Source organism: Panicum hallii, chromosome 6, assembly GCF_002211085.1.
Source record: "Panicum hallii strain FIL2 chromosome 6, PHallii_v3.1, whole genome shotgun sequence".
Taxonomy (NCBI): Eukaryota; Viridiplantae; Streptophyta; class Magnoliopsida; order Poales; family Poaceae; genus Panicum; species Panicum hallii.
In genome coordinates this window covers 33612701-33684789 of record NC_038047.1, presented here as the reverse complement: position 1 = coordinate 33684789, position 72089 = coordinate 33612701, and the positions used below count along the sequence as shown (strand labels likewise).

Genomic DNA, 72089 nt, shown 5'->3' with positions numbered 1-72089 from the left:
GGCCATCACTGACATGGAGGCTCCAGCCACAATCAAGGATGTGCAGAAGCTAACAGGGTGTATGGCAGCCCTGAACAGGTTCATCTCCCGACTCGGGGAGAGAGTACTACCCTTCTTTAAACTCCTGAAGCGCCAAGACAAGTTCCAGTGGACGGAAGAAGCCGAGCGGGCCCTGCAGGATTTGAAACAACACCTGCAGTCACCCCCGATCCTCACAGCACCACTGCCGGGAGAAACTTTACTACTCTATATTGCGGCGACAACTCTTGTCATCAGCAGTGCCATCGTCATCGAGCGCGGCGAGGAGGGTCATGCATTTGGAGTGCAGAGGCCCGTATACTTTGGCAGCGAGGTACTCTCTGAGTCTAAGGTACGATACCCGGCAGTTCAGAAACTTTTATATGCAATATTGATTACATCAAGAAAGCTACGCCATTATTTCGACGAGTACAAGATCACGGTGATTACAGATTTTCTGTTGGCGGATATTTTACACAATCATGACGCCACAGGACGTATATCAAAGTGGACAGTGGAACTGGGGGCTCTGTCAATCGACTTCAAGCGACGCACTGCAATTAAGTCTCAGGCTCTAGTTGATTTTATGGCTGAATGGAGAGAGAACCAAATTCCAAGTCCAGTTGACAAGCCAGAGCACTGGACCATGTACTTTGAAGGATCTCTTAAGCTCGACGGTGGAGACGCTGGAGTCTTGTTTATCTCCCCGAAAGGCGAACAACTGAAGTATGTTCTCCAGATCTTCTGGGAGGTATCCAACAAGAAGCCGAGTACGAAGCTTTGCTTCACAGGCTACGTTTGGCGATATCACTAGGCATCAAACGACTACTTGTATATGGCGATTCACTTCTGGTCGTTCAGCAAGTCAACAAGGAGTGGGACTGCAACAAGGGGACAATGGACGCCTACGTACAAGAAGTGCGCAAGCTGGAAAACAAATTTTCCATACTGCAGATTAATCACGTGGTACGAGAAAACAATGTCGGTGCAGATATACTGTCCAAGTTAGGATCCACTCGTGCACAAGTTCCAGCGGGAGTCTTCGTCCAGGAGCTGAAATATCCATCCATCAAGTTCTCACCTCAGATAACCACTGATACGAACCCTCAGAAGTCTGATCGGGAGGTTTTGATGCTTGGGGAGGGGCGGGACCAAAGACTACCAGCGGGGATGTGCGCAAAAAGCGTGGAGGCGGCTCGTGTCATGTGCAGAAGCAAAGGTTTTGTCTTAGTCGATAATAAACTCTACCGACATTGCGCACATTCAGGGGTACTCATGAAATGCATCACGGGATAAGACGACTATGACATACTGCAGGAGATACATGAGGGAGTTTGTGGCAACCACGTAGCTTCAAGAACGCTGGTTGGGAAAGCATACAGAGCTGGTTTTTGGTGGCCGACTGCAGTATCAGACGCCGAACACCTGGTGCGGAGATGTCAGAACTGCCAATTCTTTAGAAAGCAATCTCACGTCCCAGCTCACAATCTTATCACCATACCGCCATCCTGACCATTTGCTTGCTGGAGCCTTGACATGATTGGGCCATTTACAACGGCGCCACACGGTTTTACCCACGTATTGGTGGCAATGGACAAGTTTACCAAATAGATCGAGTACAAGCTGATAACCAAGCTCACACCAGACAGAGTCGTTGATTTTATCTCCGATATTCTGCATCGCTTCGGCTTTCCGAACACCATCATCACGGACCTGGGATCAAACTTCACAGCTAACCAATTCTGGGAGTTCTGTGAGAATGCGTGCATTGAAGTCAAATATGTCTCTGTTGCACACCCAAGAGCCAACGGTCAAGTCGAGAGGGCGAACGGCATGATAATCGAAGGGCTCAAGAAAAGACTCTATGATGAAAACAGCAAGAAAGGCGGAAAGTCGATACATGAGTTGACACATGTCATCTGGGGGCTCAGGACTCAGCCGTGCTCCGAAGCAATTTTACCGGCGGACATCATGTGGAAATCCCCAAGGGTTGAAATGTACAACGAAGGCGCGGCGGACGAAGCAAGGCAGCTAGAGCTAGACTCTATCGAAGAGGCTCGCTGCACTACTCTCATTCAGTCAGCACGATACTTATAGGGGATTTGATGATATCATGACCGCAACGTCAGAGAACAGTCGTTCAGCATAGGCGATTTGGTCCTCCGCCGCATCCACGACGAGTCAGGATTACACAAGCTCAATTCAAGATGAGAAGGACCGTTCATCGTCAAGTAGGTTACAAGACCGGGGTCTTATCGACTACAATACCCTGACGGCCAAGATGTCCCAAACTCCTGGAACGTACAGAATCTTTGCAAGTTTTACCCATAAGAAGACTTGATGTGATAGTTGTTCTACCTTCGCCAAGGCAGTTTCTTTCTGATTCAATTTGGAGGCCATGTGCCACAGAATCATGAATGTAAATTTTTTATTATAATACGGAGGCTATAGCCACGTTCAAGTTTCATATACATCAACTTCTTGCCATGGGCATAATTGTCGCCGCGATGATGGTCGCGTTCTCCAAACAGTTTAGATTTGCTCGATCGGATTCAATCTAATTTGTGTAAGGGGCTCGCTTGAGGAGCTATATCAACTACTCCCAGAATCGCTGCACTCGGGGTAGTGTCGACTACTTGCTATGGGCCTGATAGTCGTTGCGATGATGATCGCGTACTCCGCATAGGTTAGATCCGCTCGATCGGATTTTATCTAATTTGTGTGATGAGCTCACTTGAGGAGCTATATCGACTACTCCCAGAGTCGCTGCACTTGGGGTAGTGTCTAATTCTTAGCCTACGAACGTGGATGGAAATCTACAAGTCATACGGCAACAATAGTATGGACAACACTCAGATATATTACAAGGAAAAGAGAACTTGTTTTTACAATGACTCAATCCTGTTGTAGACTCTCTACTATTTTTCAGCTACAGGCTTGGCCTCTAGAAGATACTCGTTGAACTGCTCTTCAGTGCAGTCTGCAGCTACACCCTGCGCGAGTACATCTAGTTGAGTCATAGGCCAAATTGATTTTACAAGACCTAAAGTATGGCTAACATATGTGGAGCTCCACGAAGTCACTCCAGCAGGGATCGCCCGTCTGCCGCATCATTTTCTTGAGGGTCCACCACTTCAATCAGCTGTTCTGCGGCCATCTTCAGGTCCTTATTCTCTTCGCCCAGCGTCTTGATCTGCTGAATGCAATCGACGAGTTGTTTCTCTGTATTGCCGATCACCTTCTACAGCTTCTCGACGTCATCTGTGGGGCGATACATCATATTCTTCACGTCAGTAAGTAACTCTTCTTTATAAGCTAAGAGTTTCTTAAGCTCTGCGGTGAAGAACAGGTTTCAGAACTCGAGACTATTTACAAAGAGAAGGTACTCGAGCAAGGGAAAAGACTTGCCTTGATGCGCTTTCTTTTGCCCCTTGAGCTGTTCTTGGAGCTCGGAGATGGCCTTCTCAAGGTTGCGGTTGTCGTTCTTGAGAAGCCACATTTCTCGTGTCCGCTCCTGCTTCAGTTTGTCTAGCTCTCAGCGAAGGAGGATGTTCTTGTGGAGTTCCTCCGAGATTCGTTGGTCCTTCGCCTGGAGCTCTTGGAGGCCACTCACGACTGTCTTCAGCTTCCAAGATTTCTCTTGAGAGCGTTTGGCCACATCCTGTATAAGGGGGAAGACTGAGAATACAAAACAACTCGACAAAGAGTAATGGCAGAAGAGCAGTCATGCCTTACCACGGTATTGTGGCAGAACCGCCTGAATTATTCCGGTTCAAGTGCGCTAGTTGTCGCTATACAGCCAATACCGACTCAACGCACTTCAAACGGAACAACCCATAGGTCTGTCGGGTCTCCGCCTGATGCAACCACGGTTCAACAAGATCAAAGCAGGTTTACCTCGCACGAAGGCGAGTTTACAATTACAGCACAGCTCATCGACTTTTAAGTACAGAATATTAAACATTATTACAAACCATTTCAGAGTAGAGTAACTTATACAATCATTGTTTAAAATGACAAGCTAGACAGCTTGTCCAGAGTCACAGCGGAAGAAAAGTAAACTCGCGACTACACACGTTGCGAAGGTTGACACCATGCTCAGCCCAAGGCCTGATATCACTCCGGAGGGTCACTGCCGGTCGGGGACGGATCCCACTCCACGGACCAGCCAAAAGGAATAGAAGTTGGCCATGCAGGGTTGTCGGTGGGGTTCTCGGAGGTCATTCCTGAAAGATAGACTAGCAAGACTGAATATACTAATACTCAGCAAGACTTACCCGGGATTGGGTATGCTTAGCCCGTAATTAGACTCATGGAGGCATTGCAAAGGTTCTGGGTTTATTTTCAGCTGAAAAGCAACAAAGAGTATGATCTAATTCCCAATTTTAGCTTTCAGATTCTAACTTGATTAGCCAATCTAGGTAAGCACCTACACTAAACAAGCAAGGTAGTGATTAACATCCATCAAGATTATCCCAACAATGGTTACAGTTCTTACTCTAGAAGGAATAAGCAGTCTCAATTTCCGCGAGAGACGGACGATTCTGAATCGAGTTTCAACCTTGCAAGGTAAACCTAACACACACGCTTGGAACATCCAAAGATAGTTCCGAAGCAACCGTTTCCCTCTTATTCCGGGTTATGGATTAGGGCCACCACAAGCGACTGCAGGACCGTACATACACCAATTGTGCAGGATATACGTCTGTATTCCTGTCTGCTTTGCAGAACGCACTCCCACACGTCGGTGCGTGTGTACAATAGAAACCAAATAATCGAGTGGTGGAGACATGTCCATTTGCCGGGCCATTCAGGTACTAGGCTTACCGCTTACCATATTTCGCGGCATGTGGCTAGTACTTTCAAATGCTTAGCCACCACTACCACACTCTGCGGCCTTATCAACTTTTATCAACACAGATGGGGCAAACTTCCAGGTCATGTTACTGCAGAATGATAAACATTCAACTCCTATATCGTGCGAGTGACAGGAAATCACCCGACTTCTACCGGTCCTATTAGCGAGCATCTATCCGATAAGGACTCGGGTACAATACGTTGGATTCCTAGTATCCATGCATCTAGGGTTTCATTTCGACTCCTAGACTTAATGCAAGATATAATATATAAGTATTGAATTGTAGTAAATTGAAATACTGAGTTATGCACCGGGGCTTGCCTTCTTGAGTGGGGTTGGGGGCAGGAGTGTCAGCGACTTCCGAACTTTGGTTCGGGGCTTCAGTTAGATTCTCGGCGACGATGGTCGGGTCTTCAGAAAACCCTTGGTCTTGTTCCAGGACTAACTCGTAGTCTCCGTCGTCGAGTGTCGTTGATTCTACATGATATGCAATAATTTAAGTGAGATGGTGTTTGAGTTTAAGATTTTATTTCACGATAAAGTTGCAATCCAACAAGTTAACACACATGAACTCATGAAACAGGAGGGGGTAATTCCAAGTTACTATTTACACATAAGTTATGGTTATAGTATTGAATTTGCTGAAAACAGAAATTTAAAATATTAAAATTTGAGTTCAAACTTCAAGTTCAAATTCAAATCTTAAGTAAATAGAATTATAAAGTCTTGAAATTTTAATTATGAACTAATTATCATTATATAAGACTATGGTAAAAAGATCTAAATAAATAAACTTTAGGGACATGCTTAACTAAATTAAACCCTTTTAAATTTTGACTTACACAAGTTCAAAATAACTTAAACTACCAAATAGTAATGAGCATGAAATTTTTACATTAGTTCACACATGACCTAAAGAAGCTACATCCCAAAATTCACAAGAAACTAAGCTAGCATGTAGAAGTTATGCATACTATACTCTTTTTAATTAGATTTAAAATAGATTCAAATTATTTATTTTAACACCAAACTTTATTAACAAAAGTTATAGAGTTTGAAATCTATTTTCTAACAAAACTAGTTTGGCAATTTTTGGATTTTTCTATAATTTGCTACGAATTTTACAAGTCAGTAGCCTTGCTCACATAAAATAACACGGGGTTTTACACTGGGGTCCTTGGATTCTTGCACCCAGGCCCTTAGAATAGAAAAAGATATCACACATATGCCCTTGCCGGCTCTCGACGGCGTCCGGCGTCTCTGTCCACAGCGTTCTCGCCGGCGGCGAGGTCCTGGGCGGGGAGGGACAGGTGCAACGTGACCTATAGGAGCTGCTGAACACGATGGAGGGTGATGTGCTCGAGGAGCAGTGGCGGAGCACGGCCGGCGGCGAGGAGGAGCGGCGGCCGTGTCGGGGCGTCGTCGTTCCCGGCGAGGGGCCGGCGAACATGGGGAAGCAAGGCGCGCATGAGCACCGGGGGAGTGCGGGGATGCTTTCCCCCAACTTAATTTGGACAGAAATAGGTCGCAGAGTGGTGATCGACGGCGGGGTAGGCGTCGGGTTCTTACCGGCGGCGATGGCGACCGGCGTTCCACGGGCTAGGGCGACGAAGGGCGGTGAAGGAGGGGCGGAATCGCTTCCTGGGGATGCTGTGGTGCTGATGGTGCCATTGGTTGGGGTTGAGTGGCTCTGCACCGGCGAGTCGGCGGGAGGCCGAACGACGGCGGAGGAAAGGGCTCGTCGGCGCGTGGTCTGGTGGTTCTGCTGAAGGAAACCGGGATTGGATCACTCGGTGAGCTACGGTGGATCACGGCAATGCTGTTGGTGCACTGAATTGGGGATTGGGGAGCGGCGGTGGGGCTGCCGACGGTGACCAGGAGGTGTGGCGGAGGTCCGGTGGGAGGTGGTGGCCGGAGCAGGGAAAATGGAGTGAAAAAGAGGTGTGCAAATGCCAGGGCGTATGCTAGAGAAGCTATAGGAAGTGCTCGGGGTCCAGAAGAGGATGTGCCCGTGCGCAAGCAGGAGCTGGCGCCTCGGCGGCGCGCGTGGTGGCCGCGGCGGAGCTCGGGCAGAGGCAATGCGACGTGGAGGACGCAAGGGCAAGCCAGCACGGGGTCGGGCGGACGGCGGCACGGTAGAGGTGTGATGCGTGGAACTGCCGGGAAACAAGCGGTGGCGGTGGAGTTGCTGCGACGGCGAGCGGCGGTGAAGCACGGCTTGGGTAGACGGCGGGCGGCGTGGAGAGGCGAGGTGGAGCCAGCGCGAGGCCGGGAAGCGGCGGGGCAGGGGCTGGGGCGACACGTGGATGGGCACAGAGCAGCGCTGAAGTGGCAGGGGCGGCGCACATGGTCGGGGCAGCGGTGACGGCGCGCGGCAGAGGAAACAGAGGAGAGGGGGAGAGAGGTAGACGAAGGGGGACCCAATTGCAATTTGCAGAAAAGACAGGGACCCTACTATAATGCATACATAACTTTTAAACCAGTGCTCAAATGAGGATGGGCCCAAAAGCAAAAATGTATGGTTTTTGAAAATGTACAACTTTGCTTTAAGGTTCATCCACAGAAGAGCTAAGGAGTTAGAGTTAATATAAAATTTAGCAAAGATGATAAACTTTATACAAATCCTATTTTAAAATTACACTACAAATACATCCTAGGTGTGGTTTCACCTATATTTGCGATTGAAACACAAATTTTTGACTTTTGCCGAAACAACCTTTAGGTATTTAAATTCCACTTCTCTTTCTCATCTATTTCACACTAAAGGTCCTTTATTAATTTATAATTATATGAAACCATTTTTCCTTAACATTTAAATTTTGCAACACACTTTTACTACATTTTGCACATAACATCACACTAAGATTTAGGGTGTGACAATGCTAAGTACCTGAGTGTCACAGGTATATTGGTACATTTCCTTGGAGATCTTCTAGAAGTACCTCATGTTGTTGGCCGTGAGGAGAGGATCATCTACCAGATCGGTGGTGATAATGTTTTTGTACCCTCTCCCAGGCAACAACAGAGTTCCATCATCGCTAGAAGTACCTGCAGCTTCTTCAATTGTTGGCTGTGGGGCCCCTGCAAGTCGAAAAGCATTCAGCAAATGAAGTTTACGATCTCAACAGTTAGCTGTAGAGGATTAGACACTTACCCATGTCTTCTGCAGGAGCAGCATCGGCGGCCTCGACTTGTTCACCACCACCAGCTTCGGATTCGGTTTGCTGGAGCTCGGGAGGTGGTGGGTCGGGCAGAGTTGCATCCTCATCTCTAGGCAGTGATAGCTGTGCGCTTCCCGCTTCGGGTCGTTTGACTGGTGGCTCGGGGGCTGGAGTAGCCGAGAAAGTCTCTGGCTTATTCGGCCTCACGGCAGTCGAAGTCCTAACAAAGTGGCATCAGATATGTCATCAAACAAGTCGACAGAGCAGAAGATATATTATGCACAAGGAGTTGTACTTATAGAGAGGATTTCTTCAAAGCCGGCTTTTTAGCCTCAGTACCCGTGGTTTTGTAACCACGATACTGATTGCCGACGGCGGGGTTGTATTAGCCGAGGGCGCTGGATGCCCCGGCGTGGTACCCGCCGCGGCAATGGTCACGCTTGACGGGTCCATCCCAGCAGTTTCCGTAGAGCAAACTGCTGGAACATCATCCCTGGCAGAAGCAGACTCGGCTGCCTTTCGGTGCTTGGAGTCGAGAGGAGAAGAAGAGGGGCTGCAATCACAGACAACGCAAGCATCCAACACCCACACGACTTGATATTTTCACAGGGAAGCGGTCACGCACCTGGTGGATTCGACTACTTGTGACTTGCGCTTGCGCACAACCAGACGCCCTCGGGGGACTGGCGGCAAGGCTTCTGTCAACTCCATGGACGAGCCGGAGGAGTTGCCCTTGCCCGCTTTCCCTTCCATCGCCTTCTCTGCCCGCGGGACTTCGCTCTCGGTTGTTTCCCTGCTTGGTCATCAGACGACTGCGCCTTTCTTGCTTCGGCAGCGGCGCTGGGGAGCAGGTGGTATGGGCGCGGGATGTCAGGTTGTGGTGGGTACCTCCGGTATAGGGCGGTTCATCCCTACAGAAGATTATCAGACAGCGGCAGTTTCAAAACAGCAGACAATATCCCAAAGTAGTCGAAAGCTTACCGGCTCCGGAGGATTCTGAGCGGAGAACAGCTCCGGGACGTAGGGAACTGTATTCACATCCAGCAGCACCCTCTTGGCCCGAATGAGCACGGCATCATCGGTCAATTCTTCTGTGCACATTCGAGACGGGTCTTCAGTGCCTTTGTACTCGAAGCCCAATGTATGGCGCTGCTGGATGGGCTGGATCCGGCGTTTGAAAAATGATAGCATTACAGAAGTGCCGGTCACCCCCATCTCCTTATGAGCTGCTATAAGGGCTAGCAACTCATCGACTTGGTCCATGTCCCCCTTGGAGGGCTCGATGTTCCACTCCGGATGCTGGACTGGGGGCTTGCCCGATTTCTCACGAAGTTGGGGGGCATGGTTTTCGATATAGAACCACTGGCTTTTGCATCCAGGGATGTTGGAGGGAAATTTGTAAGAAAGATATTTTTCACCGGCACTTTGCCTAAGCTGAAAGCCGGCACCCCCAACAACAGATGGATTGTTGGAGGTGGGTTGTGGCTTCACACGGAAGAGGTAGCGGAAAAGTTCCCAATGGGGCTCGATTCCGAGAAAAGCTTCGCAAAAATGGATGAAGATAGAAATGTGGCAGATTGAGTTCGGGTTGAGATGATGGAGCTCAAGCCCCTAGAAACAAAGAAGGCCACGGAAGAAAGAACAAGTGGGGAGGGCCAATCCCCGTTTAGCGAAATGGTAGAATGTGATGATTTCATCTACATTCTCCATGGGGAAAGGTTGGCGGAGAGAAGGGCGCCAGTTGACAAGATCCTTTTCTTGAAGTAAGCCCTCAGAAACAATATTTAAAGGATTGTTGTTGGAACACTTACTGAAAGTCCAATTTCCGGAAGACGGCTGCGCTTCCTTCTCATCCTTCTGGTTGGTTTTCTTCGGCGCCATTTCAGATCTGGTTGCCACGGGCTACTTTACTCGCATGCGCTCGGGGGCTACAATGAGGGGCGCAGAGATTTTCGACTAATTTGGGGAATGGAATTGATGAAGGAGCGCAGATCTGATTGGGGGATTCAGAAGTTTCTTGGTGGATTGTAGATTGGAAGCACGGGTTTTACCCTAAGTTACCGTGGGGTTAAATAACCAGCGGGAGGTTAGCGGTTTACTGTGCGGAATTGAAGAGTAAACAAAGGGAATATTCAGAAGGTGAGCGGTTATTTGGTAGATTTTGGATAAGTTATTTGATTAACCATTTTTTCAGGGTTAATTGTCCCGAAAAAAGGGGTTTTTCGAATTACAAATTTAATTTCTATCATCTACACCATCACACCAATTATTCCTAAGGGAATATTTTTTCTTGCATGCCACAACCTTTGGATCCTTTTTTCCAAATTTGAGAGATTTGGATTCAAGGCTCGGGGGCTGTGGGATACGTGGCATCGACTACCTATTTTTCAAATATATTCGAAGAGTAAGCAAGATTCAAGATCAATGTTGTGACACCCAGGTAAATAGCATAGTCACACCCTAGAGTTTTAGTATGTTTTTATGTGCAAAATGTGGCAAAGGTGTGTTTAATATGTGCAATGCTAAGGAAAAGTGTTGTTTATATAATTATTTTTTAACCAGAGGTCCTTTTGTGCTAAATGGGTAGATATGGAGGGAAAAGTTCAAAAGCATGAGGGTTGTTTTGCAAAAGATGAAAACTTGTGGTTAAATTGCAAAAATGAGAAACTACCCTTGGATACATGTGTAAAGTAGTTTTATCTATAGGATTTACATAAAGTTTGAAAATATTACTAAGTTTATAGTATCTTCAAAACTGTTGCTCAACTGCAGATGAACCTTAAAGAGAAGTTGTAGAGTTTGAAAAACTATGCACTTTTGATTTTTGGACCATCTCCATTTGAGCACTGGTTTAAAAGTTATAAGCTCTTTACAGTGAAGTCCCTGTGTTTCTTTGGTTTTGCAAATCAGTCCTCGGCTCCTTTCTTCTCCCTTCTTCCTCCCTGAGCCTCTGCTCCTCTGCTCTGCGCCTCTGCTCGTCTGGCTCCCCTGCCACCGGCGCAGTGCGCCGCTCCTGGCCGCCGCCATACACCTCCTGCTCCTCCCTCGTCTAAGTGTCTCCCCACCGTTCCTCCACCGCCCTAGATCCCTCTGCTGGCGCCTCGCCCGAGCGCCACGCCGCCTGCGGCCCTGCAAGCGCCACCCGCCGACACCTCTGCCGCTCGCCGTGCTTCTCTGGTTCTTTCCCCCGTAGCGGCTCAAAACCGAAGCATGGCTTGCTCTCGCCTCTCTCCTCTCTTCCTAATTGCCTATAAAAGGCTGTCCGGTCCTGCTCGCGCGCTCAGTACCCCGCCGCCCCTCCATTTGCGCCGACGAGCCCCTGCCGTCACGGGACTCTCTCCTCCGCCCTCTCCCTCCCCAATCTGGTAGCATCCTCACCTTCCCCGGCCCCCACTGCATCTCCCCAGCCCGGCCCCTCCTCCCCCCGGACGCCGGAACGCCGCCGCCGCAGCTCACTCCGGCCGCCGGCTCGGTCTCACGTCAGCCGCCCACCTCCGGCCACCTCAAGCCCGCCCAAGACCACCGGTGCGTAGCCCGAAGTGCCCTCGTGCTTCCCCCCCTTGCCCCTCACCGCCGGTGCACCCCATGGCCGGAATTTGGCCGGAACCGAGCTCCCACGGCCGGTCATGGTCCTTGGACCCAATTGCGTGGATTGTTTTCTTTTTAGGGGGTTCTCTGTAAAATCTACGGACCGGTTTGTAACAGGAGTAGTTGTTATTTCATGTGAGTGTGTTTCCTGTCTTGCAAAATTCGTAGAAAATCATGGAAAAATCCAAAAATTACAAAACTAGTTTTGTTAGAAACTAGATTTCAAACCCTATAACTTTTGCTAATGAAGTTTAGTTTGAAACGAAATACTTTTATCTCTATTTTTAAATCTAAGGTTAAAGAGTAGTTTGAATTTAACCTCTACTTTTCTTGCTTTGTTGCTTATGAATTTTTGGCATGAAATTTCTATGAGCTATGTGTAACCATTGGATTAAATTTTCAACCTAACCTTGCTTGGTAGCTTGATCTTTTTAATCTGAGCATTTCAAATTTGAAATGCTAGCTAAATATGTTGTGTAAACCTTTTTAGTCAAGATCTCTTATCATTCTCTAATATGTTAATGTTTAGTGTATAATTAGATTTGCAAAACCTTATGATCTTTTACTTAAAGTTTTGAAATTAAATTTAGGTTTAACTTCAAATTTAAATTTAAATATTTTAGTTCTTGCTTGCAACAATTTAGCAATATCTTTATGATTCCTTTATAAATCGTGTTTCAAACCTAAACTCTTTTTATTTTATGAACTCTTGTGTGTTAATTTGATGAATTACAACTTTTGAAATATAAGATTTAAAATTTAAATCTTACCTTACTTAATTTATTGCATCTCATATAGAATCAACGACGCTCGACGACGGAGATTACGAGTTGGTCTTAGGACAAGACCAAGGGTTTTCGGAAGACCCAACGCAAGTCGTCGAGGAACTAACTGAAGCCCCGAACCAAGGTTCGGAAGCCTCTGACACTCCTGCCCCCAACCCCACTCAAGAAGGCAAGCCCCGGACATATCCCACTACTTTATTTACACTGCAATCTATGTCTATTTATCTATACTTATGCATTAAGTCTAGGAGTTGTAATGAAACCCTAGATGCATGAATACTAGGAATCCAATGTAATGCTCCTGAGTCCTTGTCGGATAGATGCTCCGCTAAATAGGGCCGGTAAAAGTCGAGTGATTTCCTGTCACTCGCGCGATATAGGAGTTGCTTGTTTACAATTCTGCAACCACTATAAGGATGACGGACAGGGTCATGTGCTGTATCATGACCTGGAAGTTTACCCTGTCTGTTTTGATAAAAGTTTTAAGGTCGAAATGTGTGGTAGTGGTGGCTAAGCGTTTGAAAGTACTAGCCACATGCCGCGAAATATGGTAAGCGGTAAGCCTACTAACCAATCGGCTCGGCAAGTGGACATACCTCCCACCACTCGATCTTTGTTTTATGTTCACACACACCGACGTGTGGGAGTACGTTCTGCAAGGCAAACAGGAATACGGGTTTTGTAGTCGCGCTACAGACGTATGTCCTGTACACATTGGGTGTGCGTACGGTCCTGCAGTCGCTTGTGGTGGCCCTGATCCACGACCCGGAATGAGAGGCAAACGGTTGCTTTGGAACTATCATTGGATATTCCAAGCGTGTGAGTTAGGTTTACCTTGCAAGGTTTGCAATTCGATTCAGAATCGTCCGCTTCTCACGAAGATTGAGACTGCTTATCCCTTTTACCACATAGAGTAAGAAGTGTAACAAATGATAGATAATCTTGATGGATGATAATCACTACCTTGCTTGCTTAGTGTAAGTGCTAATCTAGAATGAATAATCAACTAGAAGATGAAAGCTAAAACTTGAAAGTAGTTCATACCCTTTTTTTTGCTTTTCAGCTGAAAATAAACCCAGAGCCTTTACAATGCCGTCATTTGTCTAGTTACGGGCTAAGGTATACCCAACTCCGGGTAAGCCTTGCTGAGTATTAGAATACTCAGTCTTGCTAGTACCATTTGCAGGTATAACATTTGAGAACCTCACGGACAACCCTGCATGTCCAACTTCTGTTCCTTTTGGCTGGTCCGTGGAATGGGATCCGTCCCCGGCTGGCAGTGACCCTCCGGAGTGACACCAGGCCTTGGGCTGAGCATGGTGTCCACCTTTGCGACGAGAGTAGTCGCGTGTTTATTTCCTTTCCGCTGTGAACATAGACAAGCCGTCCAGCTTGTCAGTTTGAACATCATTTGTATAGATTTTATCTGCAGTTGAACATGGCTTGTAATAATGTTTACATGTTTGTAAATTAAAAGTGATGAGTTGTGTTGTAATTGTAAATTCGCCTTCGTGCGAGGGAAAACCTGCATCGATCCTGTTGAACCGTGGTTGTATCGGGCGGAGACCCGACAGACCAATGGGTTACACCGTTCGAAGTACGTTGGAACCCTTGAAAGAGGACTTGCGTATTTGAGCCGGTGTAATTCAGGCGGTTCTGCCACAAATGTGACCCTCAGCCTGATTCTTCCATTCAACCTAAGGCTCGGGGGCTACTCCATATGGTGTGCGATTTTCGTCGCACCCCATACCAAAGAAGTAATTTGGGCATGAGCACCTCATAGTTTTGATGCAACTAAGGAAGTACTCGAAGAAGAACTTCAAGACGGAGCTTCAAAAGAAGCCGAAGACTACTTCGGAAGTACTCGAAGAGCCTGTAGTACTCAGCTACGAAGAGCTCGGGGGCTTGTCAGAGCCGGGGGCTACGGAACTGTGTACATTACGTAGTTTAAACAGGAATAAGAGATAGGGCATGTCCTATACTCTATCTGTATGGTAATCTACTCGCATGCGAAGTAGAAACTAGTCGGTACAGAAGGAAACTACTCGAGTTGTACTCGAGTACAATTCCTAAGCTAGTATCCGATTAGGACTCTTGTAACCCTATCTTCCCGGGTATATAAGGGAGGGCAGAGATCCCCTCAAAACATAACATCAAACCCTAGGCAATACAAACCACCAAACAGGACGTAGGGTGTTACGCACATCGCGGCCCGAACCTGTCTAAACCTTGTGTTGCTTGCACCTTCGAGTTTCTGATCTCGGTGTCACCCTACCTAAATCTTACCACCTTGGGCATACCCCTCCGTGGGCAGGTGGTAAAACACCGACACAATATGCAGTAGTTCCTACACGTGTGTATTTTTTGCACACGCATCTTGAAAGGACCTTAAGATGCCTAGAGGGGGGTGAATAGGCTAATCTGCAACTTTAAAACACTTTTCAAACAGTAAGTAACCCAAATGTCCGAATACTCTGGATATATGTCCGGATACTCCGGACTTGAGGTCCGGAGTTTCTGGATATTATATCCGGAATGTCCGGGTATGAAATTTCAGTGACAATCTATAGTACAGGTGCAAGAAATTTAGATCGAGTAAATTTGCAAGTACCAGGGGGTTCCTTCTAAGCTTTTTTAACTAGCTAGTTCAAGCTCGAAGCTTGTAAATAAGTAGATCAAGCTCAAACCCTAGAAAGTTAGTCTCACAAGCAAATAGATGACAACTTAAGTAAAGAGCACATGGAGAGATAGAGATTTGTTTCTTGAAGTTCAGTCCCAAAGGAGCTATGTCTCCATTGATGAAGAGTTCAAGAGACGATGCTCAAGAACTCCTATGCTCCTCACCCAAGGCGAGACCAACGCTCAAGCCAAGGTCACTTACTATGAGTTCCTCCAAGAGGAAAGATGATTACAAACTTCCCGTGATGCTCACAACTTCAGCTGAGCATTCACAAGCACGCCTAGCTGTCTAGGAGCTCAAAGCTCCAAGAGTAACAAACTTGAATCCACCGGCTTGATGAAGACTAAGTGCTCAAAAGGATGGAATGGCAGCTCAGTAGCACAAATTTCTTCTCTTGCAACACTCTCACTTGGATCCCTCAAGGAAATCTCTGAAGAAAGGAAGAGAGGGAGTGGGAGATCTCTTGAAAGGCTTATGACGCTGTTCAGCTTAAAAAATGGGCAAGAGAGTGCTAGCTGAAGGGGTATAAGGGGTATTTAAACCCTCACTCACAAAAATTAGGCGTTGGCGAAAGGGTACCCGGATACTCCAGGTATATGTTTGGATACTTCGGACATTGTTTCACGACATTCCGGAGAGCCCCGAAGACTCCACCGTTGGTGAAAGGGTACCCGGATACTCCGGGTATATATCCGGATACTCCGGACATTGTTCCCGGACATTCCGGATAGAGACCCGGAGACTCCAGTTTTGGCAGAGACACTCTCAAAATATCATTTTGAATTGGTTTTTGTGGCTCACAAGAATTTGTATGGGTTGTCTTGAGCACTAGTTCTAATTCAAAACCTGCAGATCAAAGTCCCTCTTGATAGTACGGGGTTCCTATACTCAAAAACAAAACAAAAGTCTACTCTTCAAGTAAATTTCAACCACCGCGTTTTTATTTCCTTTTGAGGGGTCATACTTCATCATATGTTTTGCTTGTTCAACTTTAGCACCTGCACACATGCTAGATAACGAGATTAAACGTACATGTGTTTTGTCATCTAAACACCAAAACCCACTTAGGAGCCTAGATATCTTTCACATCTTCAATGGATTGATAATCTTCTTTGCTTCGTATGTGTTTTTTGGTAAAAAGTTAGGCTTCGGGAGCAGCTTGCCCAACAGAGTAAGAAGTTCATTGAAACTATTGTCTGACCAGCCGAATTTAGCCTCTAGCATCAGAAGATGAAGGACGGAATGCAACACTGTCCACTCCTTCCACATCCCTCATACACACGGTCCTTTGCTGCCTTCTTGAGTGTCTCGAAATTCTCTAAGCTTTTAGCACTCCTTAGCAACACCTCCGGTTCTATGTGGCGCAACATGTCCTCCATATCAACATCACGTTCCTCGTCCACCTGTGGCGTATCTGTTTGATCACCATTTTGATCTCCATGGTCATAATCATCATGCATCATGACATGATCATTTTCATTTGCATCATCACCACCTACTTCATCACAGCCAGTATCGGTGTCTGCGTTGTTGAAAGTACCTCTTGCCTCACCATGGTGGGACCAAATTGTGTATCCATCCACAAAACCTCACTTTATCAAATGCATCTTGATGACATCAGTATCCTCCTATATAATTTTGTTGTTACAGTCAAAACACAGACAACGTATTTGCATCGTCTTGCAAATGCGAGCGTGCTTCTCCGCAGCCTCGACAAACTTTGATACCTGTCGGGGATCTGGATCAATGTTTCAAATGTCACCTACGCTCGCCTCTTTGCCAGGGGTCTGTTTGTGTAATACCGATCGGATTCGCTTATGCTTCCGCCCTTTCGTTTTTACCTTCGCTCGCTTCAAGTTGCATAGGATGTACTTGTTTCTCCTTGTGGTCGCAGGGATTCGCGTTGAGAGCATAGCGAAGGTCATGGCAAAACCTATTCGGATGAGATGATGATTAATTGCACCTTAGCTGATCCAAGTACGATGCGAAGGTCCCTGGAAAATCTGTTCGTACGTGACGAGGACTACCAATCACTTGTTTCTCCAAATAACAAGGCAAAGGTAAATGGCACTCCAAGCGACTCCAGCGGAGGTGTTGGTGAAAAGGGTCACGTTATAAGAGTGACCAGGGTGGCATGAATGGCGTGATCACCTTAGAGTGAGCAAGTTGGATTAGGACTCTTTCTTTACCAAATTGTACAATATATTCTTAGAATATAGTGGTTGTATAGGGGTAAATGCGGTATGTAAAAGTTGGTTGATCTCGCTATAAAAGAGGAGTCTCCCCTACTGTACAAGGGTTCACATTTTTTGGAGTAATACTAGCCCTAAGAGCCTTGTGTAATTCCTTCTGTGTGTTTTTCACCTCAAGTGTTTGTGATAGAGCTCGCTTTTATCACAACATTTTGGCGCCCACCGTCTGTGCATGAGAAAAAAAAATTCATGATGGCTCCCAAGAAGAAGAGATCGATGGTTAACTCAAGGAAGATAGTACCTAGTAACGCAGAAGATAATAGCAATCCGAATGCAAATACCAATCCAGAGCAACAAAGAGAGGGTGAAGAAAACCCTACACAGCAAGAGAAAACCACAAGAGTAGAAGCGAGGGTAGCAAGAAATTTATCCCCACTTGAGATCAAATTGGCTAATCTAAGGCAGGAGGCTGAGGAATTGAGCAGAGCAAAGGAAGATTGGTTGAGAAAACGTTGGCATAGCAAAAAGCTATGGAAGCTGCAACAGAGGTGCAATTAGCCAAGAGAACAAATAAGCAAACTTCAGCAAGAACTACAAATCATCAAAGCCAAACAAGTGCTAACCACTATCTTACCATTTCCAAATCAAGACACAGCAGAATCCAACCAATCTGCCCAGCAACTTTGCACCACATAACTTCGAGAAGCAAACCAATCAGCCCAGCACCTTCGCAGGCACGAGTGCAGGTTCAGGGGACAGATTCATGGCTAATCAATTTGAGTCGGGTCCTTCGCTTCAGGAAGTTAGAATCCTGCACACCAGGGCATGGGATCGAAAGTCTCCATTGTCGCAGGAAATCCAAGTAACCCCCTGGCCACAAACTTACAGACCAGGTCCTCCTCCAAAGAACTCAGGCCATTCGGACCCAAGGCAATTTCTCCTGAGCTACGAGGCAGCAATATTATCAGTCGGAGGTGATGACTCAGTTTTGGCTAAATCTTACATTATTGCAGCAGAAGACTCAGCTGCTCAATGTACTCATTATTAAGCCCAGGGATAATTCATTGCTGGGAAGATTTGAAGCTGAGAATACTCTCAAATGTTTAGGGGTTTCAGACGCAGCTAACAGAAAGTGGTTTGTTTTGTTGCAAATAGAAAGACAAGGAACCATTGCAGAATTACCTCAGATAGAAGATTCATGCATTTAAGGGCCCAGGCTCCAAACATACTGGATGCTGTGGCAATTAATGCAGCCATCATTGGTTTAAGGCCGGGGCAGTGTCGATCACACCTCATGCGAGAAACACCCAAAACAATTCAAGACCTGCACGAGGAATTTGAGAAATATTGCAGATCCAATAATGACTATCGAATGTGTATGGAAGAGCAAGCCCAGTAAAGGCAAGCTGGAAGGAAAAATCAAAACCATAACAGGGGTTGGGCAAATCACAGAAATATACCATCTCATCCCACCAGAACCATATTCGGTGTCGAAGGTGGAAATCAACAGGAGCAGCCTGAGCAGAGTTTAGCTAAGAATTCAAGCAACCACTATGCACCAAATCCAAGCAGCAATCAATCGAAAACTTTATCAAGCAACCAATACCAGGGGGGATTCAGAGGCAGAAGAAGCGGAGGTCAGCAACCACAGGAAAGGAGTAAAATTTATTGCATTTTCCATGGTCAAAATTTTGACCATGGATCCACGTATTGCCCTAACAAGAAAAGAATGGATGCAATATTAGAGGAGGAAAAGAAACAAAAGGAAAGAAATGAATCTTGTCAATCACACTTCTTCAGCTTGGTCTCCGCAGCCTTTTTTCCCGCAGTATCAGGGAATGAATCCCGTTTCAGTGGCTAGCTCCGTTTCAACCCCAGCTTTCAATTACCAGCCCACACAATCACTCAATCAGCAAACCGATCTGGCAGTCTCAATCGTTTCAGGCCCAAAAATGTTGAAAGAAGACCTCCGCACAAGCACCCAACAATACCTCAACCACCACCGTACTCAGGGGCATCAGCACATCCTCAACCAGCAAAGGTAGAGGGACAATCGGGGCAGTCCGAAGCATTGCCAACTATTGGTATGATTATGCCAATCTCTGGCGGTTCAGCCACGGAATTTGAAAGCAAAAAACATAGAAGCAATTATTTCAGAGATGTCCAAAACATATGTGTGGTGGGCAAAGTGGTCAAAACATAGTGGTCTCACATTCCGATAACTTTCACAGAAGCAGATATGCAGCTGAAAAGTTTCCCACACAATGACAGTTTTTTCATCAACGCAAATATCGCAAACTGGACAATTGGAAAAATTCTAGTCGACAATGCCTCTTCCGCGGATATCATGTTCGCCAGCACTTTCGACAGGATGGAATTAAACAGAAATCTTGTGCAGCCCCCAGATACACTGTTGTATGGTTTTGGTGGGAAAGTAATTCACACGCTAGGAAAAATATCTTTACCGGTCTCTTCCGATACAATTCAGAATGCAATAACTGAGTACATCTCATTCGATGTGGTTGAAATGTATTACCCGTACTTTGGGATTTTTGGAAGAGGACACTTGAATAAATTTGAAGCGGTAATTCATCAGTCCTATCTATGTATGAAAATGCCCGCCTGCAAGGTGTCATCACAATTTTTGGTGATCAGGGTGATGGGAGAAATCTAGAAAGAGGAAGGACCCCTGGTCAAAGAAATGTAAATGCAATTGAACTAGAAAAGCAAACTAAGGAGATTATAGAAGAGCCCAAAAGAAATAAAGAGAAAGTAAACGTCAAAGAAAATTGCGACACAAAGAGAGTGCTTCTTGATGACATGGTCTATGGCCGGGAGGTCGTTATTGGGACTGACCTTGATTCGGAAGAAGAAAGGGGATTGGCTGTGACATTCAGGTATCTAGAATTATAAACACTAGATTTTAGTGTGAAGTGTGTATATTTGCTATTGAGTATGTGTGTTCAAATTTAAGTACAAAGGAAAAAGGGTATTTATGTAATTTTGAAAAATTTGGGCCCTTTAGTGTTAATTGGGTAAGAATGGGAGGTAGAATCAACAACATAGGAAGGTTGTGACACCTTAGGTGTCAAATTTGTATCACATTAGGAAAGAAAATGTAATAGATATGTTGAATTATAAGAAATTTGGGTGTTTATGTGGAAATAAGGACTTAGATGTGATTAATGCAAAAGTATTGGTCCTTTTATGCAAAATAATTGAAGTATAATAGTAACTTTCAAAGTTTACTTAGGATCACAATGTAATAATGCAAGTCATCATGACATTGCATGAAAACTTGCAATTATGTCTAAAACTGCATGAAATCTACCTCAGTAAGGACAAAACTTATTTAAATACAACTTTTGTTCAAAATTTAAAATTAAAGCTGTGTACTCTAGGTTTTTGAATTTGAACCCTAAAGCAATGTTGTAGGGTTTGAAAAACTCTCCAACTTCTATTTTGGTCATTTCCTTATTAAGGTTTTGGATCAATGGGAAATTTTACTTTACAGAAGGATCCCTGAGATTTTTGAAATTTGCAAAGAGACCCCTCGGACACCTCCCTCCTCTCTTCTTCCTCTGGCATCCCTCTGCTCCCCTGCTCCTCACTGCCACCGCTGTGCTGCTGCTGCCGCACCACCTCCTGCTTCCCTCACCCCACGCGTCACTTGGACGCCGGCCGCCGCCCTAGCTCGCCCCTGCTGGCCCTCCCCCGTGTGCGCCACGCTGATCCCTACGCCGCCCGGCCGACACCTTGCCGCCGCCGTGGCACAGGCCGAGCACCCCCTCCAGGCTTCTAATCTCCCACTCTTGAGCTTCTCCAGTTCCTGCCTGACTCTATTGTGCTCGTTTCTCCTCCTGCACAGCACCCCGTACCCATGATCACCAGCGCCGCCCGCTCCTCCCGTCCGGTGAGCTACTAGCCGCTGTGGGTAGCCGCCGTCGACCGCCCATTGCCCCCACCGACCCCCTAGCGAGCTTCCCCATCACCTGCTCGCGATCACTAGCCCCTAGCCGCCATCAAATTTTGGCCGGAGCGCCATTGCCGGCGACCGCCACCCGCCGCCGCCTCCTGCCCGTCGTGGAGCACCCCTTTCCGACCTTCTTCGACTCCAATTGACCCCACCTCTGGCTTCCTCACATCGCCCTGAAGCTTCCCGACCCCTTCCCCTTGCACAGGACTCGCCGAAGCGCCACCTCCGCCGTGCTCCTCCGCCGCCGACCCGCCTGCTCTCGTCGCGCCGCCGCTACAGGCCACCCCGACCCAATCCCGAGCATCCACAGGTGCGCACGAACTTGGTGATGCCCCCACGCCCCTCCACCCTCGCCGCCGGCGATCACCTTCACCGGATTTGGCCGGTCAAACCTGCGCCCCCTCTCTGACCATGGCCAAGGACCTCGGGTTCAAAGATACAAAAGCCCAGGGGGCTGTCCGCGAAGCCGTGACTTAAATGAATAGTGCCTTCAGGGACCCCCTTTCTTATTTTTGTTGCAAACTTTGAAATTCCATAGCAATTAAGAGAAAAATCAGAAAAATACAAACTAAAATTTGTTGGATTCCTTGTTCTAAGATCTACAACTTTCCTTACGGGTTGATCTTCAATTTCCAAATAGTTTTTGCTCTAATTTAAATGTTAGTTTAAAGTGCTTGCAAACTATGAAAATTCTTAGTAAATAGTAGAAAAATGGTAAAAATGTAAAACCAATTGGGTTAGTTTTCTTTGACATGTAGTACTTAGGAAAAATAATTAACCTACTGTTTGTATAATATTTTATAATGTATGAGTTTAATCATGGATAATGCTTATTTAATATTGTGTATTTAATCTCTGCAGCTCTAAATGCTTAAAAATTATGAAAATATTTTGAGGTGTTGCTCTTGAGTAGTGCAACCTGTTCACAAAAATCCAGAACAAAATTTTTTATATATCTACAACTATAAATAACTCTTAATATATTAGTGTTGTTGTTATTTATTCTTGTGACATAATTTCTATGAAGATAAAATCTTGATAAATTTACAGTAGCTTTGACATAGCTTTATCTATAGTTAACACAAGTTTCAAACCCAGTGCTATAGTAGTTTGTTCTATAAAAATGAAATATGTTGTCTAGTGTAGCTAACTAGATTAGTTTATACTCGATAAATGACTGCCCAATAGAAGAGTCAATAATATGTTTGATGAGTGAACTATGTTTTCGTTGGATTGCACCTTTATCATGAAGTGAAATGAAAAGTATGTGCATCCATTGAACCACATCTTTGCATATCGTATAGACTCAACTACTCTCGTCGACGGAGACTACAAGCTGATTCCGGAACAAGAAGTGGAAATTTCTGAAGACCCCGGAAACGTCGTCGGAAATCTAACTGAAGCTCCTAACCAAAGTTCGAAAAACTTTGACACTCCTGCCCCCAGCCCCGCCAACGAAGGCAAGCCCCGGACATAAACCCGCTACTTTAACTACACTGCAATCTATATTTATATATATACTTGTGCATTAAGTTCTTAGGAGTTGTTTGGAAACCCTAGTGCATATTCCTAGGAGCCGATGTACTGAATACTAGAACTTGAGTCCGAATAGCTGCTATGCTAATAGGACCGGTAGAAGTCGAGTGATTGCCTGTCACTCGCGAGCTTAATAGGAATTGTAGTGTTTACATTCCTGTAATCACTATAAGGATGACGGACGGGATTTATGTGAAGTATCATGGTTGAGATGACACCCCGTCTGTGTTGATGAATTTAGCTAAGGTCGCAGTGTGTGGTACCGGTGGTTAAGCGTTTGAAAGTACTAGCCACATGCCGCGAAATATGGTAAGCAGTAAGTCTAGTAACCAATCGGCCCGAGGAGTGGACATACCTCCCACCACTCGTATTTGGTTTTTCCGGTTACTCGCTTCGACGTGTGGGAATGCGTGTTGCAGGGCAACCAGGAGTACGGTCGTACAGTAGCGCTGTAGACGTACGTCCTGCACTTTGGTTGTGCGTATGGTCCTGCAGTCGCTTGTGGTGGATCTGTTCCACGAGTCGGAATAAAAGGCAAAAGGTTGCTTCAGAATGATCATTGGACGTTCCAAGCGTGTGAGTTAGGTTTACCCTTGCAAGGTTATGAAATTCGATTCAGAATCGTCCGTTTCTCGCGGAGATTGAGACTGCTTGATTCCTTTGCCACATAGAGTAACAAGAGCAACTTTATGCTTATCAAAGATGATGTTTGGCTAAAGATTCTACCATGCTTGAATAGTTATAGGTGCTTACCTAGAATGGATAATCACGTAGAACCGAAAGCTAAAATTTGAAATTAAGGATCTACTCTTTGTTGCTTTTCAGCTGAAAACTAAACCCAGAACCATTTAAAGCCTTCATAGTCTAGTTACATGGCTAAGTATACCAAGAAACGGGTAAAGCCTTGCTGAGTATTAGGATACTCAGCCTTACATTGTGACTTTTGTTCCAGGTACTCCCCCTGAGGACTCTATTCTGCCTGTGCCATGGCCTTACACTCTGCCCGACGGTTGGTCCGTGGAGTGGGACCCGTCTCCGGCCAACACCGATCATCCCGAGTGATATCATGCCAGGGCTTAGCATGATGTCCATGCTGGCGACGTGTATAGTTGTCGCATTTCAAATTCCGCTGCCGTAAACTTGAAAACTTGGAACTGGTTTGTAATAACTTTTATCAGTTTGGACACTTATGCTACTTTGAGACACTTTTGTAATATAAGTGCCTGTAATGTAAAATATGTTGGTAATTGTATCTCTGGACTCGCCTTCGTGCAAGGTACCTTGTTTGATCCTGCATTCGGTGGTTTATCGGGACGTTACCCGACAGGCCAAGGGGTTATACCGTTTGAAGTACGTTGGAGCCTTGAGAGAAGACTTGCGTACTTGAGCCGGTGTAATTCAGGTTGGTTCTGCCACAACTGGTATCAGAGCTAACAAGTGTACCCCGGAGATATGATTGACCTTAGAAATGTTTTTAGTATAAAGTTTGACCAACAAAGTATTTGGTAAAACTATGTTGGTTTCATTAAGGATTGTGCTTAGTATGTAAAGCCCTAGGGTGTTGTTTATTAAGGGAATTACAGGTGGCCATAGTATATATATAACTCTAACTCCCAGCATTACTTTTCTGTCAAAATTTAAGTTTATGCACAATTCAACTTTACATCCTGTATCGACACCTTCGATGGTAAGGTAAGGAGGTGAGGATCCTCAGGTAACTGGGGAGTTAGCCTTCCCGTCGGTGATGTGAACCGAACGCTGTTTCTCAAGCAGTGGCCTACTTGAGATGCTGCCAATATATCAACTTAGGTTGATTATATTTGGAGTATATGGTTCGGCGCAGGGTATGGCGATCGCTGTTCATACCCCCGCATTTTGTGGTACCCTCTTGAATACGTTGTTTCGATAACGTATGTTAATGTTGTCTGTACGGCGGTAATTGTACAGATGTTGTTTCTATAGTAAACAGTAATGATTGGGAATGCTTTCATGACATGCTAGCATGAAAGGTTCATTGAATATATATTGTGGTTTTCTGCAGGTACACTAACCACGATTAAGAGGCTAAGATGGATAGGACTATTCGATTAGTTGTTAGTGAGAGACGTATGTATTTTGCCACCGAAACTAATCACGTAAGTCCGAAGATATTCGGCAATTGTTTTTTTTTGTGAGGTCGAATAGTACGTGCATGCATAATCCATTAACAAACAAAATGAGTGCTTGAATCTGTTGTTCTTTTAAGGATAGGTAAAATGTTGTTTATCTTTAGTGTGGTTTCAATAAAATCCTTGTGGTAGTCTTAGTGGAGTATTTTAAATATTCATCTGAATTTCAGCCTTGCTGTTACCAGCATTGATTGTCTCGTTCCATTTACCTTGTGAGTTCTCAGCAGGGTAAGTGAATCTCATCATCTGAATTCTTGTTTCAGATGGCCGCTCCTTCGAACGTCTCTTGGGATCATGCAGGGCATCTTCATACTAATGCCTTGCACTGGGAGGGTTTTCCCCGTCTCCTATGGGAATCACTCAGTTTATTCTTCTACACTGAGCCTCCCCAGTACGATGGAGTGGAGTATAGGGAGGAAGGTGTGCCGCGGTGCAGAGTCACAATGACTATTCCTCAGCATCCCTTCCGTTCTCAGTGGCACCCCATCGAGGTCGATGTGGTGGGCTACCGTCTAGTCGACACTATCGAGACTGCTGCTCTTGAGGCTATCCATATTTTCTGCAACTAGCATCCTATGGAAGTTGCCGGGCATCCCATTTCTCTATTCCCTGCTATAGACTCTAGTGATCCTGAGTGGAATTTCAGGATAGCCCATTATGGCCATCTGTTGGGAGATTCAGCCGAGGAGACGATCCGTGGTATCATCAGGTTTATGAATGTTCAGCACCATTATGAGATCTTGTTGCGTCGCAGCATGGGTCAGTTAACTGGTGTAGCTCAAGTTCACTACCGGAATGCTGACCGGCAAGTCACCCAAATAGTGGAGCTTCAAGCCTTGGTTACTGAGAAGGCGGAGATAATTGCAGCAAAGGATGAGACCATTCTTGATCGGGAGGATCAGATCAACGAAAGTGATGCAATAATCACTCAGCGTAACACAATCATTAAGTTCCTTCAGGAGCAAATCCATGATCTGATCCTTGAGGCTGACGACGCCCATGCTCACATTGAAGAACTGCAGCAGCAACAAGTACCTCCCGCTGCACCCGTAGTACCTGAAGGTGAAGAAGAAGACCCGGAGGAAATTGAGAGAGTTTCGGATCTCAACTCCGAGCATGGAGACCCGGAACCCAACCCTCAGCCAGATTACTCTTCTTCCGGCAGTCAGTCTTCTGTAGGCAATCTCGACGATTTCTAGTTTGTTCAAATCGTCGACTCTTTAGATGTAACCAATGTAAAGTGTAGTGACCTAGGTAGTAAGTAGTTTACCTAGACCTAGTTCCATTTGATGTAATATAGATGGCCTGTGTACGGACCATTCTGATGTACGATGTTAAGGATGACTAGTATCTGCGTTGTAATCTAAGTCTTGTGTTTTATCATCTTGTTCAATATCTTTACTTCTAAAATGAGTTGGTTGAATGGAATATGTGAATTGCATATCTGTTAGTAGCGGTGTAACTTCTGAAATGGGAGTAAGGGTATGTGATTAATAATGGACATCTCCTTTGTTTCAGATGGTTGGAGCCACGCGCGAAACCCCGGAAGGTTTCCGGGCAGATCAGGCCAGCGGTTCCCAACAACCGCCACCACCACCTCCAAATCTAGCCGAGGTTATGGCTCGGCAGACCGAACTTCTTAATCTGCTAGTACAGGCACAGCAGAACCAACAACGTCAACAATCACGAGGAGGTCGTGATGATCCTCAGGTAGCAAACTACCAAGATTTCTTCAGTACTCAGCCTCCGCTATTCAGCAAAGTTGAGGAGCCCCTTGATGCTGATGCTTGGCTTCACATCATTGAATCTAAATTTGCTCTTCTTACGATTCCATGTGCGGACTCTAATAAAGCTCACTTCGCTGCCCAACAACTACGTGGTGCTGCCCGTATTTGGTGGGATAATTATTGTGCCATGCAACCTGATGGCCATGTTATCTCCTGGGATGAATTTTGGAATGCTTTCAGAGCACATCATATACCCGAAGGACTGATGGAGCAGAAGTTGAATGAGTTCTTGGCACTCACCCAAGGCACCCACACCGTACTGCAATATGCACAGGCTTTTAATCACCTATGCCAGTACGCGGGTTATCACGCTGACAGTGATACCAAGAAGCAAGATCGTTTTCGTCAGGGCTTGAGCACTAAGCTCAAAGAACGCCTGAACCTTGTGAAGGCCAATACCTTTAGTGAGCTGGTCAACATGGCTCTGACCCAGAAGGATTCCATCACGGCATACTGTGCCGAAAAGAAATGAAGGATTTCCACTGGACCCGCGAGTGCTCAACCCTCGCGGTATCGATTTGTTCAGAATACACCGCCTAGAGCGCCACCGCGGAATGCTCCATTTGGCAGATTGGTTTTTAGGCCGCCTCAACAGCAAGGAGGGTATAGACCTCCCGTACCTCCGCAACAGCCGCAACAATCTGGCCCACGGCCAAATGCTCAACAAGTCCAACAGAGAAGCAGCACTTATCGTTGTTTCAATTGCGGGAGTGTGGATCACTTCATCAGAGATTGTCCGCAGCCCAGGAAGCCTAATCAAGGGCAAGTTTCTAATCAGAATAACCAAAACAAGGGCAAGAGGCCGATGATGCAAGTCCGGCAAGGGTGAGTTAACTTTACCACCCTTGCAGAGCTTCCGGATGGAGCCCCCGTCATGTCGGGTATATTCTCTATTCATCACAAACCAGTTGTTACATTATTTGATTCAGGAGCAACTCATAGTTTCATTAGTAACAACTGTGGTACCCGAATAGGACTTGATCTTTGTCCTACCAAGGGGTCATATATGATTTCTACCCCTGGAGGAAAGATTACCTCTAACCAAATGGTTAAAAGTGTGCCAATTCAGTTAGGTAGCAAATTAATCAAAACTGATTTGGTACTGCTAAATTTAGAGGGTATTGATGTCATACTTGGGACAAATTGGATGACAGAACATAGGGTACTGCTAGATATCTCTTCCTGAGTTATTGAGATTGATTCACCACATCAAGGAGCCACCACTCTCTACCTGCCTCAGCAAGAGTTTCTTCACTCTTGTGCCTATGCTATCATAGACCTTAAAGTAAAAGATATTCCTGTAGTCTGTGAGTATCCCGATGTCTTTCCAGATGACTTGCCTGGAATGCCACCAGATAGAGACATCGAGTTCATTATTGAACTTCAACTTGGCACCGCTCCTATTTCAAAGAGGCCGTATCATATGCCTCCAAATGAGTTGGCCAAACTAAAAATCCAACTTCAAGATCTTCTTGATAAAGGTTTCATACGCCCAAGTGCTTCACCTTGGGGTTGTCCTGCTCTCTTTGTAAAGAAAAAGGACAATAGCTTAAGGCTATGTGTCGATTATCGTCCACTCAATGCGGTCACTATCAAAAATAAGTACCCTCTTCCCCGCATTGACATCTTGTTCGATCAACTAGCTGGAGCTAAAGTCTTTTCTAAGATTGACTTACTCTCTGGTTATCATCAGATCAAAATTAAACCTAGAGATATTCCAAAAACAGCTTTCTCGACCAGATATGGATTATATGAATATCTGATTATGTCTTTTGGACTCACAAAAGCACTGGCATATTTCATGTATCTTATGAATTTAGTCTTTATGCCGAAACTCGACAAATTGTCGAGGTTTTCATCGATGATATTCTGATATATTCCAAGACTAAAGAAGATCATGCTAATCATATACGTGTCGTTCTTCAACGGCTACGTGATCATCACCTTTACGCCAAATTCTCGAAATGTGAATTCTGGCTGGATAATGTGAAATTTTTGGGACATACTATCTCCAGTGAAGGCATATCGGTTGATCCCACCAAAGTTCAGGAGGTTATGGATTGGAAGCCTCCAACTTCAGTCATCAAATCCAAAGTTTCCTTGGATTGGCATGATACTATCGCCGATTCATTCCAGACTTCTACAAAATAGCCAAACCCATGACTGAACTACTTAAGAAAGAGGTTAAATTTCGTTGGGACGACAAGTGTGAAGAAGTGTTTCACGCCTTGAGAAAACTTCTAACAACTGCTTCAGTGCTAGCCCAACCAGATAGCACTCAACCTTTCGATGTATATTGTGATGCTTCCGGGATTGGAGTTGGTTGTGTTCTTATGCAAAACAACCAGGTCATTGCTTATGCATCCAGAGCACTCCGGAATCATGAGCAAAACTATCCAACCCATGATCTTAAATTGGCAGCGGTTATTCACGCTCTCAAGATTTGGAGACATCATCTTATGGGCGCCAAGTGTAACATTTACACTGACCATAAGAGCCTCAAATATATCTTTACTCAAGCTGACCTAAATATGAGGCAAAGGTGTTGGTTAAAATTGATCAAAGACTATGATCTTGAGGTACATTACCATCCTGGCAAGGCCAATGTGGCTGCGGATGCATTAAGTCGTAAGGCACATTGTCATTGCTTATCTATAGAAATCTTCAGTGAAACTCTCTGCTATCAGATAAGGAAACTCAATCTGGAGATCATTCCTCAAGGTAGTCTGCATCTATTATCTATTGAGTCTACCCTTCAAGATAGAATCATCATGTCACAATTACATGATGAAGGCATCAAAATTATCAAGCAGAAACTCTCTCAGGGAGAAGCAAAATATAAGTGTTTCCACACTGATCATCAAGGAATTCTATGGTTCAACAATCGTATTGTTGTGCCTAAGGATCATCAACTTCGTAAACAAATCCTTGATGAAGCACATCTATCCAAGTTTTCTATTCATCCTGGTAGTACCAAAATGTACCAAGACCTTAGGCAAAACTTTTGGTGGACCAGGATGAAAAGAGAATTTGCCAAATACGTATCCGAATGTGATATGTATCAGAGAGTCAAAGCCAGTCATCTAAGAGTATCTGGTAGACTCCAACCACTACCCATCCCATCGTGGAAGTGGGAAGACATTAGTATGGATTTTATAGTTGGTCTTCCCAACACATCTCAAAAACATGACTATATGGGTAATCATTGGTAGACTTACCAAAACTGCTCATTTTCTTCCTGTACATACCACTTATTCTGCCAAGAAGTATGCTGAAGTCTATGTTGATCAAATTGTTCGATTGCATGGTGTCCCAAAAACCATCATTTCTGATCGAGGGGCACAATTTATTGCCCCTTTTTGGGAACAACTGCAGTATGCTCTTGGAACCAAACTAATTCGAAGCTCTGCATATCATCCTCAGACTGATGGACAGACTGAGCGAGTTAACCAAATTCTTGAAGACATGCTCCGAGCTTGTATTATTCACTATGGTACAAGCTGGGACAAGTGTCTCGCCTTGGCCGAGTTTTCTTACAACAATAGCTATCAGTCTAGTCTTCAAATGGCTCCCTTTGAGGCGTTATACGGTCGAAGATGTCGAACTCCTTTGAGTTGGTCTGAGACCGGCGAACGCAAAATCTTTGGACCAGACCTAGTTGTCGAAGCCGAAGATAAGGTCAAGGTTATTCAAGCCAATCTCAAAGCAGCCTAGTCCAGACAGAAAAGTTATGCAGATCAAAGGAGGAAACCTTTGCAATTCCAAATAGGGGATTTTGTCTATCTCCAAGTATCTCCTACTAAAGGTGTTCAACGTTTTGGCATAAAAGGGAAGTTGACACCCCGATATGTCGGACCCTTCGAAATTCTTGAAGTCTGTGGCCCAGTGGCTTACGGAATTCGTCTTCCATCTCCGTTGGCCGCCGTTCATGATGTCTTCCATATCTCTCAACTCAAGAAATGTATCAAAGTTCCTACTGAGATCGTTGAAGCACAAGCCATTGAGATTGAACCTGATTTATCTTACATAGAACAACCTATCCAAATCCTTGATACCAAAGAGAGAGTCACCAGAAGAAAGAAGATTAAGATGTATAAGATCTTATGGAATCATCACACCGAAGAAGAAGCGACTTGGGAAACTGAATCTTATCTTCAACGAAATTTTCCAAACTTCCTTCAAGCCAATTCCCAAATCTAATTGCCCGATTCCATTCTGCTTTAGAATCTCGGGACAAGATTCTTTTTAGGGGGGAAGGCTGTGACATTCAGTATCTAGAATTATAAACACTAGATTTTAGCGTGAAGTGTGTATATTTGCTATTGAGTATGTGTGTTCAAATTTAAGTACAAAGGAAAAAGGGTATTTATGTAATTTTGAAAATTTTGGGCCCTTTAGTGTTAATTGGGTAAGAATGGGAGGTAGAATCAACAACATAGAAAGGTTGTGACACCTTAGGTGTCAAATTTGTATCACATTAGGAAAGAAAATGTAATAGATATGTTGAATTATAAGAAATTTGGGTGTTTATGTGGAAAGAAGGACTTAGATGTGATTAATGCAAAAGTATGGGTCCTTTTATGCAAAATAATTGAAGTATAATAGTAACTTTCAAAATTTACTTAGGATCAAAATGTAATAATGCAAGTCATCATGACATTGCATGAAAACTTGCAATTATGTCCAAAACTGCATGAAATCTACCTCAGTAAGGACAAAACTTATTTAAATACAACTTTTGTTCAAAATTTAAAATTAAAGCTGTGTACTCTGGGTTTTTGAATTTGAACCCTAAAGCAATGTTGTAGGGTTTGAAAAACTCTCCAACTTCTATTTTGGTCATTTCCTCATTAAGGTTTTGGATCAATGGGAAATTTTACTTTACAGAAGGATCCTTGAGATTTTTGAAATTTGCAAAGAGACCCCTCGGACACCTCCCTCCTCTCTTCTTCCTCTGGCATCCCTCTGCTCCCCTGCTCCAAACTGCCGCCGGCGCAGAACACCCCCCTGCCACCACTGTGCTGCTGCTGCCGCACCACCTCCTGCGTCCCTCACCCCACGCGTCACTTGGACGCCGGCCGCCGCCCTAGCTCGCCCTTGCTGACCCTCCCCTGCGTGCGCCACGCCGATCCCGGCGCCGCCCGGCCGACACCTCGCCACCGCCGTGGCATGGGCCGAGCACCCCCTCCGGGCCTCTAATCTCCCGCTCTTGAGCTTCTCCAGTTCCTGCCCAACTCAATTGTGCTCGTTTCTCCTCCTGCACAGCACCTCGTACCCACGATCACCACCGCCGCCCGCTCCTCCTGTCCGGTGAGCTACTGGCTGCCGTGGGTGGCCGCCGTCGACCGCCCATTGCCCCCACCGACCCCCTAGCGAGCTTCCCCATCACCTGCTCATGCTCACCAGCCCCTAGCCACCATCAAATTTCGGCTGGAGCGCCACTCCCGGCGACCGCCACCCGTCGCCGTCTCCTGCCCGTCGTGGAGCACCCCTTTCCGACCCTCCTCGACTCCAATTGACCCCATCTCTGGCTTCCCCACATCGCCCTGAAGCTTCCCGACCCCTTCCCCTTGCACAGGACTCGCCGGAGCGCCGCCTCCGCCGTGCTCCTCCGCCGCCGACCCGCCTGCTCTCGTCGCGCCGCCGCTACAGGCCACCCCGACCCAATCTCGAGCATCCATAGGTGCGCACAAACTTGGTGATGCTCCCACGCCCCTCCACCCTCGCCGCCGGCGATCACCTTTGCCGGATTTGGCCGGTCAAACCTGCGCCCCCTCTCTGACGACGGCCAAGGACCTCGGGTCGAAAGATACAAAAGCCCAGGGGGCTGTCTGCGAAGCCGTGACTCAAATGAATAGTTCCTTCAGGGACCCCCTTTGTTATTTTTGTTGCAAACTTTAAAATTCCATAGCAATTCAGAGAAAAATCAGAAAAATACAAACTAAAATTTGTTGGATTCCTTGTTCTAAGATCTACAACTTTCCTTACGGGTTGATCTTCAATTTCCAAATAGTTTTTGCTCTAATTTAAATGTTAGTTTAAAGTGGTTGCAAACTATGAAAATGCTTAGTAAATAGTAGAAAAATAGTCAAAATGTAAAACCAATTAAGTTAGTTTAGGAAAAATAATTAACCTACTGTTTGTATAATATTTTATAATGTATGAGTTTCATCATGGATAATGCTTATTTAATATTGTGTATTTAATATCTGCAGCTCTAAATGCTTAAAAATTATGAAAATATTTTGAGGTGTTGCTCTTGAGTAGTGCAACCTGTTCACAAAAATCCAGAACAAAATCTTGTATATATCTATAACTATAAATAACTCTTAATATATTAGCGCTGTTGTTATTTATTCTTGTGACATAATTTCTATGAAGATAAAATCTTGATAAATTTACAGTAGCTTTGACATAGCTTCATTTACAGTTAATAAAATTTTCAACCCCAGTGCTACAGTAGTTTGTTCTATAAAAATGAAACATGTTGTCTAGTGTAGCTAACTAGGTTAGTTTATACTCGATAAATGACTGCCCAGTAGAAGAGTCAATAATATGTTTGATGAGTGAACTATGTTTTCGTTGGATTGCAACTTTATCGTGAAGTGGAATGAAAAGTATGTGCATCCATTGAACCACATCTTTGCATATCATATAGACTCAACTACTCTCGCCGACAGAGACTACGAGCTGATTCCGGAACAAGAAGTGGAAATTTCTGAAGACCCTGGGAACGTCGTCGGAAATCTAACTGAAGCTCCGAACTAAAGTTCGGAAAACTTTGACACTCCTGCCCCCAGCCCCGCCAACGAAGACAAGTCCCGGACATAAACCCGCTACTTTAACTACACTGCAATCTATGTTTATATATATACTTGTGCATTAAGTTCTTAGTAGTTGTTTGGAAACCCTAGTGCATATTCCTTGGAACCGATGTACTGAATACTAGAACTTGAGTCCGAATAGCTGCTATGCTAATAGGACCGGTAGAAGTCGAGTGATTGCCTGTCACTCGCGAGCTTAATAGGAATTGTAGTGTTTACATTCCTGTAATCACTATAAGGATGACGGACGGGATTTATGCGAAGTATCATGGTTGAGATGATACCCTGTCTGTGTTGATGAATTTAGCTAAGGTCGCAGTGTGTGGTAGCGGTGGTTAAGCGTTTGAAAGTACTAGCCACATGCCGTGAAATTTGGTAAGCGGTAAGCCTAGTAACCTATCGGCTTGAGGAGTGGACATACCTCCCACCACTCATATTTGGTTTTTTCGGTTACTCGCTTCGACGTGTGGGAATACGTGTTGCAGGGCAACCAGGAGTACGGTCGTACAGTAGCGCTGTAGACGTACGTCCTGCACTTTGGTTGTGCGTATGGTCCTGCAGTCGCTTGTGGTGGATCTGTTCCACGAGTCGGAATGAAAGGCAAACGGTTGCTTCGGAATGATCATTGGACGTTCCAAGCGTGTGAGTTAGGTTTACCCTTGCAAGGTTATGAAATTCGATTCAGAATCGTCCGTTTCTCGCGGAGATTGAGACTGCTTGATCCCTTTGCCACATAGAGTAACAAGAGCAACTTTATGCTTATCAAAGATGATGTTTGGCTAAAGATCTACTCTTTGTTGCTTTTCAGCTGAAAACTAAACCCAGAATCATTTAAAGCCTTCATAGTCTAGTTACATGGCTAAGTATACCATGAAACGGGTAAGCCTTCTGAGTATTAGGATACTCAGCCTTACATTGTGACTTTTGTTCCAGGTACTCCCCCTGAGGACTCTATTCTGCCTGTGCCATGGCATTACACTCTGCCCGACGGTTGGTGCGTGGAGTGGGACCCGTCCCCGACCAACACCGATCATCCCGAGTGATATCATGCCAGGGCTTAGCATGATGTCCGTGCTGGCGACGTGTATAGTTGTCGCATTTCAAATTCCGTTGCCGTAAACTTGAAAACTTGGAACTGGTTTGTAATAACTTTTATCAGTTTGGACACTTATGCTACTTTGAGACACTTTTGTAATATAAGTGCCTGTAATGTAAAATATGTTGGTAATTGTATCTCTGGACTTGCCTTCGTGCGAGGTACCTTGTTTGATCCTGCATTCGGTGGTTTATCGGGACGTTACCCGACAGGCCAAGGGGTTATACCGTTTGAAGTACGTTGGAGCCTTGAGAGAAGACTTACGTACTTGAGCCGGTGTAATTCAGGTTGGTTCTGCCACATTGATTGAGTTCTTGCATAAAAATAAGGATGTGTTTGCCTGGTCTGCAAATGATTTGGTGGGAGTCAATAGAAATATCATTGAGCACAAGCTAAGCATTGAGAAAGCTATCAGACCCAAAAAGCAGAAATTGAGAAAGATGTTAGATGACAAGATTCAAGCAGTCAAGTCTGAAGTGCAAAGGTTGTTAGATGCGAAGGTCATCAGGGAAGTCATATACCCTCAATGGCTAGCAAGCACTGTGCCTGTCATAAAGAATAATGGAAAGTGGAGAATGTATATTGATTTCACCGACCTGAACAAAGCATGCCCAAAAGATAATTTCCCTTTGCCTCGAGTGGACCAAGTAATTGATGCAGCGGCAAGAGCAGCAATCATGTCACTTCTTGATTGTTTCTCAGAATATCACCAAGTGTGGATGAGAAAGGAAGATGAGGAAAACTAGTTTTATCACTCCTTTTGGAACATATTGTTTTGTCCGAATGCTAGAGGGGCTGAAAAATGCAGGGCCAACTTTCACAAGAATGACGGGGGAGGTTTTTAAGCCTCAAATCAACAGAAATGTTTTGGCATACGTCGATGATATCATTGTAAAGAGTGATGAGAGGCTAGACCACATTAAAGAACTGGCGGAGACCTTCGCTAGATTGCAAGAGGCAAATCTAAAATTGAACTTGGAAAATATGTTTTTGGTGTTCAGAAAGGAAAAATTCTGGGTTGTTTGGTATCAACTAAGGGGGTAGAAGCAAACCCGGACAAAATTAAAGCAATCAAAGAAATGCAAGAGCCAAAGTTCAGAAAAGATGTACAAAAGCTTACTGAAAGAATAGCGGCTTTAAATAGGTACATATCCAGATCAGCTGAGAGAAGCTTGCCTTTCTTCAAGGCGCTAAGGGGATCCGGAAAACTGGAGTGGGGACCCGAACAAACCAAAGCTTTTGCAGAATTGGAAGATTATATTGAGAAAATGGCTATATGTCAGGAGAACACCTGCTGATGTATGTTGCAGCATCTCAGTTGGCAATCAGCGTCACCCTAGTGCGGGAAGTCGAAAACAAAGGTTCAAAGAAACAAGCGGGAAGTCGAAAACAAAGGTTCAAAGAAACAAGTCCCAGTATACTAGTCCCAGTATACTATGTGTCAGATACTATGTGTCAGAGGCTCTTTCAGGATCCTATACTATATGCTGGAAAGTTTGCTCATTATGTAAATATATTGGGTACTAGCTGTTATTATTTCATCGAACTAATATTTGAAAAATTGGGCTAAAAAACTACTGGAATGCTATTGTACCATTGAACATCAAGCTTCTGCTTGCTGCTTGTAATATTGGTCAAATATATGCCTATTGTTGCTTGTTCTTACCGGAGCATTGAGGTGTTTTTAACCAACATATGGCTGGGAACCAAACGGCATCCACAACTTTTTGCCAAATATTTGTGGCATTAATCCAAACAGCAGCCACACTTATTTTTGCCAAACCTTAGTTATCAACCAAACACTCTATTTTTGCCACATAATGTAGCTTGCCACAGGTGTGGCTGGTACCTAACCTTAGGCATGACAAATTGTGTCTTGCAACCAAACATGCTCTTCCAAAGGGATCTATCAATCCTCCGAACGTAAGTCTGACAGCAGAACGTGAAACCATATTTTCAGTGAACGATCCAATAATTACTATAACGGACACTGCATCTGTAAGATAGAACTGACCCCCAGCTCTATATTTATTTTGTCCATGTATGATGAGTATTTTAATTTACATCTACTTCTCAGAATCCAATTTGCTATTGCTAGGCTATGACTATTAAATGCTCGACATATTAGTTTGTTATTAATGCCAAGACTTCGTTATAGATCTGAGAATTCTTACTTTGCCTTGATGTTCTCAGAATGCTTACTTTGCCTTGCTGGTCTTACAAATAATTATAGTTCTGAGAATAGCCTTACTATACAGAGCATTCTCACTGTATATACTGGCCTTTATTTCATTGCAGCAAAATTATTACTTGGGGCCAGAAAACTACACTTCTCTACTGTACTTCCTATGCCAGGCACCCAATGACCCAAGTGGACGGGAACATATAGGTGCATTACATATGAATAGTATTCTGATTGAGAGCAACTACTGTTGTGTGAGCATAATTGCAGGTTTTTATCATTTGGATTCTGTAGGCTCCATTTTAAGAAGCAACATTCTAATTTTAGGAATATAATTGTTGTTTCCAAGAATCTCCTACATTTGGAAATTTACTCTCCTAGAAGGCTAGATCCTTGTTTTCCTAAACGGTATTAAACGGCCGTTTAGACGGGTCTAAACGGTAGACCAGGCATTGACGTTTAGTTTAGGCCCTAGGCGGAAAAATTAAACGTTGACCGGTTTAAACGGTCAGCGCATGTTTAAACGGCCGAAACGGAACGGTGCCTGGGCGATTTTGAACGCCGTTTGGGCCGTTTTTCTGTCCGTTTCGGAGTTGGGCCGTTTTCAACTCCCAACCCGCCACGAGCCCACGAGCGCCCTCCAGCCTCCACTTTTCTCAACCCCCGCCTGGCCGCCTCCATCTCCCAGCCTCCCTGGTGCCCGCCGCCACCTAGGGAGGAGTCGCTGGAGCACAGGGCCGCCGCCCAGGGAGGCGCGCCCGCCCAGAAGCTTTCCTCCGCGCCCTGTCGTCGCCCTCACCGTGGAGCTCTCCGCCGGCGCCCTACCCTCGCCCAGGCAGTCTACTCCAGCGCCCTGCCCACGCCCAGACCTCAGGTAGGGGCTCTCCCGCAAGACCCCAGGCAGGGAGGTGCACGCGCCCAGGGGTGCTCCTCCGGCGTCCAGAGAGCTCGCCCGCCCAGTTGTCTGCCACCAGGAGGCAGAAGCTCGTTCCTGCTGCAAGGTAATGCTCCTTTTCTTGCTCCTTCACTGTTTCCTCAAGTCTCCGCCTGGAGGTTATCTGAAAATCAGTCTCCACCCAGAATCTAGCTAGTTATTAACTATTGCTTTGTTTGTAAGAACCTATTTGTGGTGCTTGGTTCACTACAAGAAAACGGGTAAAATTCGTCGGCCAAGAACCGACGAATTTATAAGGGTAACTGACGAATTTAACATAAATTCGTCGGTTACCGACGAATATAGGCCGTCGCCCAAGCGTCGACGAATTTAAGACCATATATTCGTCGGCCCCGACGAATTTATATTAAATTCGTCGGTTTCTCGTCGGCGGCCGACGAATATAACGTCCACGTGGCAACTTTCCATGTCCGGCTACAAAACGCCACGTGTACATTGAGTTCGTCGGTCACCGACGAATTTATGGCCAGCGTGGTCTAAATTCGTCGGTGACCGACGTATTTGCTGCCCACCTGGCTCGTTCCCTCGACTGCCAACTCGGTGCCACGTGTCCGTTATATACGTCGGTGACCGACGAATTTAGGACACGTTGTCACCTAAATTCGTCGGTCACCGACGACCTTTCGTTTTTTTTTTGGGCTATTGTTCTGTTTCACACTGTTTCACATAACATCACAAATCTCAAATAAATTCCATCACAAGATAACATGTTTATTCAAAGTTCAACAACAAGATAACAAACAAGTTCAATACTACTAATAATACCGGTATCTTGACATAACATGTCCAACCCAAGTTCAATACTAATAACATACAACTTCAGCTGCCGCCCGGATTGACATTCTGGTTGGTGACTTCTTGAGTCGCATTGTTTGGAGTATGAGGCGCCTCATGATGCGAAGTTGAACCCTATAGAAGAATTAAAACGTTAGTTTGGCAAATGGAGAGAGCATTCACTAGTTATTTTCACTTCAGATCAAAGAAAAATTAAATGATTCACTATCTAGTAATGTCAATCCATTTGATTCACTGTGAAACAATAAAACAGCAGTGTCAAACAATAAAACAGTAACCTGCAGCAGAGACACTGCTTGTCTCCTTGTTGAACGAGAGAGCATGCGTGGTACATGCAAATGAAAAGAAAGAGAAGCTACTGTATGAAATATGACTGCATGCAGGGGCCTGTGATGAGCTCTCAAGGATTTCATAACAACCAGAATGTCCAGATCATGCGTAGGTTACTATATGAGATGGTTGGAGCCCAATAGAGTTTGATGAGTCTTGCAAATTCCAACCAGCCAGCCAGGGCAGCAGGGTGTGGAAGCAACAGCAACAGATGCAGCAGGATCCAACAGCTACTCCTTAATAATACTACTAGAACTGATGAATCAAGGAAACGGCCAGCAACGACAACAGCTACTCCAAGAATTTGGAAATAATGTGTGTTCAAACAAGATTTAGAGCTACAAACTGTGATAACTCCCTGCTGTAGTAAAAAAAATTATTTCACCTCGGTAGCAATACACATTGACACACATATTATTATTGGCGGATCAATCGTTTTGTGCACTAAATTTAAAGTAGCATACCTCCATTGAAGAAGGGTGTGATGATCCTGCAGATGGAGGGCGACCATATGGCATCCCTTGTGGTCCGAAACCCCACGGCGGGAACCCGAATGGAAAGAACCCCATCATTCCTTGCTGAAGAGGATCAGGTGGCTGAGAACCCTGAGGAAAACTCCACGGCATGACCTGCTCTGGTGGCCGTTGCACTCCAGCACCTGTGGCGCCCTATAGCAACACAGAATTGAAGTTACGACTTTCATCTTTATCTTCATAAAAGTAGTCATATATATACCTGTGCAACATCTCCTGGAGGTCCAGACTGTGTCCGGCGTGGGACAAAGGGCGGCGACTCAAAGGGAGGTCTACCGCCCTGAAATTGCATAGCTGCACTGAACATCTGCACTGAACCTCTCCTAGCTCATACCACACCAAGTAGTTGGGCATAAACCCATTCTTCAAGAGGTGCAGTTGAAGGTTGTGCAGATTTTGCCGCCAACAATTCCGACAGATACTACATGGACACTTCACCGTAGAAGGGTTATTGGCAAATGCACGAGACACAAAATCTTTAGCCACCTCGCCCCATTCTCTAGAATGACTAAAATTGACACTATCAAAACCATCGTACATCGCCTTCCTTCTGTCGTCAACCATTTTCAAAGCTAAAGAAATAAAGAAAAACAAGTGCCAAGGTTAGTAAGAGATGGCAGTACAACCAAGTTTAGTTCTCTGGTTTCAACCATTTTCTGCCACCTCTGGATCACCAGGTTCGGTGTATGAATAAAATTGGCTGCTTATCCAGATGACAGTGGGCAGCTTAAATAGAATGCACAAATTCCAAGTAGTGGCAGAAACTATATTAGAATAATGCTTAAAAAAAGTAGCAGCAACCTGAGTGCAGCAATCTTGCAAGATAACCGACATGTAAACATACAGCACTACTCATACTCCAGGAAAATTAGTACCAGGCCTAAACCGAGATTATCAGCAACTAGGTGTGATGCTCTAATAGGCACACGAAACACTTGACTTAAAAGGACATCTGATCTCTGACTTAAAAGGAGTGTGCTCGTGCTCACCTTGCCAAGTAGTGAGGCCCAATTGTTGAGGGCGCGCCGCCGTGAGCACGGCGACGGAGGGTGTTGCCGACGATCCGTAGCAACAACGGTGAAATCTGCGGCCATTTACAATATACTAAATTAGCATACACACATCAATTAATTTACCGCTAGCGATCTACAACTTTATATCGCATTCGTTATCGACCTTGTCCCATCAATCTGATGGAGCCAAGCAGCAGTCAGAATGAGTACCAAATTCACCATAGTTCTGACTAAACCTCAAGAATAGTTCTGAATGAGGGCATTGAGCTCCTTTCGCATACTAACAACAAGGAGTACCGGGCACTTACTGCAAGAACTCGACGGAGCACGGCTCGCGGGGAGATAGAGGCCAGGGAAGGTGCGGAGGAGGCCGGCGCCGGCGACAGATGCAGAGGAGGCCAAGGAGGGCGCCCCGGGTGGCGCCGGCGACAGGCCGAGCGCGCAGACCCCCGAGGGAACGACGAGCGGGAGGCAGAGGGCGCCGGGGAGACGCACACGCCCGCAGACTGGCGGGGGCGTCACCGGCGATGACGAGGGGCCGCGCGGATCTAGGGGACCCCGGCAATGGCGAGGGGCGGCGCGGATCCGGAGGCCGCCGGCGATGGCGAGGGGCCGACGCGCGCAGAGGATGGCGCAGCAGCCGGCGGGCGCGAGATGTGGGACCCAGGTGGGAGCGGGCGGAGTGAGCGCGCGGATCTGGGGGACGCGGGGATCTGGAGACCTCGGCAATGGCGAGGGGCAGCGCGCCGCGGCTCCGGTGGACTTGCGGCGCAGCAGAGCTGCGAGATGTGCGAAGTCCAAGTTGGACCGGGCGGGCGGGGCCGGAGGTAACCCTACAAACAATGTTCGTCGGCCCTTATACGTCGGTCACCGACGAATACAAATATAAATTCGTCGGCTTCCGTCAGGTACCGACGAATTTAATTTATATTCGTCGGTAGCCATGTATTCGACGGGACCGACGAATATAAGGCGTTAAATTCGTCGGGCCCCGACGAATTTAACTGGGCCGACGAATCTTTGCCATTTTCTTGTAGTGGTTTGTAAGAACTATCTATGTTTGTGCTTATCACTTATTTGCGGTGCTATATTATTTTCTGTCATTTGCTGATTTTGGAGCTGAATTGAGCATGTTTAATGTATTCTACTATTTAATCTTGTTCTTGTTCATATGCTGCCTGTAATGCACTATTATCTACACTTCTACAGTTCTACACCATACTCTAATAGCTGCTCCTTCTTTTTCAGGCACATATCTCAACTTGGGAGAATATCAAAATCAAAAGCTTCAAGTTTACTTCACAAAAGGTTAGTAAAGTCCTCTTCAATCTTGCTGAAATCGTGCTACAGTAGCAAACCGTTTAGGCCGTTTAATTCCTGTTTAAACACGTCTAAACCCATCTAAACCCTAAACGGCCCCTCGCCGTTCGTCTACCATTTTCCGTCTAGGAAAACACTGGCTAGAAGTAATGTTTTTTAGGGGTTACTTTAGCGCAAGAAGGTCAATTCTGATGCACACCAATACTGAAATTGGTGCATGTGATCAGATATGTATTAACCCTGTCGATCTACTTCTGCTATACTGTCCTCTTAACTTCTATCGCTTTGAATTGGCACTTGGGGCATATTATTATCTCTTGATATATTTTTGGCATGCATGTCCACTCGTTGACTGTCTTTCGTTGTTGAGTATGTAAATTATATTATTTTGTTTTGTAATTGCACATAGATATTTGCACTGAATTTTTCTCTTTGCGCATTTACAGTTTTGTTGATCAAAGAACCATGGAAGGGCCGATCGAGTTGAACCCAAATGTCAGTACTTTCATACCTGGATTCCTGAGTTCATTTGTAGACAAGGCCCCGGAAAAACAAGCAGGTGAGACTAAAAGCACTTTTCTAATGGTTCTGCAGGTTTTAAACTTATATATTTATTTTATTCACATGACTACACTCAGAGCTGAGCACTTCATAACATTTTTGCAGAGTGATCATCAAAGGGATACCCTTCTACCCTTCTGGTGACACTTTTGATCCTTCGCGGTATAAGGAAAATGACATGGATCCACTTGCTCTAGCCAAAATGCTCATTTCAATGTCTCCAACTGTATACATAGATTTTATTGATGAGTTGCTTAAGGCAAATGATTGTGACATAAGTCTGACTGTTGATATGCTCCACAGATTGCGATACTTTTATATTATTATGCTGTAAAAATAGTGCTACTTTAAATATTTTATAATCTCAAAAAAGTTATCACAACGGTTCTGGACCCCACCCGCCGTGAAAATAAACCTTCACAGCCGGTTGGTGGCAGAAACCGGCCGTGAAAATGTTGTTTTGAACCTGTGCTGAAAATCTTATTTTCAGTTCCGCTTGTTCAGTGCCACCTCTCAAGACCGGCTCTGAAAATAGGTTTGGACTCGGCTTAGGAGAGCATTCTGTAGTAGTGTATGCGTCCATTATATTTGTAAGTTAAAAAATGATTTTGATGTGTTGGTTCCCAACTATCTCTAAAGTTTATCAAATGTGTTGTTTTGGCGTGTTATCTTCACCCAACTATATAACCAGTCTTTCCCATCTCTTTGATGCCTTTTAACACGCGGCTAAGTGCGGCCACCTAGAAACGAAAGGAAAACATGACGGGAAGATAATAAAATAAAATTAGAGATGCAACTCTAATCTTTATTATAGCAGGTCTGAATGGATAACTTACATGTACAGAGTATTAAAGTAACAGAGAATCCAACATCTATATGCATGTTCCAAAACCATGCATGTACGCTAACCTTTTGATAAGCCACTTAATTGTTTTCAAACAAGTCCCGCATCCAGCATGCTGTGTACGGGAATACGTTTTCCAATTCCGTTATATGAAAGGTGCCCAACTCTTGAACCTTTGAGGTATTCAAATGATAAGATACGAATCCGACTCCTGATGATACATCAAAGAAGGCAATCTCTTTGTAAGGATGAAATCCAAGGAAAACATTACCAAAACTCCAGTCTGTTGTAGTGGCCTGCTTGTTATCTGTGATCTCTAGGACGATACCATCGTCGGAGTCCCATCCATCGAGTTGGTCTTGCGCAGGTGCTTCATCCTTGGTATTATAGTCGTCAACGGTCGTCCATGGTTTGCTATATTTATTAGCAAATTGAAGATGAGGAATATCTTCAAGGGATTGAAGGTTGATGTTACTCTTCAATACCCACTCCATCTGACCACAAAGTTCATTAAGCAACCAAACTCGACATTGTGGGCAACTAACACCATCCTGATGAAGTAGCGCAGAGTAGACCCCTTTTTCTGATTTTCCCAAGTAAGAGAGATCATATTCACCAAGTCTGGTCCTTGATACAGGCGATTTAATCATTTGGTACTTGTCACCTGACAAGTTTATTCTGCAAATATATAATGGGATATGAATTATATGATCGAAGAGAGTCGATCGAGTAATAATAATTAATTAATGATATATATAATAATGGAGAGTAGAGATACCTAATTACAGAATCGTTTCGACAACGCACATAGAGTGCTCCCTGAAAATAGACCCCCTGGCCGTCCAGGCTTCCGCCGGCGTCCCGCCACATCATATCGGCGATGGTTCCGGCAGGATCCCCTTGGCGGACAAAGGACCTCTCCTCCCACCTCCATTTCCTCGAGGAGAAGACGTGTGTTGTGTATGGCGACGGTGGCCAGTACTGATCTGCTGAGTAGTCCGAGAAGACGTGTGTCGTGTATGGCGACTGTGGCCAGTACTCATCTGCTGAGTAGTCTGCTGGCAGATGTTGGGTTTCTTCGTCGTCGTCGTCGTCTTCTCCGTGGTTGATGGCATGTAACATGGGGATGAGAAATACCTCGTAGTGCTGCGGCGACACCATGGGATCGTAGACAATCAGCTGATTGTCAACACGTAGAAGCAGCTGATCGTCGACACGAGAAAATGATGATGATGATGATGATGGGTAGGCAGGCAAGGTGGCCCATTGTCGTGTAGCAGGGTTGACCACCATATGCTGCCCAAGTAGAAGCAGACCATTACAGTGGTCCTCGATGCTCATGTAGCCGAGGGTGTCGTAGCTGAGGGTGTCGTAGATGTCGTCGAGGCAGGTGGTGATTCGGCGCATTGTCGATGGGGGTGCGAAGAAAGATGGGCGGTCTTGGAGGTGGTTGGGGTTGCAGAAGAAGCCGTCGAGCTGGAGAGGGAGGAGGTCGACGCGGAGCATACGTCGGGCGTCGATGATGGAGCACCACTGCTTGCGGACGCAGCGTGACGCGGCAAGGCTTCTAGGCGGGAGGCGGCGGAGGACGTCGGCGAGCATGTCGTCAGGCAGCAGCAGCACCGCGGCCGATGATCCACCATCATCATCCTCATCCTGCTGGTTGCCGCTGCCGGCAGCCTGGTCGGGCTCGTCGAGGAAGAGGTCCTCCGGGACGCGGAACGCGCCGTGCGCGCAGACGACGGCGGCGCCGAGGGCCAGCGCGGAGAACATGAGCAAGCCGACGGAGGTGAGGAAGGCGACGAAGGCGGAGGATGTGATGAGGCCCCCGAGCACCTCCCTGTCGGAGAAGGTGCGTCCGAATGCGGCGAGCGGCGGCGCGTCGGCGGGGAGGAGCATGTAGAGGAGGCACCAGGCGGCGAGCAGGGCGAGGAGCGCCGTGAGGGAGAAGGGGTGGGCGAGGAGCGCGGCGGCGAGGGAGAGCGCGACGACGGCGGCGTAGTTGGCGCGGAAGTAGGCGAGGTTCTTGCGGAGGCGGGAGGTGGTGTCGGAGAGGGTGTCCGGGCGGGAGAGCGCGGAGCGGTCGACGAGCTCGGCCCAGCGGCGGGCGCCGGAGAGCGCGCGCCTGGCGGAGTCGAGGAGGCGGGAGACGAAGGCGCGCGCCGCGGCGGGGTTGGCGTCGGCGGCGGCGACGTCGGCGGAGGAGACGGCGGTGGGGATGGGGGAGGGAGATGGTGTTGCCGCCGGGACGACGGAGGTGGGGAGGGGTGGAGGGGAAGCCGCGGCCATGGTGTCTCTGTGCGGCCGGGTTTGGCGGATCTGAGAGCGGGGCGGGGAGGGGTGATGGCTCCAGATGAATACAAAGGGAGCCGGGCACGGGCACCCACACCAACACGGAACAAATGGGCAGGTCGCCACGGTGCACGTTTATAAATATTTTGATCTTTGGAAGCTTCTTTGTTGTTAGATCTCGTTCAAAATTGGTGACCACTTAACAATCAGTTGTGCAAGTTTTCCATAGTTTTAGAGATTTATAGAATCTTATTTCAAAGCTGCGAATGACTTCCTTGGAAAAGGAAACACCAGATCACAAGGGTTGCTAACAAAAGCAACAGAGCTGTTGATGCAACGAACAACAATATTACAAATTCATCAACAATAAGAAACAAACGAAGGGTTGGGCTGGAGAGGGGCTCTCTATTTCAGCAGGTTATGCAGCAGATCACAGGTAGCTCAAGCATCACTGCCTACAACTGCAACGCATCTTCTTCCCTCTTTTTCAAAACCAAGCAAGCACCATGTCCTTGGTTCTGGAAGAAACTGGCAACACGCCAGCAAAGTTCGTGCGCCATCCATACTTGAGGTGCAAAACTCCCTCCCCTTGCATTTTTCATTTATCCCTTAATTTTCCTTTTTTTCTTTTAATCCAACAGCATACTGTACTAAGCATTAAGCATGCAAATCACAACAGCAATGAGTACCCTTTGCAAGTTTACTTTACCGCCATCATCCCCTATCAAACAGAAGATAGATAGAATCATTTTAACCTTACCATACCCAACCCAAAGGACCAACCAAGATAACCAAGTTTGTGCAAGCCAACACAGCACAGCACAAATATGCTAGGTTGCATTGAACAAGTCTGTGCCCCAGTTCCACATGATAGTTTTCACTTCAGTTCAGCACAAATTAACTGATATCTTACAACAGTGTCCTTATTAGGTCATTATGCAATGGACAAGACATTAGGGAACACGATCTTCCTTCAATGGAGCGGTGGAGCCACACCCATGGATCTCGAATCTAGAAGGTGGAGTCATTCCAACCAAAGTCCGAGCGCTGCATCATCACATAGTACTCAAAATTACCATGGTGCTAAAACATCGCTAGAATAAAGACACAAACACCATCTACATAAGCAAGCAGAAAATGAAACATATGCAGTGCTAGGGATATGGCATGAAAGGTGAAACCACAGATGTTTATTTACATGATTTATTATTGATGCAAAGCATGCAAACATTGAGCATGTTCTTGTGCAGGATGAGCCTAAAAACAACAAAATTGAAATGAGAACTAGGTGATGTAAGGGACCCATGAATGGTAAGTCGAATCAACAAGAAATAGTGTCCGCTTGCCTTTGAATCGTGGAACTTGAGGTAGAAGCAGGACTTGGGAATGGACAGCTTTGACTCCAGAATAGAAGCAATGGCAGCACTCAGCTTCTTGTTGACATCAGGGTTCAACCCTCCAATGGAAACCAGCTCACCATAAGCTGCAGGCTCCTGGGTACCTCCAAATGCCATAGGCACTGAACCCTTGAGAACAACCATCACGTATTGTGGGAGGACAAGCATTCAGTTTATTCCTCAAGATTTTAGTAACCAAGAGAAATGGCTTTGACTAAACAAATCAAGCATAGAGAAACAATAAAAGCTAAATTTCAGCAATTTGAGACTAGCACCACAGGTCACCACCAGAAATCCAAAAGGTGACAGTATGAGAATAAGCCTAGCTTGGTCAAGGTTTCGGAACCAAAATATTTAGACAGGTCATTTTTGTCCATGATAGTTAGCAAAGCAGCTGCCCGACTAACACTAACTAGACTACATGGCTAACATATGGTAACCTCTAGTATGGTCAGGTCACTGGAACATAAGAATTTGGCTAGTCAACCATGTAGCAAAGCAGCTGTCTCACAAACACTAACATCAATGACTGATAAACAGTAACATCCAACATTAATGTATATAAGATTGATGGCTGCAGTGTTAGGGATAACATAAAGGAAAAACAGATGCATCCCATGTTCTACAAATTTAACAGTACTTGTGATTAGTGCTGGAGAATGGTACACTACGGGTTGCCGGTTGCTGGAAATCCAGTCCGAAAACTGTGAGCATAGACTTTCATCAGCCATCTTTTCTTGGCGGCCTGATACCAAATTTCTATTCAGTAGTCAGATTGATAGTGAAATTGCTAGACCAATGGCTTGACATTTCTTGACTGAGTGATCACAATGGTTATTAAATCAATCCTTGATAGACATTGAAGATGCCGCCTCAGTTTATTTAGTTCTTGTTTTATCCCTCAATGCTACAACAGTCAAAATCGCAGGTTCAATTATATATGAACTCAATTTAAGAATGGCCAAGATAAGCAAGAGATTGCAGCCCGGTTCTTGAAGTTTTAGGTTGTGTCATGTGAATATCATCAAAGATTTCGAGTGCATGGTAAACACGTTCAGGCACGGCATCCAGAAAAGAAATTTACAGGAAGGGCTGGCCTCCTATTGGAACACAGTTTTGTTGTACATGGTAAACACGTGAAAGGCTGTTAAGGCCTTCTACATTCACCAGGCATAGCACGAGAGCCCAGCAAGCCAACACCAAATCCATGTCTACTGTGTACATACTTCGACAGAGCTACATCAGCTACCTTGCTAAATGTTACAAAAGGTCTTCTATTACCCAGGGGCCAGGGCTATGTGGCCTGCAGGCTGTAGCCAGCTTCAATTCCTCTTTAACTTGACAGTATGAGATCAATTGAATATACATGGTCAAATCTGTGCTTTACTCACTCTCTGACCAGATTATTTCCCAAGGTCCACCTTTGCTCCCTAACCTGAAAATCAGAAAATCACCCACAAGCCACTATTCATTCATGCTGCTACTGTTCCAGTAAGAAGACTATTTCCATTTCCCCAAGTCTGAAACTTGGTTCCTTGAAAAAGAAAGTCCTAATTGAAAGATTTCTACAAATGAATCATCCGTTACTACCTTCAGAAACCAGCAATTGCTCGCAAACTCATAAATAGAGTAAGACCAGCCCAGATGCCACCAAGACCAAAATTAGGAGCAGCGATAAGTAGGAATACTGATGAGAAGGCCCCCGCAAAAATCTGAAACAACCAAGAGTCTATAGGTTAGCATGACAAAGCTGAAGTGATAACTGAAAACTAATGGCATGATAACGTGGTTGAGATAACAGCACAACCGAATCAGCATTCAAAAAACATGTGCCCATATATCCTTGTTACAAAAGCAACATTGCTTACTGCCAACCAATTACGCTTAGCTAACTTATCTATTATAGTTAGAACTACATACCCTGACAAAGGTATCATAGAATCATTTTGATTTTAGGGCGCTTTTAATTTCCAAAGTCATTTGTTGATATTAGTAACATCATTATGGATCATAGCCAAATAATGAGATTTAACCCAAAACTGTCCATGGAGTCAAGTTCCAATGAAATTCATTTTCCTCCTTGGCTCAACCATAATATTAGTGATATGTTCGAGTAGATGAATAATTGTTCCATCCCACTGATTTATGTCCAATTAAGTCTCCACACCATGAAAGTTTGGGTGGTGAAGTGCCTAAAACCTCTATTTTCAGTATTTAATTATGGTGGGCGACATTGTAAAGACTTGGATATTGTTCCCATAGGGCTCTGCTTTCCAACCATCTATCTTTCTAGAACCTAACTTGAGATCCAACTTTAATTATAAAGATGCCAAATCGAAGAAATTCTCTTTTGAGCTTCATAAGGCTGGCCCAAGAATATTCCAAGTTTGTTACTGATGATGAAGAAAATATATCCTATCCTAGTATTCCTACTCCAGGCAAATCATAGATATTTGTGATTGACAAAAAATAACATCTATTACTAGATAATAAATCTATCAAAATTATTTTTGCCATTGAAATAGTTGATGCATCGTCATAGATAATGGTTCACTAGATCCATCCTTGGCCTCTGGACTTCTCCATGACTATCAATATTATGTTAGTAGCAATAAATTACTTTTGATGTTCAATTGTTTTTTGGTAGTGACAATATGACAATAAATCCGTTTCTGCAGCTCTGCTAGGGTCTCGTTGATATGTAACAACTGCTTTATCTCCAAAGACTGGAGCTCGGTGTAAGCAACCCATCTCCTACACCATGCCAAGCTACCTCGGCTAAGTGTCTCTCTTGCCATTAGCTGTCTACTACATACAAATTCAAGAAAGAACGAAGACACCTGATTTAGTGGCATGGAAATAGAACTACCTCGGGCGCAGGGAATTTAATTTAGTAGCAGATTTCCAGATCTATTAGTTAGTGAGAACAATAGCCAAATCAAAGTACCAACAATGGCTGTAGTTATTATAGCTGATTAACCCAGGCTATTTTGAAGTGTACCGTGGTGTAGTAATAGGAAAGAAATCAGAAAATGCAGCTAGCATTTGCTTATTATCAGGTAGTTAGCAATTAGTTCAGTGCCATTTCAGTTGAGGATGTTGGATGGATGATTTTAGAGCCTGTGTCAAGTTTATGCACCAAATTAGTTCATACTTGTTTTTATAAGCAAGCTAGTGAGCATTACCATGGCAGTGATATGTGGCACTTAGTTTGACCCTGCTTGAGTGGTTGTTAACTACCTAAGATAGATCCCTTGTGCCTTGTGAGTATATGTAAGCAGTCTTCTTATGTGTGCGAATGTGCAGAGCAGCAGCTCCTAGTTGCCGTCTTATTGGGCTAGAAGTACCAGACATCTAGACCCATGCTTATATTCCTGCACTCACGATTTAGGATGCTGTAAGCTGTTGCATTTTTGGAGGGGGTCCTGTAGTGATGGCCAAGCCAGTAATTTTTCTAGATTACACATTGTTTTCTTATTATGTGCCAGCTGAGCTGTTAGTATTGTCGCTTAATTACATGCTACGATATGATGCATTGTGAAGGCTCTAGTGCAGGCAAGCGCGCTATTACTGTTCCTTTCTTCAGAAGCACCGTTCACTTGCATACTCACACACAAGCGCGTCCTAGTAGGGCTAAAATTAAAGGTCCTTTTGTTAGATGTTGATGGCTGAAAATGTCCTAAAGCCGATCGTAGAGAGGTGCAGTATCTACCTTCCACTAGGAATGCTGCAACTCTACACCATGTTTACCATCCACTGCTCTGTCACTGTTTCCTACTTTGTTTCGGGGCGGGGGGAATTAGATCCATGCTATCTCAGCTTGTAAGTTATTTCCTACTTTGTTTGGGAGGAAATTTAGACCCATGCTATCTCATCTTGTAAGTAGTAGTCAATAATACATGACCTAGATACAATATTAGGGGTCGACCAACTTTACTGAATTGCAGGTAGCAGCAAATAATGGGAGGGAGCCATATATAATACATCCTTATGTGAATAATTCTTCAGCACAAGTGCAACAATACTAGATTTTAAGTATATGGCAACGGTTGACGAAACGTGGTGATAGGGCCAATATAGTTGCAATAGGTACAAGTTGCCACAACGAAAATTTAGTTGTGAGCCGTTGCAATTAGCTTTGAGGCAATAGGTGCATTGCAATGTTATTTGTGTCATGTTGCAATACTTGTAATTTCCAGGCAATGAAGTATTGCATTAGATATAGTTGTTGCAACTTCCGATGTCGTGGCAGCACCATGTATTGCCACACAAGTCGGCCATTGCCATAGTATTAGTTGCAACGGACTGACACTGTGGCAATATATTGTTTGGCCACGGCCAACATAGTGGCAATTGAGGGTATTGCCACACATATATTAAGTTGTGATTGATCATATGGCAATAGAAACCATTTCGTTGAAATAGACTATATTGTCATGATGCATGTATGGTGGCAACAATTATTATTGCAATGGAAAATAGTTAGAAGCAAAAAATAATGTCGCAACAATATATTTTTTGAGGTTATTAGCTATTGTAGCATCATTCAATAATGGTGGCAAAAGCATGTATCGATAAAACTAGAGTTGTGGCAATAGTATGCAGCAACGAACTACACTCGTTGCATTTAGAGTTTCTGCATCAACCAAATCTTTGTTGCAATGAATATTGCATTTGATATATTTGGATAATATAATTCATATTTGGAAAAAAAGAATTGTGCAAAAACATGAATTGTATCATCATGAATATGAAATGAATCCATCATCAATTGTGCCGATCAGTAAAAGATAGTACGTAAAGTGCCCAATACATTATCCGAGTTGAAAATAGTTCATAGATAGCTTGTGTTCGGTAATCAACACTACGACGATGTCTATCTTATGTAGGCTACATCAAACACTGGTTGGCACTGCATGATTCCTTGTGTTGACCATGAAAGGCATCCAAGTTCAAGTGATCCATTTAAGTTCAAATATCCTGCTGAAAAAAAGAATTTGTATGCATCAGTAACACTCAGTAGCAAGTCATTATTTTTGAAACAAATATGATAGAGACTAAAATAATTCTCAGCAATGACCAACTTACTGATGGTAGATAGAAATCTTATAATAGAATCATAGTATCAATTCACCATAGGTAATGACAAAGAATAATATATAATAAAGTAGGTAAATAGATAGAATCTTGGACCAGCCCCTCCTTATGCCAACGCATATATTCAGATGTGCTCACTCTCATGTATAACCTTTGTAGACGAAGAGTAATCGGAAAATACCTCAAGAATTTATGTGGAACACGCTTCTTCAATGCAGCATCACTACTCGATGCCTCCTTTTCACTTGAATCGGTCGTTTTCCATCTAGACTCACCACATGTTGGACATGTATCCATGTCAACGTATTCCTTCCGAAATAAAATACAACCATTGATGCATGCATGTATCTTTTGATAGTCCAGGCCAAGATCACGGACTAACTTTTGCACTTTCTCTAAAGTATCTTAAACACAGTGACCTTCAGGAAGCACAAGTGAGAACAGCTGAAGAATGGACTCTAATGCACTGTTACTAAGATAGTGACCTTAGTAACCTCCTTGCAACTTGGATAAAGTTCCCTCTGCGCTTCTGTTAATAATTTAAAGAATGTCTTAGCACTTCCATTCGGCTCTTCAGTTTCACTATCCATGATGTCTCCATGTATTGCACCATTGATTAGTGAGGAAACCAGATTCCTCATAGAAATCACAATCACCTGTTGCACCATCATTGCCAACCACTTCACCGATGCCCTCAAATGAATCTTTTATTCTCCTTCTCCTTGGATAAAACTTTCAAAAAACCCTCTAAAAATCAAATGAGTTCTAACTTCTTTAATTGTTCGGTAGGATATTGTACGACATCTCGTACATGGACAGGGTGCCATTTCTCCTTTAGATGTGCCAGCAAATGTATATAAATTTCTTGAATTCTTTTTACCACTCTTCTGTTTGTCGTGGCAGGCGCATCCAAGACCTATCATCACATGAAGACATACTCCTCAATCTTTTCAATTAAAATGACACACTAATTAAAGTGATCAGTGGTCTGCATATACAACAATGAAAAAGGCACTCAATTAAATTTACCTGTAATATAAATGTGTGTTTATACATAGAGTCCTTTGAATTCTTTGCCAACAGACAAGCAGTTTGAGAAAATGTGTGTTTATAAATTCCCAATTATTAGATGTTCTCTGCTGATATTTACAGTATATGTACTGCATCTTAATTCTGTTGGAAAACAACAATTTTATTTAACAAAACGCATATAAATTTAGCTAAATTAGCAGTAGATTTATTTTACTTCCTAATCTATACTCACCAACACACGACGAACGACTGTCTTTTGCCTTCCTCCTCTTGCTGCCGCGCAAGTTTTTAATTAAAGTAAAACTACAAATGACATAAGAGAAAGTTATATGCACCATCTCCTATATGCAAACATGCAGCAACCAATCATAATATAAGTAGAAGATTTATCTAATCTCACCTACACACGCCGCCCTGCTCTCTGCTGCCGCTGGGAAAGGTACGCCTACGTGCTCACCAATAAAGGGGTGATCCAGATTTTGCAGAGTGCCTAGAATTAGAATCAAAGCTCAAATATCTTGATCCAGATTTCCAGCCAAGCCCCAAGCCCCAACCCTCTCATCGATTAGTCTTACTGCTAGAACAATTGCACAAATACTTGGTACAAATCATCAGCCATGAGGCATTTAGACAAGGAGAAACAAAATCTTGGAGCCCTCGGTACTCAAACTACGTACCTTTCACTGCCGTCCGTGCGTGGCCGCAGGACGGCAGGTAGCCGCCGGGTGCGACGACGAGTCCGATCTTGTTCAAGGGAAGAGGCAGCCCGGCAGGCAGCCGCCGGGAGCGACGACGAGTCCGATCTTGTCCAAGAGAAGAGACAGGTCGACAGGCATCCGCTGTATTATTAAAGCGCGAGACAACAAGTCCGATTCGATCTTGTTCAAGAGAAAGGCAGGCAGCCAGGGCGCACTTGCCCGCCGACTGACAGGCTGCACTAGCTGTGGCGCTCACCAACCTGCCTGCCGCTTGCCCGCCAGTCGCCGTCCCTAAACCCTGATCGCCATCGCGCCTCCCTTGAGGAACGGCTGACTTTTTTTTTTGGCGACGTATAGATCAATCTCACAACAAGTGCTGGTCCATCAATTCTTTTCTTCGTGGGCCCAGGTGTTGGTTAATTTGGTCCACCCATATTTGAGCCAACGAAATATATTTAGTTGCAATACACTTATCTATTGCCACAAATATCTTTTGGAGCCGTCTCTAATTAGGGTGTTTTGACGTAGTGTGTTGCGATTTGTTTTCAGCGCGAGCTGCAGAGTATGATCCTTCCGTAGCAATCTGACTTGCTATCTTAGAAACTAGAACGACTAAGGTTTCCCTCTTCTTTTTCATCTGAATTTATTAGTTTTTATTGAATTTCATCGGACGTATGATTCCCTGACTGCACTTTTGCATTTTAATCAATGGAATTTAAAGATTAATTATTAACTTAATTTGTACAAAGTTAGCAAAATATATCTGAACCATCAAGCTTACCACAAAGCAAATGTTTATCTCTCCAATGGCACTAATCATTTTTATTTTTCAAATATCAATCCGTACAAGGCAATGCAGTTTTTTAGGAACTTGCTTGGTGAATGATGATCTCAAAATTCTTTATGGCTAGAGGTCTTCAATGAAACGTACAACCTTACTCTGAATTTCTCTCTTTGAACTAGCATTAGGGCAGCTCAAGTGTTGGCCTGGGTTTCGCTATGCAAATCAGTTGTTGGGGGCGCCACCTTAGGGTCCCTGAAGCCCGAAGCCCGACCCTGATGTCAAGCCAGCGCCGTCGAAGAGAGCGGCGAAGACCCCTTCGGATCATACTTCCGGAAGGGGTATTGACGAAGGGTGTCCTTGGAACATTCCCGGAGGTGAGCTTGGACCTTCAGGTTTGCGAAGCCAGATGGCCGGAAGGAGAAGACAGGCCTGAAGAACATGATGAGCTGTAAAGTAGGGGTAGGGAGGAAATTACGTTGTACCGTAGAATATTCCACGAATGTAGTCGTTGAGGGATAAAAAGGTGTAATTAGCCGGGTAGGTGAACCGCCCCCTATAAATACCCTTATAACTGTAACCGATGGGACAGTTGATCCCTGTGGAATAGAATATTCGTCCTCGACTCCGAAGGGTTGACTTAGTTTGAGTAAGTGTGGGTGAGTTTCTTGAGGCTATTGTGGTGCTTCTTCGCTCCGAATGGTACCATCCACCAACAGTTTTGGCACCCACCGTGCTTCGTCCCATCAGACCACATGGTGCAGAAGAAGAAGGGAACAGGCACATCGGCGAGGAAGAGTGACAACCAAGCCCTCATCACGGTGCCGGAGCAAAACCAGACTACCACTGAAGAAGGCGAGGTGGAGGAAGTGGCGAACAGGCGGTTCGAGGTTCAGCTTCAAGGCCTGGGAGTGCCAGCAGAAGACATTGCAGCCTATCGAAGAATCAACGCCAGGCTAGAGGAAGTGGCCACAAGAGCACGCGAGGCGGCTCGAGTGGCGCGGCCGTCTACTCAGACGACTTGAAGTAACATATTCCGAAGCTGTGAACCAACTCAGACGACTAGAAGAAGAGGAGTTGTGTCGTCAGTTACTGCAGAAGCACTTGCAGGAGAAGAGAAGGATGCTTGACTTTATGAGTGGTCCAAGGGAAGAAGACCCGATAGACACAGACAGCCCACACTGAAGGCATTCTCAAGACCGGATTTGATCCAAAGTGGCAAGGCCAAGAGAGAGAACAATTTACCTCGAAGAAGACACTGGCGAAGATTCCGAAGACGAGTACTACCAAAGGGAGCACCATCGAAGGGCCAGGCATTGAGAGGACCCTTCATCTCCACTGTCTCACGACTTGGAGAGGGTACCGTGGCCGTCGCGTTTCAATGTCATGGCCTTACTATAGTATGAGAGGGAGACAGACCCAAGAGAGTTCTTGCTCAAGTACGAAGCAGCAATAGAATCGAATGGAGGCGGTTCTGTTGTAAAGGCAAAGATCTTCGTCATGGCGATGAAGGGCCCAGCACAGCATTGGTATGCCTCTATCCCAAGAGGACACATTCACTTGTGGAGCCAGTTAAGGTCGAAGCTGTTGACCAGTTTTCAAGGGCTAAAGGAAGAAGAGTTGACTTCGTGTGATTTCCACAATTGCAAGCAAGCCGAGGGCGAGACCCTGCAAGAGTATCAGTGAAAGAGCTTTTCGACATCATGCAAGAGTACCTAAGTCCGACAGAGGCAAAAGAAGGAGGATTGAGGCGTTGAAGGGGGAGAAGAAGGCAAAAAAATAATCAGTGGTCGCAGTCGAAGCCATGGCATGTGGACCAGCTGAAGCAGTAGAACTAAAAGCCTGTGAACACAGTCGCCGGAGGTCAAGAGTAGCACAGTTTCAACGGCTCATCGAACAGAGGAGGACGGAGCGGAAGAGGCGGCCGAGGAGGCCGAGGCCCGAAGGTGCCATTCTGCTACTTTCATGGCAGAGACAACGGGCACTGGACCAACGAATACCCCCATCGCCAAGCAAAGGAAAGACGAGATGGAGAAGGAAGCTTCAGAGCCTCAGAAGTCAGTAAACTACACTTTGGGGGGGGGGGGGGGGGGGTGGGACAAAGCTGGACCTTCAGCGCCGCTCCCCTAGTGGCCCACTTTGTACCCAACGTTCAACTACATCCCCATGCCCTATGTCCCCCAGTATCTATCGTTGCCAGCACCACCTCCGGCATAGCCCGCGTCATCAGCTTCGGTTTTCCATCACAGTTGGCCGTGAAGCGCGGAAATCTAAGGCTATAATCCAATGAACTATCATCTTCCATCCGCCCCAAAATTAGAGCCGAGCCAAGTGCCTGAATCAGCTTCGGGAACCCCGAAGGTCATCAACTCCGGAGGCCCAATGGTCAAAGTCATCAACGCCATCTTCGAAGGATCCAATGATCTAGTACATAAGACGAATAGGCAGAGGAAAGATTACCTGTGGCAGAACCGCCTGAATTAATCTGGCTTAAGTGCGCTAACCATCACCATAGAGGCAATCCGAGCTAACACGCACTTAAAATGGAGTAAAACGATAGTCTGTTGTGTAACAACCCGATGCAACTAATGGAACTTCGATCAAAATAATGCATACACACAACCCACACGAAGGTGAGCCCAGAGATTACAACAATCCATAAATTTTATATCACAGAGTTCAACAGGAATTATTATTACAAACCAAGTACGAAAATATTCATAAAAAAGTACTTCCAGAGTTCAAATGCAGTGGAAATAAATAATATTTCTAATCGATGATACAAGATGTTATGATGAAGCCCGTATATAACATCACTCAGCATTATCATCATTGGCCGGGGATGCATCCCATTCCACGGACCAACTAGGAGGAAGAGTACATTCCCAAGTCAAACTAGCAACCATATCCTCAAAGGTTTCACCTGAAAACAAAGTCACAAGCAAGACTGAGTATACTAATACTCAGCAAGGCTTACCCGACTATTGGTATATACTTAGCCGACTCCTAAACATGCAAGGCTTTTGGGTTGAGGGTTTTTTTTGCTGAAAAGCAACAAAGAGTACGTCCTTAATTTCAGATTTTAGCTTCAAGATTCTAGTTTGATTAACCATTCTAGATGAGCATCTATCCAACATCACACATGGTGGAAGCAATTAAATTAAGCAACCAGCAATATTAATCATCATTGTTCCTCTTCTTACTCTATGTGGCAAAAGGGTCAAGCAGTCTCAATGGCCGTGAGAAACGGACGATATGAATTGAATTTCTTAACCTTATAAGGGAAACCTAAACTCACATCACGTGGTTACTCATAGAGTCACACATGCGATTTTTCCCCTTTATTCCCGTTTCGCAGAACAGGGCCCCCGCCCTTGAGTATAGAGCCGCTTTCTGCACTCACCATGTGGCCACATGGGAACGAAGTCAAGACGGTGGGGTGGTATGTTCCACACCCCGGTTCAATCAGGTACTTAAGCTTACCGATTACCATATTCTCAGCATGTGGTTAGTATGTTCAAAAACTTAACCATCTCTACCACACATCGCGATCTTAGCATTTTTGCTAAACAGACAAGGCCTCAATAATCATCAACAAGAATATCATAACATAGCCCCATCCGTCGATCTTATGATTCCAACATAAGTAAACAAATAACTCCTATATCTCGCGATTGATAGGAAATCACTCGACTTTTACCGGAGTTCTATTAGCATGGCATTCTAGCGACCGACACAGACTAGTGTTCATATCATAGGTACCTAGGATCAGGCATCTAGGGTTTCAATCCACTCCTACAAACTTGATGCACAATACCATATATAAGTAAAAGTTGCATAAGTTTAAAAATAGGGGTCATGCTCCGGAGCTTGCCTTCCTGAGCAGTGCTAGCCTTGGGCTCTTCCGAACTTTGGTTCGGGTCTTAGACAGCTTCAGTTAGATTAAGATTGCCTTCACGCTGCTCACTCTTGGATTTGGGAATCATTTCGTATGCTTCATCGGTGAGAGTAGTCGTATCTATATGAAATGAACATGCATGAGTTGTAGTGATGTAAAAGATAAACAACATTTCATGATAAAGTTGCAATCCAACAAAACTTAGTTAATCATGAACTTATTGATTAGTAACTTCTTGGCAATCATTCACTGAGTATACATTTTATCTTAATTACTTCATTAAGTGAGTGGGGTGGTTTGTCACTTCATCGATATGCAGAAATTCTTATATTTCAATAATAATACAAGGCAATAAATGTGACACTCATAACTGAAGCTAGGTAAAGTTTCTTGTCTTGAAATATTTCACACGGCACCTTTCTCAGTGACAAGTTTACGGTAATAATTTCATCTCTTTTTATGCAGTAGATTTATCAGGAAAAATAAAATAGTAAGCTACTGCTAGGACTTAGATTCATTTATACAGAACAAACTATGGAGCACTTGTGCTCAAAATTTTACTGAGTGCTTATAAACTTATGTCAGTTTACTGTGAATTTTTCAGATTTTATTATGCATGTTACCTGGCATAGAAAATTAAACAAAACAGGTCTGCAGCGGTAAAGATTTATTTTTATTTGCAAATATATTGTGAATCGGATCCTCAAACTTTTCTAGCATGACTAACTTATCAAAAAATACACTCTGGTGAAAATTTCATATTTTTCCAAGCACAGGGACTATTTATACTTATTTAATGATTTTATTCCTAACTAAATCATATGAGTATGTTAGGCAGAAGCATAAAGTTCTAAACTTTTTCTACAATATCTATGCAACACAATAACCCTACTGGAAAAGTTTTAACCTCAGTATTTGTTATCGCCATAATTTGACTGGGTGAGAAGATGGGCCGCGAGCAACATGGGCCACGAGGAAAAGTCTTGATGCTTTGCGAATCGGCCTTTGTGCAGGCAAGCTTAAGGCCAGGATGGCTGAATATTTAGTTAGGATAGTTTAAATATAGCAAGTTAGAGATTGTATCGTAATCAGCTAGGGTTAGTTGAAGAGACCAAGTCTCCGGACTATAAATATGTACCATGAGAATAATAAGAGAAGGCGAACAATCAATCACAAAAACTCTCGGCGCATCGCCACCCCTGTCTTAGGGTTTTCATCAGGTAATTGCCATGCCGCCCCGATCGGGGCAGTATAGCTTTAGCCTACCATCTTTGTGTTTCTCGTGCTGAAGCGTTTTTGATAGCGAGCAACACTAGCTATCTTAACGTTTATGGTACAGCAGTAGTTCTCCATGCTATACTTATGTTCTGTTTGTTATTCTATAAATGTTCAGCTGTCTTCGTGCGCGTTCTCGGGTGCGAAGGCAGCACCTTGCTCTATTTTGATTAGTAGATCCGATATGTTATGGTAGATCTTTGCGTATCAAAGATTTGGCTGAATATCCGTATGATTAGGCCCTTCAAACAGGTTGAATGTTCCGGCTGCATGTTTGATACTTTGTGTTAGTCTGAGAAGGGATTATTCCGGGAATTGGCTTCTAGTTGGTTTTTAGGCCTCTTGTTAGATTAGTACTTTGTTATCACTGATGATTGTTAGGCTCATCCACTAATAGGATGTTCCGATTATACGGTAAAAGCTTTACCGTCGTGGATTGGATTAGCTTGTTAATTATAGAGTAAGCTTTTATTGTCGTCAGATGAATATACTTAGTTAAGCATGTAGATCTGATTTGATAAAAGTGCAATTGGCTCTTCTTAGCCGATTCCGGGGATCAACCGAAGAGCCGATTGTGGCTCGATACAATATATTCCCTGATCATTCGCATAGACCTGATCTTATGCAGGGATCAATTGGCTCTTCACAGCCGATTCCAGGGGCCACCTGGAGAACCGATCGCGGCTCGGACTGACATTTACCGTGTCTGTGTATGCACGAAAATAGCTGATAACATCTTCTTTACTTTCATGATCAGGTATAGGTCAGGTGGCACGCCTAGCACATCACCGAGCCAGGGCGTGTGCCGGACTCTGGGCCGTTGACCGAGGGACCGGGGCCCACCAGCCATCCCAGAAGCCTCCCAGCTCCTCGTGTTGCCTGTCACTGCTCGCCGGTGGGTTTCGACCGATAATAGTATTTCAGCAGAACAATATGAACAAATAGATCTATTAAAATATGGATCAAACAAGATCTAAACAGAACACATCTAGAGATTGTTTCAGGTGTTGAAAGTTTTACACAAGGCTCAACATCAAGAAACTAACCTACTGTCCAAACATCATTCATAGTACTATCCTGGAACAGGATATACATTTATGAGCTATTTATCACAAGATTTAATTTAGATCAAGTTTTAGTTCGCAACTGGTCATGCTCCTATGCATAAGTTCATCAAGAGAATCTTAAAAAAAATTAGTTTGCATTTTTAGGATGTTTCTATGATTTTTAATTGAATTTACAAGTTCACTGTTTGATTTCAAGATTTGAAATTGAGGCTTCGCGGATAGATCCCTGGTTCTTGTAGAAAGGACCCTAGAACTTTTCCAATCAAAGCAATTGGGTCGCTAGGCGCTGTTCATGGTGGGGGAAGCTCTGTCCGGCCGAAATCCGGCAAGCTCGCTTACCGGCGGCGAGGGCAAGGTGGGGGAGGAGCTAGAGGAGGTCGAGGGCTACCTTTTCGTGGGTTTTGGTGGGGTCGGGGATGGCCAAAGTACGGGGGGGGGGGGGGCGATGGGAGCAGGAACTCCAGCGAGGTGGAGCTCGGCTCCGGCGACGGTCTAGCGAGGAGGGAGGGTGAGGCCGGGATGGGAAGCTTCGGTGGGAGGTGGGGAAGCTTGCTAGGCGGTTAATTTGGGCGGAGGGAGGCCGGAGGGGCGAGTTCGACGCGGAGGGGCTCGCCAGCGGCAATGGCAGTTGTTGGAGCTCAGGTGCCCATGCAGGCAGGGGCTCTGGTGGCTTTTTATAGGCGCACGAGGGAGGGGAGAGAGGGGTTGGAGGGCCTGCAGAGAGGAGCGGGGCGGCCGGGAGAAGCCCGCGGTGGCCGTGGCGTGGCCGGCGCATCATGGAGCGCCCATCGGGCATTCTGCGCCGCGTGGCGCACGACAGCTGGTGAGGGGAAATTTGGCATGGGAGAGGGGCGATCCCGGCTGCGGCTGGTCAGGGCAGCAGCAGCCGGTCGGGGGCGAGGCTCTTGGTGCCTAGCGCCGGCCAGGCATCGACGGCTAGGTGGCCGTCGAGCTCTGCTGACGGTCGGGCGAGGAAGAGAGAAGAGAGAGAAAGAGAGAAAGGGCCGGGTTCAATTCAAATTTCATCACATTTTTCAATTGAAATGCAAAAAACTTCCAACACAAAAGTTGTAGAGAATTTAAAAATCTACAACTTTTGTTTCATTCAAAAGTTCATTTGAGAGATGCATTAAAAGTTATTTTAATTTACACAAACTATAATTTGAATTACTTGCCATTGCATGTTCCACAATTTAAATTTTGACCATGACTTCAATCACATTTTTGTAGACTATGTAAATAGAGATGTGTGGTTGCATTTGCTAGACCTGTGGAGTTGATTATGAAAGTTCATAGAGGCTACCTTTACTTAGCATATTCACAGACGTACACATGCATAAACAAAATAAAAATGTTTTTGTTTATATTTTTCTCGGTCATTATGTGCTAAAGGAAAGTTCAGTCCTTTGTTCAAAGTTTCATTTTGCTCATAATCCCGAGTTGTGATTTAAGAAAAATTATTTTAATGATCACCCCAAAAGAGCATGTTTACATTTCTTTTCTCCTTAGAAAATTTTCAGAACTTGAAATTCCTCTTTGCTTGTTGGGTGTTTCTGGCCTTACTTAGCTATTATTTGAGCAAAGTGGCACTACAACAAGTTAAGCCATGGTTCCATCAATCAAATTGTTAAGTTGGTCTAGATTTGAATTTCAACTAGCATTTCAAGGCATGGTTTAAACTACTCGTGAAATGACACATGAAAAGACAAGTTCATGAAGGTTTATGCTTAAAGAAATGCTATGCTCGACATGATATGATGCTTAAAGCATGATTAACAATTTTTAAACACCCGAGGTGTTACATTACCTCTGGGCAGTAAATCATGTGTGCGAAGGAAAATACTTCAGGACTCCATGGTCCCACATTCCAATAACTTTCACCGACGCAGATCTGAAGCTAACATACTCCCCGCACAAGGATCCATTAGTCATCAGAGCAAATATTGTCAAGAACTCAGTGCACTTCCTCGGGAATGATGTGGGGAGAATTCTAGTAGACACTGGCAGCTCTGCCGATCTCATCACCTGGCAATGCTTCGTCAAGATGGGTTTCACAGAGAAAAACTTGAAGAAGTCAGAACACCCCTTGATAGGCTTCGGGGGGAACAAGATTGAAGCGGTAGGGAAGGCAGACATTAACCTAACCATCGGCCAAGGCGCAACAATGAGAACGCAGGTCATATCCTTCGACATTGTGGACATCCAGTATCCGTACAATGGCATCTTCGGAAGAAATATCATCAACAAGTTCGCAGCAGCAATACACCAGCAGTATTTGTGCATGAAAATTCCCACAGCTGGCAAAGTGTTATCTGTCTTCAGCAGTCAAGAAGAAGCATGAAGGTGCGAAGACAATACTTCTCGAGCTTCGAAGAATGTACGCATCATCGAAGGGCAGGAAGAGAGCGAGGAGAAAAGTAAAGCCAAGGAGGAGGTGCCGTCCGAAGGAGTGAGGCCAGCAGAGCACACAAAGAAGGTCCCCCTGTGTGATGATGTACCCGACCGCACGGTAATCATCGGCAAAGGTCTGGAGCAGGCCGAAGAGGAAAGGCTGATACAGTTCCTTCGGAACAATCAAGATGTCTTCGCATGGTCCTCAGGTGAGCTAAAGGGAGTAAGCAGGGATGTCATGGAGCATGTTCTCAACGTAGACCCGAAAGTAAAGCCAGTGCAACAACGCCTTCGGACCATGTCCGAAGAGTGGAAGAAGGCGGCGCAGGCCAAAGTCTAGAAGCTGTTGGATGCAGGGTGAATATGCGAGGTATAGTTCTCAGATTGGCTGGCAAATGTAGTAATGGTGCCAAAAAAGAATGGGAAGGGGCGTATGTGTATAGACTTCACCAACTTGAACAAGGCTTGCCCGAAGGATGATTATCCGTTGCCTCGGATCGACACCTTGGTCGACGCAGCCGCAAGCTCCGAAATGATGAGCATGCTCGATTGTTTCTCAGGGTATCATCAAATATGGATGAGGAAGGAGGACGAAGACAAGACAAGATTCACCACCCCCTTCGGCACATATTGTTACATCAGAATGCCGGAGGGTCTCAGAAATGTAGGGTGCACTTTCAACAGAATAGTAAGGGCAGTCCTCGGATCACAGCTAGACAGAAATGTCTCCGCTTATGTGGAAGATGTGGCAGTACAAAGCTAGAAAAGGGCCGATCATATTCAGGACCTTCAGGAGACTTTCGCCAATCTTCGGCAAAATGGACTGAAACTAAACTCAGAGAAGTGCTTCTTCGGAGTACGAAGAGGGAAGTTATTGGGTTGCATGACCTCCGAGAGAGGCATTGAAGCGAACCTAGAGAAAATCAAAGCCATCCAGAGAATGAAACCGCCCAAAACGCAGAGAGAAGTCCAAAAGCTCTCGGGCAGATTGGCTTCGCTGAACATATTCATATCGAAGCCAGTCAAGCGAAGCTTGCCATTCTTCAAGGCAATGAAGGGGACCGATACTTTTCTGTGGGGGCCGGAGCAGCAGCAGGCTTTTGAGGACTTGAAGTAGTACATCGAGAACCTTGTAGTAATGTCCAGTCCAATGCTGAAGCAAAACTGTTGTTGTATATCTCTTCATCGGGAGCGGCGGTAAGCGTAGCACTAATGCAAGAGCGTAGAGTAGAAGGGGTGCTGAAGCAAGTTCCTATTTATTTTGCGTCCGAAGCCCTCAGTGGTTCAAAGCTTTTGCATTCAGAAATGGATAAGATGGCATATGTAGTAGTGGTGGCAGCAAGGAAGCTTTGGTATTATTTTCAAAGCTACAAATTCACAGTACCAACTTCTTACCCCCTTTGGGACATGTTTGAGAAAGAGAGGCCTCCGGGCGAATCGGAAAGTGGGCAGCGCAACTCGCAGAACACACAATCAACTTCACTTCTCACAGTACGATCAAGTCCCAGGTTCTGGCAGCTTTCATAGCAGATTGGACACCTTCGTTCTTTGGGCAGGAGCAGCCAAAAATTGAGGTCATGGCACTTGGCGTGTGATGGGGCATATTGTGAGAATGGCGCAGGAGCTTCAGCTGTATTGGTGGCACCTTCAGGCATCAAACTAAAATACGCAGTCAAGCTGGACTTCGAAGGATGCACAAACAAAATAGCAGAATACGAAAGCTTGTTGCTAGGCCTTCGGAAGGCCAGAGCGTTGGGGATCCGAAGGTTGTCTATCAAATCTGACTTAGAAATGATCACAGGGCATGTGGACCAATCGTACAAAGCACAAAATCAAGAATTGGTGAAGTATTTGGCAGCGGTCAGGGGCATGGAGAAGTATTTTTTAGGCTTCGGTGTGAGAAGTTTTTCTAGGGCCTTGAACAAAGAAGCAGATGAGTTGGCTAAGGCAGCAGCACAAAAGAACCCACAACCTTCGGATTTGTTCTTCGAGCCTTTGAACCAGGGCTCCATCCACAGTGATGAGGTCCAGTAAAATTTGTGAACGCAATCACCAGCGAAGATTGGAGAGCAACCATAATGGTATTCCTCTAGGGACACTTCGTCCTGGAGGACGAGAACAAAGAAAGAAGGATGGCCCTTCGGGCCAGGAACTACACAATCATCAAAGGGGATTTGTACTGAAGGGGTGTGTGTGCACCTCTCCTAAAATGCATATCCGTAGAAGAAGGCAAGCAGTTCCTCAACGAGATCCACTCCGGCATGTGTTCGTCCCACATTGGCACAAGAGCTCTAGTAGGCAATGCCTTCAGAGAGGAATTCTATTGGCCTTAGGTGTTGGCCAATGCGCACGAAGTGGTAAAAACATGTTCCAACTGTCAAAAGCACGCGCACTACAGCAAGTTCACACCAGACAAAGTACATCTCATACCACCTGTCTGGCCACTTGTGCGATGGGGCATAGACATTGTTGGATCCTTCCTATAGCACCAGGCAATTACAAGTTCGCAGCAGTGGTAGTAGAATACTTCACCAAATGGGTCGAGGCAAAACCGCTTTGGAATATCACTGCTGGAACTCTGCAGAAATTTTTCTGGCAAAATATCGTATGCCGCTTTGGCATGCTGAAGGAGGTAACTGTTGATAATGGGAAATAGTTCGATTGTGCAAACTTCAGGGCATTCTGCGAGCAGTTGGGAACGAAGTTGTGCTTCACTTCGGTCTACCATCCTCAGTCCAATGGGGCGCTAGAAAGAGCAAACGGCATCATATTCACAAGCATAAAGAAGAACATCATAGAACAGCCGAAGGGCAAGAGGGTTGATGAGTTGCCGAGGGTAATCTGGTCTCAAACACAGTCGAGTCGAGGACCACCAAGTTTTCACCTTTCAAGCTCTTGTATGGCGAGAAGGTAATGACTCCAGCAGAGATAAAATTTGGTTCTTGGAGAACCGAAGACAGCAAGCACGAAGACCTAGCAGCCACAGTCGACATCATTGAGATAGTGAAGCTCCAGGCAACTGAAAACTTGAACAGATATCAAGACGAGACTTGAAGGTGGAAGAACAAGAAAGTGAGGCCACGGGAGATCAAGGAGGGCGACTTCATCCTGAGGCACGTGCCAAAGGGAAAGATGGAAGGCAAGATGAACGACAAGTGGGAAGGACCATTCCTGGTAACATAAATGTTGACCGGAGGCCTGCAGGCTTCGATCTCTAGACAGCATCGATGACCCTTACTCGTGGAACAAGGACATGCTCCAGAAGTACTTCGTGTAGGAAAAATGTAAAAGCCACTGGAGGATTGATAACCGAAGGGGTTTGTAGAAATTTTCTTGTGTTTCTTTTTCTTTTTATCGTCTTTGTAATCACGCTAAGCATGTAACAAGGACCCGTACTCTTTTCCTCACGGGGGAAGCCTTTGTGGGGGCCACCATGGTCACCGAAGTTGTGAGGTTTTTAACAAGGCGGGCATCCTGTACAACCCCTTGTGAAATATAAACAAGGATCCCCTGGAAGAGAATGATCACCGAAGGGGGAAGAGAACGCCGAAGCAACTGCCCTCTTTGATTGAAGAGGAGTTGTCATCGGCACACAGCACAAAGTGCTAAGAAATAAGTGAGCACGAGCCGCCGAAGATAGAAAGGCTTGGTGTCTCTTAGCTTCACTTCAGAATTGAAAAACGAAGCCCGCTCCAGCCAAAGGCCGAAGGCGTTTGTGAAAGAAAAATGAAGCCCGCTCGAGCCAAAGGCCAAAGGCGTGCGTGAAAGAAAAACAAAGTCCGCTCGAGACAAAGGCTCAAGGCATTCATCAGAATCAAAGCGAAGCCTGCTCGAGCTAAAAGCCGAAGGCATTCGTCTAAATAGGCAACAAGGGCCTCCTAAGCCATCACATAGGAGATCGAAATCCCTTAGGGCTCGTGAACCCCTCATTGTGCAGGGGGGTGGCGCTTCGCTAATATGCATTGCCTAACGGGAATTCACGTTTCAAGGAGCGAAAACTAAACAATAATAGTTCTAAACCATGCTTGCTCAATGGTGGTTTTATGCCACACGAAACATTTCCAATTTATATGCATCAAATCTTCGCAATACAAATAGAGGCCCAGATACAGGTGTACCAACACAAACACGAAGGCATGTTAAACACCTATTTAGACATAGGTACAAATGAAACAACATAAGATCGAAGCCATCAGGCAGTGTTACAACCAAGAGTTACACGTGGACACAGTCAAAACAAATTACAAACTGGTATTTGCAGAAGCACAGGAGGTCATCATTTCTTCCTTGAAAATTTTAGCTTCAAGTTTGCCTATGACTCGCCGAACGGCAACATCGAGGATATCATTAGCTATACGACAAAGGGAATCTTCCGAAGGGATTCCTGCAGCCGAAGACAATGTGGAGTCAAGAGACATGACTGGGTCTTCTCCACAGTCATTTTCAAAAATGATACATAAACTCCAAGAGGCTACTGTCATTGTCAACAGGCTCCGGTTTTGGTTCTTTAAGCCCTTCGGGCGGCGAGTACGGCACGTTCGAACAGTTCCTGACTCTTCGGATTTCACAACGAAGCGCACGATCAACAAGGATCCTGGCACGCCTAACGGGGTCACTTTCAAACTCAGTAAAAAATGCCTTCACGGCAGCATTGCGTTTGTCGTAACTATGAAGTTTATTAGCCCAGAAATCATTGAAGGACATAGACGGATGCGCAGAGTGAAACTTGGTCCAGGTATCTCCTGTTGCAAAGAAGCCATCGCGATGCATATGCAAAGGTATTATACCTTCGGTAACCCGTGCAGGTGCCATCGCAGGGTCATGCGCAGGGCCGAAGGTGTTAGTATCCAAAAGTTATATGACAAAACTCAAATGTTCACACAAAAGCCCTCACACCTCTCCGACTTCGATTTCTTGGGCAGCCGAAAGGTTGGTCTGGTCGGCAAATTTGGCGCTGCTATTAGTAGGAGGATGAACAACCACTCTGATAGGCATGGCAGCGTCCAGAGTAGTTGAAGCAGCTTCGGGCGAAGGGATGTCGGAGGTGGTCGGTTGAAGTCTTTCCTAGGCATAGGCTTCATCTTTAAGTTGTATCTGTGTCGCAACCAAAGCTTGCATCAGGGCACAAAGTTATAAACAAGCGCAAATTAGCAAAGCCAAAGATGGAAGATACCTGTTCTTTCAAGTGTTCACCTTCGCGCGGCGCACGAGAGCTTTGTCCCTTGTCTTGAAAAAGGTCTCTATGAAGTTCTTGGAAATGTTCTTTGGTAGGACTAGAAGGTTCCCCGGATGAACAGCTTCTTCGGTGGGCGACTCGAAGTGCAATCCTGCAGGGCGTGAAGTGAGACTTGAGAATGCCTTGAGACGAGCTAGCTCCGGCAGGAAGCAGGTTGCAGATCGAAGCGGCTAGACCGGGAAGCGACGATCGCACACAGATCTCCATGCAGACAGCTCCCAGAGTCCACCATTGCGAGACACACTCGAAGCCAATTGAAAAACTATTCAATCTCCAAGTCTTCAGAACCAACCGGAGCGGTCAGGCCGTACGAAGAAAGAAGTTGGGGGAGTTCTTCTCGCACGTGGTCAATCCCAGCAGAGAGGGCTTCGCGGTAAACACGGAAGTTGTCCCGCGAAGCTTGACGTTTTTCCTCAGCCTTGGCGCTCCGGGATTTGGCAGTTTCACATCTAACTTAAAGCTCCACAACCTTGTCCTTCAAAGTATTGTTCTGTTCTAAAGCAGAAGTGGCTTCAGCGCGAGCAGGAACATGTTGGTTTCGTTCTGCCTCGAGGGCCTTCTGGAGCTCTATTTTTTCCTTTTCAAGTGCAGCAATTATTTCTATCATTGTTGACAGCCATGAACATGAAGAGCCTTCATTTTCGAGCAAACGACTCGCTCAACGAGCCGCAACATGCGCTTTCAACGATAAGTCTTCGACACACCGAAAGATGTTGGTCGCTCCGGTTTTCATCAGCTCTTTTTCCATTAGCGGGATGCGGAAAGAGTTCCAAGCTTCATGCAGGAAGTCACATTCCCAATCGCTGCTCTCGAAGCGAAGGCAGCGGACTACATTGCCCACCAATCAAGTGTGATACAGAAGCATTCAATTCACCAGCAACAGCGACGGTGTCTTCGGTGCTCATGAAATAAGTGTCGCTATCTTCATCGTCGTCTGCGCCTTCAGGGTGGCATACATCAGCATCATGAGTGTCCTCGATAGCATGGGCTCTATCACTACTGTCCTCGATAGCAAGGGCTCCATCCTCATCGCCAACATTGGAAGACGAGGACGCAGAAGAACTTGTAGAGCCGGAAGACCCTGAGCTGGAGGATAAAGTAGTATCTTCGCGGCGGCGAGAAGGTTGGGGGGGAGCATCGTCAAGGATGATGTTCTCCGAATCCTCCGAAGCTTCATCACTCTCAAGCAGAGGTCACTAACATCCACTGCCAAAGGGTCTTTAACAGCAGCTTCGGTAGGAGGAGGGGGTGGCGCGGCAGACACTGGCGTCACCACAAGGGGGCTGGGTTCCAGGGCATCTTCGGAATCCCCCTTGTCCCGGAGAGGCCAAGGTATCAAGAGCACAAATCAATCAACCAGGAGCGCTTCGGCGCACCACGAGACTTCACAACACATTTTCTTTTCTTGGTCTCCGACCGAGCAGTGGCGGAGCCACCAGCTGCACATTCGTTGTCTTTCGACATTTTTGATAGCTGTTTGTCTTTCTTCTTATCCTCAGCAGCCTTGTGCCTCAATGCCGCAACATGAGGAGGGGCTTTAATACCGAAGGCATGAAAGACGCGATTGGTAAGCATCCTGACAAGTTTCTGCTTGATTTTTTGTACTCCGTGGCGGTCTCCGGGCCAAGCACGTCGTTGGTTCAGCCCTCGATGGAGCCAAGTTTAACCACTGCAAAGACAAAGCATTCATGAGTAAAAATAATGATAGCCTCCGAAGGGGATATCAACAAAGAAACTTACTTTCTTTGGTCAAGTTGAATGAAGAAGCAAAATCTGGAACGGGAATCACCCCAAGATTTTCTTTCCATGAAGAAACTGACCAGTCAGTCTTCACGGGCCAGCAGTTGCACGCAATAAACTCTTCCCTGATATCGCAGGTACCGAAGATCTTTGACACTTCGCGAAGCATGTTCTCAAAGGCCTGAAGATTGACAGTCTCTACGACGTCTCTCTACGACGTCGACACTGGGCAGGTGGCTGGCAAGGGTTGGATTTGTTTCACCACGATGGGGTGAGTCCCGATTGCTGGATCGAGGGGAACTTTGTGGTAGAACCAGCACGAAGTCCAATCCTCCCACTTGTTATGGTACACCGTCACCGGTTTGAAGATAAAGTCACGGTACACAAAGTTGTAGCAACCGTAGTGGGCTTTGGATTCCTGATCACGGTGATGGCTAAGGAAACCGCCTTCGGGTGATAGTGGACTTTATGAATGTAGGCGAAGCCTTCAGCAGAAGGCTGGAAACCACATGTCTTCGTCAACTAGAAATAGAGGTTTAGTCTCACGAAGGAGTTGGGCATCAATTGATGCAGATACATGTCATACTGGCGAAGGATCCCGAACCAAAACAGGGTCAATCAGAAATCGAATCCCCAGCAACAAAGAAGCGCAAAAAACGACAACTTCATCATCACGGGCTGAGCTGAAGTCTCACCACTCGGAGGGGCTCGGGCATCCCCTTCGGAAATCATCCTGAGGCTCTCCATGTTGGTGATCAACCCTTCGGTCATCATGCTTGGCCCAAGGGTGGTGGTCGATGGCAGCTTCGGGCGGTCGACCTTCGGAGCCATTGCGCTCAAGAGCAAAAGATGGGAATGTGTGCGGAAAGACACAAGCGAAGCAAGCGAACCAAGGGCAAAGGAAGAGAAAAGGAGAGCTCCGAAGGGTCCAAAGTACAAGAACGTGCGGTAAAAGTAACAGGCCAAGAAGGTTATATAGCCCCAGGCAGACCCCCAAGTTAAAAAAACAGATATGCCCTCGAGGGTGAAATACTTCAGAACACCTCCTGGGCAATGTTTAGGAGAACATGAAGGGGCTACTAGTGTCTTTCTTTCTCTTTTTTCTCTTTTATATTCCTTTTGGTCCAAAATTTTCTTCAGCACACTTTCTTATTAACATGAAGAAAAGTCTGGACCTCGTAGGAATACTACGGATCTTCCCCCCGCGCAGCATCGGGATTCGGGGCAAATATCCGAAGGTTGGCGCTTCGGGCCGCGTTTCACGCGACAAGACGTCGAGGACTTGGGCTTCCCCGAGCGAAGCTCTCGTCCTCGAGGGGCTACTATTGGGGGCGCCACCTTCGGGTCCCTAAAACCTGAAGCCCGACCCTGACGTCAAGCTGGCGCCATCGAAGAGGGCGGCGAAGACCCCTTTGGATCATACTTCCCGAAAGGGTATCGAGGAAGTGGAACATTGCTGGAGGTGAACTTGGACCTTCGGGTTTGCGAAGCCAGATGGCCCGAAGGAGAAGACAAGCCTGAAGAACATGATGAGCTGTAAAGTAGGGGTAGGGAGGAAATTACGTTGTACCCTGGAATATTCCCCGAATGTGGTCGTTGAGGGATAAAAAGGTAGGGAGGAAATTATGTTGTACCCCTGGAATATTCCCCTAATGTAGTTGTTGAGGGATAAAAAGGTGTAATTATCCGGGGGTAGGTGAACCGCCCCCTATGAATACCCCTATAACTGTAACTGATGGGACGGTTGATCCCTGTGGAATAGGATATTCTTCCTCTATTCCGAAGGGTTGACTTAGCTTGAGTAAGTGTGGGTGAGTTTCTTGAGGCAGGGTACCCTTTGAAGCGAAGAAGCATCACAACATCAGTGGTATGTTAGGACTTAAAGGTCGATAGCCACAGCGTGAGACTCTCCATTCAAACAATGAAAGGAAAGACTAGATGACCTAATGGCAACTCAAGCTTTACAGCTCTCGATGCCCAGTC

General features: G+C 45.3%; 1 protein-coding gene and 1 long non-coding RNA gene across 2 annotated transcripts; both read right to left on the bottom strand.

Moving 5' to 3' along the window:
* Window positions 1-46505: 46505 nt before the first annotated feature.
* Window positions 46506-47035, bottom strand: LOC112897453 (macrophage migration inhibitory factor homolog). Its single transcript, XM_025965744.1, has 3 exons — window positions 46841-47035; window positions 46716-46751; window positions 46506-46541 (listed from the first exon to the last, which is right to left on the bottom strand). The coding sequence occupies exons 1-3, from the start codon at window positions 47033-47035 to the stop codon at window positions 46506-46508; spliced, it is 267 nt and encodes an 88-aa protein (XP_025821529.1).
* Window positions 47036-51608: 4573 nt separating this feature from the next.
* Window positions 51609-54053, bottom strand: LOC112897397. The gene is made up of 5 exons (XR_003229657.1): window positions 53698-54053; window positions 53421-53510; window positions 53253-53323; window positions 52170-52904; window positions 51609-51874 (listed from the first exon to the last, which is right to left on the bottom strand). It is a non-coding gene; the product is annotated as an uncharacterized LOC112897397 (long non-coding RNA).
* Between the last annotated feature and the right edge of the window lie 18036 nt (window positions 54054-72089).

Coding starts and splice junctions, on each gene's coding strand:
- LOC112897453 (XM_025965744.1), bottom strand. CDS start 47,035: ATGGTTGTTCTCAAGGGTTCAGTGCCTATGGCATTTGGAGGTACCCAG. Junction 46,752..46,840: donor TCAAGTTCCACGATTCAAAG/GCAAGCGGACAC, acceptor TGTTGTTTTTAG/GCTCATCCTGCACAAGAACA. Junction 46,542..46,715: donor AACATGCTCAATGTTTGCAT/GCTTTGCATCAA, acceptor GTGATGATGCAG/CGCTCGGACTTTGGTTGGAA.